This window comes from Clavelina lepadiformis, chromosome 1 (genome assembly GCF_947623445.1).
Source record: "Clavelina lepadiformis chromosome 1, kaClaLepa1.1, whole genome shotgun sequence".
NCBI classification, from domain to species: domain Eukaryota; kingdom Metazoa; phylum Chordata; class Ascidiacea; order Aplousobranchia; family Clavelinidae; genus Clavelina; species Clavelina lepadiformis.
The window spans coordinates 18,194,392-18,255,153 of NC_135240.1; the positions used below are offsets into that span (position 1 = coordinate 18,194,392).

Genomic DNA, 60,762 nt, shown 5'->3' on the forward strand with positions numbered 1-60,762 from the left:
ATGATGATTTAGGCTTCGATCCATGGCTGGAATGTAACAAAGGGCTGGCAGATCTCTTGGAGAAAGAAAATGCTAGCAGCTTGCCTATGGTATGTATCACACCCCTCAGTTTTTTCAGGTGTGCTAATTTGCTGCAAATAATAAATGGACTGATTACCATCTATATCAAATGCAAATCTTTCTAAAACTTAGAAAACAACACAGCAATCGCTAAGATCATTTTCTGCAAACCAGAACTTTTCAACATCCCACCTTCAACCTTTAATGAATTCATCTTTGCATCATCAGGTGAACAATATATGTTATCAGAATTCTTATGATTGTGTTAGAATTTCTAGAGAAGGGTTTTTGATTTCATTATGGCACCGCACCGCAAAAAGATAAAGACTTCCATAATAGAGAGATCTAACTCAACTTTTGTCGATTTTGCCACTCGGCAATATTCACCTAAGTTAACCTTAACGCACAAAATATTTGAAAAAGAGAAATACTTGAGTTATAGCAATGAAATTTTCAAAGATGATAAAGCTTGTTGCAGTGATCTTAGCAGCCAAGCTTCCTTGATTTGCTCTAGAAATGAAAAAATTATTATGAGTTGTAGTAATGTTCATACGATAATGACATTGTTACTATCTTATTTGTTAAAGCTGGTGCAATAAAATAAATTTTTGGCTTTGACTCATCAAAATCATATGTGGGAATGTTGAACAAAACACCCTATATTCATCTATGGCTTCTCGTTATGGAAAATACGTTTTCACCCATTATCGAAAAACTACTGCAAATCAGTAAACAAAGTCATTGCTGTCCCTGAGGTGTTAAGTATATCTGAAAAACAATTATCGTAAATAATCATGACAAAGAAGAAGTAAAAACAACATGTTTGCTGCAACTGTGTGTATAAATATTTTAAACTTCAAATAACAAGTCATTCCAAATAATATATATTACGAGACTTGTGCACAGCAACAAAGTGCAAATCTAACAGTGGAAACAAGTTGCTTTCTATGTTCACCGTTTAACACATTCTCAACCCAAGAGGATAAAAAGACATAACCCAGTGCAAAGTTTTGCTTTCTTGCATTACAATGATGTCATTGATAGTTACCCTTCTTACCCTCCATAGACAAATTACAACCTCGCTGAAAATTAGTACTATATTTTGTCCTGTTATATTCCAGTACTGTGTTCTTAGCTGAGTACAATTTAGAATGACGAGTCCAGCTATTTTCGCTTTTGTCCAACCTCTAATGAATACCATCGTTTCATATTTATAAACGGAAATTGAAAATGAGATGCATTCTTTTTCATTTGGTCTCGTAATTTTTCATGGGGATAGCGGTGAAGTGGAGTGCATCTGAAAATTTCTAAGAACCATAGCAGTAAATAAAGGAACTTCATAACTTAAGATTTATATGCGTTGTGCAGTTTTATTTGCCTTCTTCAAGGTGTGAACTAGTTCATTCAGTACAATATGCTTTCAAACTATACAAGACTAGACATTTGTTTCATTAGCTTGTTGTTGGCATCGTGCAAAGATGTCTTGATAGTTGATACGTGTTGCCAACTGGGATCACAGAAAATTTTATACAAATTTTGATGCATATTGACCATCATTCTCACTTACAAATTTAACAAGTTAGGGTCTTTACTTTAGTTTGCCATCTTCACTTCAACATACGAAACGGCAGCATCAGTATAACATTGCTTGGTGGCCAAAACCCTTGTGGTATGCCATTCTACAGTTAACTAAACCTTGGTTACCCAACCAATTTCCGGACCAGAAATTTTCCAATCTTTTTACGTGCAATTGAGTCTCAGCGGCGCAACTACAACAGAAGATTCTGAATCTTTTTATGCCAGGTTTTTTGCCACATTCACGGTGAACCGCGGCACCATCAATTAAATACAAGAAAGCAATTTTATTACATTGCCAGCGACAAAACCCAACAGAACCCCTTAAATTACTCAACAAAGGCCGAAGTATGAAAGTGGAAAAATGTAAAGTACTAAATGACATGTGGCATATTTTCATCACACAACCACCTTTGTTTCAGGTTTTGTCTTCAGGATCATGGTATTCAAATATACGTAGGTTTAGCAAAGGTGGCGTGGTAGACTGAAAATATTATCTTTCAATCCATATTTAAGTAGGCCGTCCAACTACTAGTAACCTGGAGAAATTTGGATGAAACTTAGCTGCTGAGATCTATATGTTATGCCTTTCCATATGTTTTACCACAGTGACCGTAGTTATTTTCGATCATGAGTAGCTGACAAATATTGCCCATAACATAGAGTCCAAGGTGAAAATGGTACAATTTTTTCATTATTTTCCTACACAATTGCAATAAGTCTGGGCTAAACGTTTTGCGTACACATTCCTCAGTCTTGGCTTCATCATGCAAAACTGTAGCATGAAGAGGGCAACGTTTTTTTCATCACTACCATTAGTGCATGGATATTAAAACATGTTACAACGATTTTCATTTCTAAAGCAGATCAGCGTAAACTTTCAAGCTGAAATTAATGTAATAAGTTTTATTAACTTAAAAACTAGCTTTAGTACTTTTCGTGCACTTTGTTAACTCAAATGCAATATTGTAGATGTATATTGTGCTAGACAAAACTCATATGGCTTTTTATGTTCTTGATTATCTATATATATACATGGTGTTACTTAGTTTTTTCAATTCTCGGTCTTTTCCATCCAATGCAATTGCAATCTGTTGAAGTATGTAAGATGGTACTACTTTACTCATTTGCCACTCGTATGACATGATCTTATGGTTAAGATTTCATTTTTTGTATCTTTTTCTTCAGTGTTGTTCATTATTTATTTTTTCTTTTACAGAGCATGCCACAGCTTAAGTCAAATGTATATTTGAATGGATTATCGTCACCTCATGGTTCGGGTTTATCGCCTAATAGTGTTTCTCAACATTACCGAAGACAGAAAAACAATTTTGACCTCCCAAAGGAAAATGTTGACCAGAATTATGAAATCAAAGGGCTTAGCGAGTGGCAGAATGGCCTGAGGGCTCTACTTCCCAGCGTAAATATCAATTTTGCAGTTGATAGTTCGGGTCAGAATAGCCAACTACCCCATCCAGTCAACCAGAATTCTCGTGTGCTAGGTTTTGGGGAAACATCCTTTGTTTCACAAACAGCATCCAGTTCTGGAGATAACATTTCAATGTTTCCTGTAGGGTCTAATGATTGGAGTGTTGCTTCCTCTTCGCAGTCAACATTTCCAACAAATAATGCAGACACTCATTCATTACTTAACAATGGCTTTGGCCTAAGACATGCTACGAATGAAACCTTTGCTTTGGCACCACCACCTGGTTTGTCTTCGGCGCCCTTTAATAAAGACCCTGCGATAATTTCAAGCCACTCGCAAATTCCAACGCCATATCGACCACAGTCTGTCCAAGAGGAAACTCCCCACTGGATGAAATCTTTGCAGACTCTAACAGAGAATGATAGCTCCATGAATCTAACTGCTTCAAGTAGCAGATACATTAACAAAACTGAAACAACGCAAAATTCTTTTACGCCATGGCTGTCCTACCCCAACCCTGAAATTCAAACTTCAGGAAATCTCAGCCAACCTCCACCAGGTTTTCAGACCAGATTACCAGCTTACGCTAACAGTAAATCAGATTTTACTATGTGTCATAATTTATTAGAAAACCAATCTTAAACGATTCATTGTTTTGAACCTTTACTGATTTGCGTTTATTCGTTTTTGATTTGAAGGAAATATATTGTCATCATTTTTGTGTGTCTTTATGCTCTTGGAGCAATCATATGAACGTGTAGCGCCTCGTAATTGTGACTTTTGTAACCAACAATAAAGGGAAATGTGGGAATAAAACTTAATTTAATACATAACCATGGTCTTTGTGCCAAAGTTGGTTTTTTTTAAGGTTTGGTTTGGGTGACCGCAAGTAGTTTTAGACCGGAAGTAGTTTTAAGAGACCGCAAGTGTTTCATTTAAATACCAAAAAATAGTAGTAGTAAGTTGCAAGTCCAAATTTTGGGAAACCGCTGGAGAAATTTGGGGGACCGTTTCGGTCCCCCAAAACACCTTAAAAAAAACACTGCCTGTGAAGCTAGTTCAAAACCTGTTGCTTCTCACTTGTATTATGTCATTTTAAATGCCTTGCTTAAGCAACGAAAGTATTTGAAATATTCAATGCAAGTACAACATAATCCATCAAGTTTAGTATTCCTAAGATGCAATCGGTAAAGTAGTTCGTTCATCTTTAAGGTAATGACCACTGGTGAAAGTGAGCAGTAACCTCCTTCCTGTATAAATTTTTGAAACCTAGAACGGTGTTCTGGTAGAAAGTGCTGTGTAAGAATAACTTACTACAACATAGTATTTGTTCAACCAAATCTCATGTATTTGGGTTTTTTGATAGTTATTTGTAGACCAGGGCTTCCCAAACGATTTTTATAAATTGAGTTGTTTTTTGATTAATTTTTATTCGCTTTACTGTTTTCATTACGAGATTCTTTTATTACTGCAGGCTACCGTTACTGTACTTCGGTGGATTGTGTGCACTTGTATGATTTTGCCAGAGACAAAAATATCACTTGAGATTTGTAATAGGACGTTTATTGTTTTAACATTATTAACGTGTAGGTTGCCTCCCAAGGGGTCGCAGAACCAAAACGTTTGAGAAGCCCTGATGCTTATCGTAGTGATTACACCCGCCTGCCAGTCGCTAATTACATACAACCAAAGAGATAAGTATTCACTAGTGGTTGTTACAACAAAATTGAAGTATTCGTTGGGCAATTTAAAATTTGTAAAACATTGGAAGACAGGACTGGTTAAGACTGGTCGGGGTATATGGCTAAAATCGCTCGGTAAATCAGTAATATAGTATTATACACTATAGAGTGATCTGATCTGATATATTTGATCTTTTTTTCGACGTTTGACCGGGATTTTGGACATCGCCTCCTACCGGAAGGTAAAATTTAACTTAATGGTGTCCTTTAAAAAATGTCACTCGCTTAATTTTCTTGATTCAAGGCGTGAATGGTACAGAATTATGAAATAATAAACAGTTTTCATGTAATAATGTCTCAATCCTGATACGGGAGTGCAAATGAATTGGGGGACCTGATAAAATAAATGATACGTATAAATTAAAAATTAATAAAACCTATTGATAATATTAAGGGAGTAAATATTTTACTGAAAAGTGATTACCGTAGTTCGAAGATTGCACTTGCGTAAACGGCTTTTCAGCTACACAAGATACGGTGTTCGTACCGTACGAACACGAATCGTACGCCGTCTCCCGAAGGGAAACTAGCGTAGCCAAAAACTGCAATTGAGTAAACCAGCTCACTTTCAAGATTTTACACTTTAGCAGTTAGGTTAGTTTGTGGAATGGACATAGGCCTCCGAAAAAGTCGATTTGAGCTGTGGCCAACAACGGATCTAGCATTATGAGGCATCCTTTGAAATTTGAATTCGCTCTTGAAAGCGTAGGGTGCAAACTGAGAAGCCAGTATAGAATGTACGTTTTTTGCAGTGGGCTACGTAATTTTCAAAGGCTGGTGTACACCAATAGGTAGCAAAAAATGTTTACCGGTATGCGCGAGTGTGCACCAAATATCACTGTTAGGGAATTACTTGGCTTACACAAAGTAAATTTTTCGACCCATTCTGTGCACTGGACATGTCTGGTGCACAACGCTTTCTTTCCATATTGGCTGAGAAACGACTTCGAAGGAGCATTAAAACCGGCATCGTCTATGGCCGCAGGAGAGACAGATAGATGACTCGATCATCATTCCGAGATGATCTGACACCAGTAACAGTTTCGTTCTTTTCTCGACTTGCACTGCACTGACAGCAAGCAAACCAACGTCACCAGCAAAATGAGAAATGTTGATAAAAGTTTTGTTGAACCAGAATAAACTGAACTGAATAAAGCTCTGCACAGACACACGCGTTTATATAAGAAGCTTATGCACTAATTTAGGCAATTAGCAGTGTTTTAAAAACACTGTGTAGATTGCGGAGTTTTACCCAAACCCAAACTGCCACTACTGTGCGGCATCAACCGCCATAAAGCTATTTAGGGTTTGGCTCCAATAGGTTAATAACAAAAACCGTTTTTGGTTAACAAAAAAAACTAAAGAATGAACTTCAAACACTGTACAAATCTTTTGCCGTTGAAAGAGTGACAGAAAAAAAATCTAATACAGTATTTTACCAAAGAAAGCACGATTTTCACTGTAATTAGGTTACGCGGTTGCAGTCCGTTGTTAAAGATAGGCGGTTAGGAGAGCGGAGAATGTGTGTGCAAAAAGCTGATTATGACTGTCCTAGGTTTACTTGACCTGTTACTGTAATCGAAGATTGTGGCTTAACCATTTTAACCCAGTTTATGATACTGTATAATAAAATAACAAAATATAAATGGTAACATTCCGGGGCTAACTTTTATTTACTCGACTCTACTCGTAGGTTAAGAAAAGTGTATTATGTCACTGTATATATAATAATTTGTTCATGCTCAACCACGAGGTGTAAAACTGGCTGGTAACGAATAAAAAAAATTAGATTTGTTTTTAAAAAAAATTTTATAATTTGGATAGATTTTTTAACACCAAAACAACATTTGACGAAGAAAATGAATTTAAAAACCAGAAACTTGAATACTTGGTTTGGTAGGCTATTGTTTAAATGTTGTTGTTTCTTTCGGCTCATACTCTGTCAAGTGAGTGAACCATAATTGCTATGTTTGCTCGATTTTCCGTCAACTACAACCAACCTGGTTATTATTAACTAAATTATTATTACTGTTATTATTATTACATTTGCAATCACATAATCACCTGATATGTTAAATACATCCGATTCTGGTGGCCAAGCAGGCCCCGAAAGAGCTGCACAATTCCAAAAAGGAGGAAGAAATACAACATCATGAAAATACAACTGCAAGGTGTCACCACATACACAAACATTTTGCTGTGATTGGTATAACTGCATTAGATATAATTCTTTCGGTTACAGTACCGAAGTTGTTTTTTTTGTGTTTCTATAACCAAATTTTCGATTACCATACTGCATAAATTGATCTTGCTTAACCGAAAAAAGTCTTTTTTTCTGGCTATGCAACTTTCAAAACTGATGTTCGGTGATTGTTTGTCAATTTTTTTGCATTCCCATCTTTAACAACGGGCTACATAACCTACTAAAAATTTGTGCTTGCTATAGACTTTCCGGGTCTCCTTTATTTTTGCTCGCCCATATCAGTTTCGAAACGAGTGAATAACCCTTAAAAAGGAACTTGCTCATAGTTCCGTTTCCACGTTGAAAAAACAGCATCATTCTCAAGATTGCTTGCGCTCGTGCCCACCTCTGCCAATCTGAGATAGAATACTGCAAGGGAACGATCAATGCCATGAGGCTAAGAACCCAAAGATAACAGAACATTTTTTAACGAAATAAACTATTTTCATGATGACTTCGAATACACTCTTTAATGAAAAACTGTAGGATTTGTCTGATGCGCAAAGAAAACTGTAGTATCAGGTCAACTCAGTTTTATGTTTGGCACAAACCAATCAGGTATTTTGCAAAGTAACAAATTTTTGAATGCAACCGAATGTGGATATGAATACCATAATGCCTTGATTACAAGCTGCTTTTTAGTTTTGCATTGTATGCCTGTGCAAGCTTTAAAAGGGGCAGCTAGTAATTATCTTTAGCGTCTGCATTGTAGCATACAAACTTAGATAAAAAGAAATTGCATCAGCTAATCAGAAGTTTACCGTGATTCTTTTTTCCAGCATCGCCTTTAACTTTCCATGATTGGCTCCGTGGCTTCACTTTAGTAAAATTACTTAAGATTCTCCTTGTAATATTGAGTGATTCATAAACTTGGTGGGCTTTAACCAAGGCAATATGTGTTGTGTGGTTGTGGAGTTTTTTGTTAAATAAATAGGGTTTAAACATTTACTAATGCAACCCAAGCCATAATAAGAGTGATAAAAAAAGGATTTATAAAACAAAACAGTCAATCATAGGCCTGTGTATGTGCGGTGTTGAAATAAAGTTGGTGCAATTTATAGCATTACGTTGATTTATCTCAACGACTACGTTTTAGTTGTCCTTGATAAAATCTCCATGATATCGGTAAACGCATTTGGAAAAAATTGCTGATCTTATGTTAGCTGAAATTGGTTGTGTCACTCTTTTAATAGAGGCGTTTTTAGAGTGGATTAGCTAGCCAGCTCCGCCTCTGTTTCTGAGTCCTGGTTAACAAGGTTGTCTGTGTGCATTGTTTTGTTGAATGCATTTGCGTTTTATTACACAATTTTGCCCAAATTTGTAAATGTTCACAAGGACTACACTACCGAACAAGAGCAAGTATCATTATTGCCTTGCTCAAAGGCGTTACAGTGCCTTTTAATACAGTTCATATCACCTTAATCATTGGTTTATTAAGATAACCATGGGATAGAAAAAAGTTCCAAACTTAATGACTGATGTCAATGATTTTTATTTCTTTGTATAGATGGTTGTTCACAAGCAGCGAAGAAGCCAGTAGGGAAGCAGGGGCAATGGCCACTCCACCTAGACAAACTTTTTGAAATCGGCATGTGTACAATTGCAGTATATTTCTAATCTTAATTCACGTTTGCAATAAGATTTAAATCTCATTTTCTGTTAACTAAATAACCTGCTGGATTAGAGTTACTTCTGAACTTTTCTGATGCTTAAAGAACCTCAACATGTCTTTATGGTTACACAATACCCTCATCAAATGTTGGTATTGCAATCATCTATTGCAGTGCTTTTCAATCTTTTTTGGTACACTCTTTTGTAGGTTTTTGAATACCTTGGCTAAATTTGCAATTGCCGAGTAACCTTGGGCAATCTTCCAGATTTACGATGTGCAGAAGAGCATAGAACTTTTTGAATGACAGGTGACATGTAAATGTTTGTTCTTGCCAGGAACTTTTTGGCAAAGATTATATCGCAGCAGTCACATTTTATGCAATTGACTATGGAGCTTTTAATATCAATAACACCATTATATTTAGGTGTCATAAGGCAATACCAGCTTTCCTCCATTTTTTGTTTTAGTCATTTCCTATAACTATATTTCCAAATTTAATGGGTGAAAACTTGGCATTGTTACGGTTGTCTATAGCCGGAGTAATGTTTTATTTTGGTTCTGTTTCTGTAACAATTGCTCTTAATTTACCATTGTAAGTAAAGTTATACAAATATTTCTTTTTTTCTACCAAACCGTAATTTTGCAGGACAAACACTAGCGGTAGGGCAGTATATCAATAATAATCAAACATTTTTTTTCTCTGGTATGTTTACTGACAACTATTTTTTTAACTTTAATTCAAGGTCAACTGAATCGTTTTTGGACTCCCTCACTTTAAGATTGGTTTCGTAGATAAATTAAAAAATGGCCGCAAAGACTGAAAGTATGATGACACAAAATTTCTGTGATCCTTGGATGGGTTATAAAGAGCTGCCTCAAGATAAAAAACAGTCATCATCAGTTAAAATATCAGTCGTGTTTCTTGATCACTCTGAAGTTGTTTTTATAGTTAACAAGAGAGATCGGGGCCAAGTTCTGTTAAACACGGTATTTCACCACCTTCGGGTAACTGAGGCAAGATTTTTTGGATTACAGTTTCCTTGTGATATTCCGGACACTATGCGTTGGCTTGACCCGGCAAAGTCTATAAGAAAGCAGTTTAAGCGTGGATATCCATATACCTTGCACTTTCGTGTAAAGTTCTATCCCACAGAAACTTCTGCAATGAAAGATGAATTTACAAGATATCAGTTGTTCCTGCAGATTAAACTGGATTTATTGGAAAGGCGCTTGTCTTGCTCAATGTCTGCTACTGCTTTGATTGCTTCACTTGCAGTTCAGACAGAAATAGGGGATTATAATGTTGCAGAGCATGAAAGGCACTACATTAAGCAATTTAAATTTATCCCAAATCAGAGTAAAGAATTTGAGGCGGAAGTTGAGCGTTTGCACAAACTCCAAAGAGGGTTAATGCCGTCTCAGGCGGAGTATCTTTTTATTAGGAAAGCTCAAAAACTAGATATGTATGGTGTTGAACTCCACCATGCCAAAGATGATGAAGATCAGGATTTGGATGTTGGAGTTGCATCAGATGGAATACTGTTATTTCAAAATGAAATTCAAATAAAACATTTAAGATGGTCTTCTATTGTGAAAATCTCTTTCAAAAGAAAACTTTTTTGCATACAGTTACGTCCAACGCCGTGTCAGCAGCATAACTCGGAACATTTACATAGCTTTCATATGGATAATTACAGGGCCTGTAAGAGGCTGTGGAAGAGCTGTGTTGATTTCCATTCATTTTATAGACAAGACCGTTGCTTAAACAGCTCGTGTTCCCATCCTTCATTATCCAATAAAATTGTTGGAACAAAATCTGATAAGGCTTTATTGGGATTTTTTGCATTAAATGCAAAGCAGCGTAATTATGACAAAACTTATAGTTCATCTGTATCTCAAAGTGATCTAAGACAATATTCGTATTGTGCACATACCAATTACTTTAGCGTAAATGAAAACCATGATTATTATGCTGGTTATGGCGACAAAAAAAATCCACGTAGACTCAGTGCACCACCCTCAGTTTCATTTGGAGTTTTAGACGGCGAGTTCTGTAAAGCAACACCAAAAAAGGGTTGTTTTTTAAACAGTAATGTTTCTGATAACAAAGAAGTGACCAACTCCAGTCTATCTGCCAATTCTGGATATAGCTCAGAAGAATCCCCATGTGTTGTGGAATTGTTGCAGAATGAAACATTGCCATCTGAAACAAAGGATATGTTAGTCATGACTAACACAGTTGATGACTGTAGGGACGAAACATCATATTTTACCAATTGTTCTTCAATATCTTCCAGCAGTATGATGAATAGTGACAATCTTCATCAGAATGTTGTGTCTATTAAACTTAACCCAGATTCCAATGGTAGGTATGGTTTTAATGTCAAAGGTGGTGCTGATTACAATAATGGTATTACCATATCAAAAGTGGTTGAAGATTCACCAGCAGCTTTATGTTCACCACGGTTAAATATTGGGGACCATGTTTTACAAGTGAATGGTAAAGATTTAAGACAATTTTCACATGATCAGGTGATTAGGTTTATAAAAAAAACATGTGAAGACCAAACTGAAGAGCTTGAATTACTTGTTCTCCCTAATTGCATTAGGATAGAAAATACTGAAAAACCTTTGTTCAGTGAGTTAACAACAGCAGATCGACAAGTTGAAACTAATGTTTTGGACAATTCAATAAAGTTGCTTGAAAACATGTTGAGTAGTGGGGAAGTACTGTCAATGTTTGATAAGCTACATCGGAAAAAGCCTGGAGAAACTACTAACCATGCCAGGTTGCCTTTGAACAGTACAAAAAATCGATACCGGGATGTATTGCCTTATGATAGCTCTAGAGTCAGCTTGAGTGGAAGTTCATCAAATTACATAAATGCTAACTATGTTAATATCAAAATTCCAGGTACAGACTGGACCAATCACTACATTGCATCCCAAGGACCTTTGCCAAATACTTGTGCTGACTTCTGGACCATGATATGGGAACAAAAAGCTAACTTTATTGTCATGCTCACCGTGTTGTTGGAGAGGGGTAGAACAAAATGTCACCAATACTGGCCAGAAAATGGTGAACTTGCACAGTTTGGACAATGGAATGTCCAATCATTGAATGAGAAAGTTTCATCCTCCTTTGCATTTCGAGATTTCAGATTATACCATTGTCATGAAAGTGCATCAAACAGTGCATCCAGATTAATTCATCAAATGCAATATATTGCTTGGCCTGATCATGGGGTTCCTGATGATTCTAGTGACTTCCTTGATTTTATTTTGCAAGTACGTCAGAAACGTGTTGGTATGAAAGAACCTTGTGTTGTTCATTGTAGTGCTGGTATTGGTCGAACTGGTGTATTAATTACTGTGGAGACAGCAATGTGCCTTATAGAAGCAAATCAACCGATTTACCCAATTGATATCGCAGAAACTTTGCGAAATCACCGTGCAATGATGATACAAACTACAAGCCAATTCAAGTTTATTTGTGATGCAATTATCAGAGTTTATAAAGAAGGTCTGGCCAAACCTATTTTGGATAATGAATGTACTAATGTCACTGATAGTGATAACTCATTAGTAAAGGGTTAAGTATGTTACTATTATTTTTTCTAGAAAAACTTTCCAATAAAAATGTTGAATAATTTAAAAAGGTGATTAAACAGTTGTTTATTGAAAGTGATTCAGTCCATAACTTTGAGTCTATATGTTCTTATTATTCATTCATCTTATAAGCTTTTTATTTAAATGTGTAGTTAGGTCATGCACAAGATTTACACCAATGAAGTGTATATCATCGTATCTCAATTAGACGCAGGCCCCATTGCGTTACTTAGTTACCGATAACAGTAATTTACGTTGAGTTGTACAGTTTCTATATTTTTGCAATAAACATCTTGTGTAATAGAATATCTGTTTTACTAATGTTCTCATGTTGTTAACTTACTATTAACTGTTGTTAACTGTATATTTGTTTACTTCAAATATTGAAATTTGGAGCAGCAGCAACTACTGATTTGTGGAATACTATTCTGCAAGGGTATGGAAGTTAGAATATATTTCACTCCAGTGTCGACCTTCAAAGCTCGGGAATGCTGGCAATATTGTCTTTATTGGGCTGTTTCTAATCTGCCACACAGTATGAACTTCATTGCACTTCGTTTCACTTTCGTTTTGATTGTTGCGTATCTTTTTGTATGCGTTGTAGATTTCCAAAAAGTTTATTAATTAAATGGGCTTTAAATTGTAACATTACAGACTGCATGCTAGCGAAACTTGGGCAATTGTTAATCACAGCTGCTGCTTGTTGACAAGGATGAGTAGAATGGACCAGATTATATTTTATTAAATAAGCTTACACCAACAATAAGTACATTCATTTATTTCACAAATGTAGTAACATTTTGAATACGGAGCCGTCGTTGGTAAGACAATTTTTTTTTGTTCAAAGTTAATGCTGGAGGCATATAGTGCATAGATATGCTATAATTATACTTTTACAAACGTTCACACTTTCTTGATTAGTTAAACATATATAATATTGCCAGTATAGTATATTTGCATGAGAAACACGTTTGTCCAGTCTACTGCTTATCAGGTAAAATCTGAACAAAACTAACTGGAAATACTCCAACTCGATGCGGCTGGTGCTCAACATATCCCATCTACAACAACAAAAAATCAACATTACTGTTATCATGTATATGTATCACCATTGTTATATATATATATATATATATAAGGAAAATACTAACCCACCACTCTTGGTCTTCCACTCCAGTTACTACAATCACCTCATTTTCAACAAATGTCAATTCATCCTGATTATCAGCTTCGCAATCATATTTAGCAAGAACTCGCTTTGGCCTTGAACTAAAAAAAACACCAAATGTGAAAGTGTCAATTGCATGTTTTAATTGTGATATAGTTCACTACTAAAGGCCGCTATAAATAATTATCATCACACAGCAAACTAATTAATCAGAAAACTTTGTGGAGTCTATGCTGGATGAACACCAGGTGTGTTTGCACCTTTACACCTTTAATAGCCAAGTACAAATATTTATCAGCATACTCAGCCTGAGTTTTGTAAAATTATAGCCAGTTAAGTATCTCTATTAGCCAATTATCTTCACATCTTTTTCTGCAGTGATTTTAATATTGTTGCATTAACTTGATCCTTAAAATTGCAGACTTGTAATCTCTATCTCCAAACTTCATACGCTTATATAAACTTTCATTTCTATCGATATTTATTTGTTTTGTCCCAGAGAAAAACCACCTCATGCACATAACACTAAAAACTACATGTTGCTAAACAATATGATATTTAAAATAAAAACCTGGAAAGGGAAGCAGATGCGTCCAACAAACTGTTAACCATACGAGTATCATTGGCGTGGATACTAATTGGATCTACAGAAACCAGCTTTTCTACAAATTAAAATATAGTAAAAACATCATAACACCAACCCAATAACAAAATTATTTTTGAATAAATGTAGTTTAATGATAACTCTCATTAAAAGCAAATTAAAAACAGCAACTGGAAGCATTAAAAGTTCAGCCAAGGAAGTCCTTGTGAAAAAAACATCACAGATATATTATATGACTTCTATTCTAGATGCTATAGATTAGTGGCTCAGACATATGAGTGGCAACACCTCTGGCGATTTTTGTCAATGTGAGATAAAAAGAAATAAAGTGGAAAATTTTTAACTGCTTTTTTCCTTCTTTGTAATTGAAAACTTAGGGCTGTGTCCAAAACGTTTAGGTTTTCTGTGTTTGTTTAGACTTGCAAGAATAAAATTTAAGTGCAATTCAATATCAATTTAATTGCTTGCTTAGCAAGTCGTTTGAAAAATAGCTGGTGGTTTGGGCTATAGGAATACAAGCCAGAAGTCGTACAAAACTATACAGCATGTGCAGATATTCTGCTAAAATGGAGTAACTGGTTCATACTGATAGTGGACCAGTAGTACTGTAACAGGATCTTTCATTCGCACTTGTTCTAAAAATGCACAGTAGGCTAAGGCAGTGCATTTACTGACAAGTTTACTAGACGTAGAGGTTGTGCTCAGACAGGGTTCATTCTGGATTGGGTTAGGAGCATGCAAACATTTACACACGCAACGTTTTAAAATTCCGAAAGACGTATTTGTGTGTTTGTAGGCATTTCCTTATTCATGAGAAATCCATAACAAATGTGTTTGTGCCTCCGATGGCTGTTGAGCCGAAGTTGGGAGAAAAAGTTGCAGTTGGAGAAGGAGATGGAAGGTGAAGGGCTTATTTTCAGGCTCTTGTTGTTTTTGCTGTGGTCTTATTTCAAGTTTAATGACCTTCTTGGCTTCCGATTAAAAATACTAACAAATTTTTTTTTTGAATTTTGTCCATCTCACAACAGTGAAAGCACGTGATTGTATAGCATGCAATACAGGTTACTCCAGGTGTAAAACTATCCCACGCACCAGGAACATTGGTCTTTAAGATTTCATGAATCATCAGTTAAACATTAATGAAAAAATATTTCAACTAATTTTATTTCACTCATTACCCTATAATTCACTCATTCAAAATGTCCAATTCTATTTCGATACAAGTATAGCACACATTCTTGTGTCCATAACAGCATCAGACTACTTCTCAACTAAATATAAAGCAAAGAGATAAGCCACCACTTTGTTATGTTGTGAAAAACTTCACTGTTGTTTTTTCTTTGCTACTTTAACGTTCTTTTTCATGGCAGCCTTGTTCAGGGAAATTACATATAAGCTACATAGCTACATCGTTAAAACTGGATTTCCTTTGTGATAACTGCGCAATGTGTAATAGGAATAAGCTTGCCTTGACCATGGCCTGATGCTAGGGTAAGCGTGAATATGCCTAACTTGCACAACGAGTGCGGGCGAGCTTTGTCAAGGCAGATTACAATAATAAGAAATATTTTTTGAAAGCTACAAACATATAAAATTACCTAGAATCGAAGTAACTAAGAAATGCTACGTTGATGACAATTGATGTCGTTCAATTGATATTATAGATTGATATATTTCCCGAAATAAGTTAGGTCTGCTCACTTGAAAGTTCTACAAGAAACCTAGTCAAAGCAACAGTTATCTCAACCACAGATAAAGGTAGAAAGAAATCAAGGCTGTAAACAAGCCAACATTCAGATAATTCCAAAGCATTCCAAGAGTTTGTTCTTCCGAATATCACCCTCCTTGCCGAAAAGCTAAAACGAATTCCAGGTGATCACAAAATCAAAACTTCTTTCAAATCGGCTTTGAAGATTGGTAACATCCATTCCTCTCCCAAAGATCCTATAACCAGAGGGAAATATAGAAGGTTCCATTTATGAAATTCCTTGTAAAAACTGTAATGGTTCTTACATAGTCGAAACAAAACAATCCTTTGCTACAAGAAAGAAAGATCATAAATCTGACATAAAAAACTTTCGATTCGAAAAGAGTTCTTTGAGTAAACATGCCTTGGAAAAAGAACACATTATGACAATTAATAATTCGCTTGTGTACTACTCGTGTGAAGTATTACACAAGGAACATATCCGTCATAAAGACCGCATATGCTGGCGGTAATTGTTAATATATGAGCGAGGACGATTGATGGTTGGTGACTTGTTTTGCTTCTGCTTCGATTGATGAGTTCTCATTTCTCAAATTTGCGTGACTATGCTGTTAGTTGCTTGATTCTGTCTAACTTATACAAATTACTAACTTATAAAGTTCCCATTTTATTTATTATAACACAAAGGCTTTCGCCTTCGGGCAAATCTTGCTGAATGTTACATCGCGCTCAGTAACACGTGAGACGGTAAAAGGGAAAAGGGAAGATCGTAAACATTACAACAGTATATATAGGTGGCAAACTAGTTTAAGCGAGGAAATTATCTGACGTCATTAAGGAGAACGCAAATTTGGTCAACAACTGAATTATAGGATTCTAAATTAAATTCCAAACATCTTGGAAAACAACTCGTGATTCGTGACGTAATCGTCACAACATAATAGATTGGGAGAATGCCCATGTACTTAATTCCTAATCAGACTACTGGAAAAGAAAAGTTGTGGAATAGTTTTATATTAACTTGAAACAGGATGTAATAAACGATGAAAAGGACATACTATTGTCAGCTATATATTCGCAATATTTTACTTAATCCTGTCACATATATTTGTTTACCTTTTACTACTAGTTTTTTACCTTTGCTTAATTATGTAATTATGCGTTTCTTATGTCATAATACCATACATCATAATTGTTACTTAGTTACTGCTCGTATCTAGGTAATTTTATATGTTTGTAGTTTTCAAAAATATTTGTTATTTTCTTATTGTAATCTGCCCTGACGAAGCTCACCCGCATGGGCTAGCGAAACGTTGGTTCATAAAAGAATTAATTCACTAGCTGAGCACCTTTTGTTATTGACGTATCCTAAATATTGGTCATGTAAGGAGATTCGTGTTGTTAATAGATTTTGTTGCTCTCTCTACCCCTTCATGAACAGTAAGTTCCACTAACTGGCGCTAGTAACAAAGTCAGCAAAACACATTAATAAATACACTACTTTATACATTTTTGCCTAACCTGTCAAAAACTTGTTTTCTTCATCTTGATGCGAAAGACTGGACAAAGATGTGCCGGTGTTACCCAACTGACCATGCTTTCTACTCAAGCCATGAGGAGGAATTGCTGGAGGTAGTTGTCGTGGTGGTGGAAGAGGAACACTTTTTTCAAAATTAGGTTTTGATTTATCTTTTAATGAGCTTGGTTGGCGACAAATATTTTCAGGCTGCATTGTATAGAAAGAACCATGTGATTCTATATAGTAAAGTAACTTTGGTACAAATATAATAATACAAAAATTCAGATTTTTTTCTATTCCTCACAATTCGCTGTTTAATGAAGAATCTACCAACGCTTTACACCATTTATAAGGTGAAAACATCTAAACATCCAACCTAAAAACTGAAAAAAGCTAATCCACTTAATACAAAATTCCTGTTCCAAAACTTTTTATACTACTTTGAACAAAATTCATTCAGTAAATAGTCTCCAAGTTTCTATCCTAAAAACATAAAAATCCAGGCTATTATATGTAAGATTACACAGTCATTGGAAACATGCCAAGTTGGTAGTGTTGTTGAAAACTTACCTACATGTTTAAACATAGGGGTGGTAAGTTGTAAAAGTTTGTTACATGAAGGAGCTTATTGGTCCCCCTCTGCAATTTTTATTGTCTTAAATAAAACAAGAGCACGCCTATAAGTTGACTTTCCCTAAAAATTCTTCATGCATTCGTTGATGTTTTAGATGTGAGTTTCCCTGTGTCCTTGCACCTAGGTCTATAATTTTGCATTTTGATCTTTGCCAATACATGAAATCTTCGTTGCATTGTTCCATCATTGCGGTATATCTGCGAAACATATCAAGCTGTGTTGCATCGCATTTTGGGCCAGTGCATACCAACACCAGGTCAGAACAAAGCCTTATAAACTGAAGTTTTATCTTCCTTTATAATTGTCAGTTTTCAATGAGCTTCACATAAATCAATGACTAAGATCTTGTTTGGTTAAGTATCTTGCCAAGTTTTTGTTATGAGTCTCACACGTTTTTCTCAAGAGCAAAGCTGACAACAAAACCTGGAACTAAAATTCCACTTTTTACATTCTTTGCATGTCTCATGAGCGGTTATACTTATCATTGTAAGTTATTTTGTTACGTGAGAGTAAAGTAAATCGGTTGAAGCATGAACGTCAAGCACATGCAGCAGTTTTGGGTTTTAAGAATAAACATAGTACATAAAAGAATATTGGTAACGACGCAGTTGAGTAGTGCTGTTATTCCTTTCTCTGTGGTAGTTCAATCGGTTCCACATCGATTTGTGAATCTACTCTGCGGTATATGATCGGAGTAATAGAAAAAGCCGGTCACGCTTCGCGCTTTATTTCTGTACAGCTATGCAAAAACTCTGATGTGGTTTATTAACAGGATTGCCAAGTTTCATAACTCTACCTATGCATTTTATAGGGTTGGGCCAAAAAGCTCCCTCATGTGTATTTTGAGCGTCTTTGGCACCTTGTGTAAAATAGTGTGCATGCTCTACCGATATGACAGCTTGCTAGACTTGCATTCTCTGAGCCACAGCAACCACTGACCTTGGTTAAAACTTTATTTTCCATTTTAAGAATGTGTGCAGATACTTGATAATTGCAACATTATAACTTACATTTACTTCAATCATTAATGTTTACATGCTACAGCTAGACCATCTCCATTTTTTTTAACATGTAATCTGTTCACAAATATGTATTCTCTAGGAACGCTCTTCCTTACTAATGAAATCGGTACGTTTGCACATGAAGGCAATATTATCATGCTCTCACCCTGCCCACAGAAACGATATTCCTGCCGTTGGGATGCTGTTGCTTTTTGTGGGTTTTACTGTGACAATCTTTGTGTGCATTGAAAATTCATGCATTGTGTATGTTACTACTGTCCCAAGTCATGACCTCAACATTTTTCCGTGTGCATCTTGACTTGTATTGAAAGATCTTTTACCACTGGATTTTTAAGTGATGAATTCCTTCATAAATCCTTGCACACAATAATAGATTTTAATTATCTGCTTCACTGAGAAAAGCCACAAGTTGTACCATATACAAAAGTGTTATCTAAAAATTTTTAAAACTTTCATTTTAGAGTTTGTTTTCGACCACTAGTTGGCTATGTGAGAAAATTCCTTATAAAGCTTTCATGCTCTATGTTTCATATTTGCACAAGAGCACAGTTAAATGTTTAGATAGATGATGGATATCTACCACCATTACAACACATAAATCATAATTACAAGCAAATAAATTTATTACATCCAATAGGAATAACTGAAAATAAATTACGCATGCATTTTCTTAAAAATTATCTTGAAACTATACTACATGTTTATACAATGTTATTTATTTGTTTATGTGGATACTGTATTATGTCCATGCTAATTTGTGTTGTTTTCTTTAGTTTATTTTAAGTTGAAATATATGCTGTTTTAAAGTGTATTATCCTTTGACATACATTTTGTGCGCTTGAGGACCCCGAAAAAATGCCCTTACCTGGACCCCAGAAACGAGATTCCGATTTCAGGGATGATATTTCTTTGGTAGAGTTTTACTTTGACCATTCACAAATATGTCTTCTTGTCTGTTTTTAAGCGTAGATAGTTATGTGTGTTTTTGTTATTTTATAACTTTTGTTTGTTTGTCCTGTTTAAGTTAATATAAACACTTTCCAGGTTTGGGGATCGTGCTAAGCTTTCATCATTATAGCATCACTGTAGTTAAAATCTAGCCCCTGGGGCTTTGCCACTTTTTTCTGTTTATTTATTGTTTGTGAACAAAGGTTTTTATTTTAATTTACTGGGCTATAACAAAATTTGCACCATATTTTTTGGTTCCCCACAGGCAATGGTGAAAAATTAACCAGACGATATTATGTACCATTTTGGGAAAATGTTTCGGGCGGAAAATGCTGAATGTAATACATAGTACATTTTATTGTATATTCTGCTAAATGCTGCATAGTGTTAGTTAACAATCTTGAACAGGGATCATCGCAGAAAGTGATAATGTTTAGTAAAAATTTCGAAATTCTTTATACACCTTTTTCTATGCTTGCTTTTTTATTTAGTTTTTTGCACACATGAAAAATGAACAAATTATAGGTACTATATGGCACTAACTTATAGCTTAATAGAACAATTTACTTTTACAGAAGTGTGTAAAACAGAACTAAGAAAACTTACTAATTGTTGTATGACACCTTGAGTGGAAGCAGGGTACAAAGACATACTTCTGTCTTCTAAATCATCATCACTGTTAAAATCATCATCGTCCTGAATGCAAGAGTTGGCAAATTAAAAATACAACTGTTCTTTGTTCAGGATTTAACATAACAAAATGAGAATATTCTGTTACCATTAAGGTCAAATTCCAGTCAATATCAATGTGAGCAATAGAAAGAAATTTTCCCAAAGCTGCTTTCTCCAAAAGCTCATTGCACACTACGTTATTTCGTCTGCTTGCAATATCTGCTGGTGTTTCTCCATAAAAATTTTCTGCAATGCACACATAAAGCAGATTACAAAATATAACTTATAAATAGGTACTTCCTACAAGCACAAGAAGTCTTGATAAGGCATTGCAGGTTATTATTGTTACGGATTGCTGATCTCATAAAGACAGATTATTATAGGATGGCCTATTTGGAATAGCATACGAGTCCTATCTAAAACAAATCTAGTGATTTTAGAAATCGCAGAGAGTGAACAAATGAACTCTGCGTCATGCATGTGAACTTCATCTTAATGTGCATAAAAATCACTTAATGCAAGAACAAACAACTGATGAAGACATATGCCGCTATTCACCGGTTGTATTGCACAAAAATTAATTCACACACCATGGTGGAGTAAACAGTGTGACAAAGCTGACAGGTTTGTTTCCATTGTCACCTGATTTTTTTGTCATAACATTGTAAATTATCTTGTTGATTTCGGTGTTTATTTCTTGCAGATGCACTTACCAAGGTTTCATTTTGTTTTAAACTCAAATGTAACTAATGTACTCAAGTGTTAGAGGTTACTCAGTGCGTGCTCCTCATTAAAAAATTTTATTTTTGGCACGGTAAAGCGATTGGACATAGCTGGTATTTATATATGCGATCAATTTAATAAGGAAGTTTTACCCCTATATATATGGTTTTTGATGTTTGTTTAGAGTGTAGTTTTCTAGGATACACAGTTTGTTGACTTACGGTAAGATCCCTATCAGAAAGCATATAAATCGGATTAACACACAAAAATGTATGAGAAATTGGATATTTAAACTACTCACCGATATCAGTTTTTGCCTTGCTTTTCAGAAGAAGTTTCATACATTCAGAATTGTTGGCTTCTGCACAAATGTGTAAAGCTGTGTTACCAGAATTATGTGTTGTAATGTTTATGCCAGATCCCATATTTTGACACAAGAAATCAACAAGGGGAAGCACAGATCCAAGACAGTCATTTGTGGTCATAGATGCAGCAAGATGCAAAGCAGTTTCTCCACTTTTCTGTAATTATAACACGAGCCATGAAGGTCAGGAACAGTTCACGAACACAGAATATATTTAAAATACTTTTAATACACTACAGGGACATAGCTGGTGCATAAAATACATAGCATATGCATGAAATATGTGACAACATTATAGATTCTACAGATTTACTAATGCTTTTTTGCAAAATTAAAAGATATATATGCAAACCATTTTAATGTATATCTTTATTGTTTTTTTTTACATTAAGCCAGTGTTTCCGAAAATTTGGGTCTAGTGCTATCATGGGATAATGTCTGGAACAACTACATAATTTTATATGCAATTTTTTTGTGGGTTTACTGTTTTAACAATTAGGGATGGGCAATGCAGAATAATAACTCTGTAGTATTCAGATCTTCAACTATCTGAATGCAAAATGCCGATTTAAACCAAGTCATAGGATTCAGTTAGTATTTCTTAAATAATTATTTTCGGACTTTAACCTTGCAATTGCATACTTCCTTTCAAGAAAGTGCTATTTCATCAATCATACACCACTTGTAATCCAATACTTTGTCCGTCATACACAATAACATGGATTAGCAACAATGGATTTTTGGAGCAGTTTTATCATTACATGACAAAAGACTGTAATGAAGATCACTCCATTATCAGTTTCAAGTAAACACTTTCAGGTGACATATTTTAGCAGATTTTTTTCCACTTGTATCTTATAATTCAGCTTCACCATGTTAAATAGAAACTCTTCCTGTCTTTTCACAACTAAAATCAAACCAAGAAAATTCTTTGCTGACATTGATTCACATTAACACAACTTTTTAAAGTTAAACAATAGAGGACTACATGTTTTTCTTTCCCTGTTAAGTACATTATTCTGTTCTGTTTCAGTAAATTACATTCTACAGTAAATTGTTACAACTGTTTGTTTGTAAATACTTGACTGATTTTGATTCAACAAGTTTTCATTCTTGATTCAACAAGTCAGTCAGGTCCCACATGTATCGTTTTCTGCAGCATACACTAAATACTTATTTGTTGCTACAGCTACAAGTAATTTGTTTCAAAAATAAAGAAGACTACTTATTACAGAAGGTATCAATTCAAAATGTCCCACTGATATTCATTTTCCGATTTGTAGCTATAATGTCACTTATTCAACTCACATCACAAAATTCTGGATGTATTTTTGTAATTAAAAACATAGAAAAGTAAATGAGTACTGTGAGACGGATTTCAACTCTATGCCAACAGAATGAAAAAACAGCAATATATGGAATTACTAAAAACAGACTTTTCATGGGTAAAATACAGATCTACTGAGGATAAATAATGATGTGATCAGGCATCAGCTGATATTGCCAACTGAAATTATTTGACATAATAGAAGTTTAGTACAATGGGAGCATAACATTCTTTAAAAAATTTAAACATCTGATTTTAAGAAGATTTAAACTAAGTTGTAACCAAACTTGGCATCCAGAGCTGTAATATACCAATGTGAGGCCACGAGCCAATGCAGGGGTAACCAAACATTTCAATTTCTCTTTCATGTGCCCAACAAATTGGTTTCAGTAATTTTTTCAAAATGTGTGAAGTTTTGTGTGCTAGATGAATTTACACAGTTAACAATGTGAAATGGATGAAACAACTGAAAACGTGGATGCAGCATCGGTTCGTATATACACCAAAGTAAAGTCGATTTAATTTGTTGCAAAGCAACACAAAACAAGTAGACGAGCCTAATTTGCACAAATTGCAGTGTATACTTACTGATCCAGATATAGGTGTCGACAAATCAGCATTTTCTGCATATAGCTGTAGTAGGGAAACAATGTCACATGACTGGATCGCTTGGGACAATTCTTCAGCAATTGCTCCAGAATCATTACCACATGAAGGTACCACATAATTCCGAGAAATGTACTTTCCACGAATAAACGTCTTTCTTTCTTCCCTAAAAAAATACAACAGGACACAACTAAAAGCAAGTAAAAAACTTGTGATTAAGATTATACAGTTAGACTCACTTTTAGTTCAAAATTTAGCCTGGATGACAAAACCGAAAATAGTTTGTTGTTATATATGTTAGAAAATAGTTTGAAGTATTCAACCAATTTTTCCGTAGTAGTCTGAAGAACCTATTTTCCCACCTTCATGAAAAGGAAACACACAAAGTATCACTTACATGTCACTTGTGGAAGAAGGTTTTAGGGAAACATCTAGGGTTTCTTCCATAATGCTGTTGAATGTGCAGTTGCCAACAGAGCGCGCCAACTGTATTAAAACAGGTTATTTTAGCTGTATAATTAACTGAGATATTTAACCTATATGAAAAACAGTGCACATCAAGGAATAATTAATTTTTAAGATCTGGATTCCTATTGTTAGAGATATTCAACATGTGACATGCGCTGATAAAGCATTATTTCACATCACAAACCAAGTTATTATTGCTTTTATCCCGCTACTATTTCTAGAATTTACTTTGTCAGTCTTGTTGATTTATGACTACCCTGGCCAACACAATTTTGGTGCCCAGGGTTTTAGAGCTGTTCTCAACTAAATTTGGGTTGCTGATTTCAAAAATGCAGTACATTATACTTGGATTTAGCAACCCAAAGTTATATTAAATCCATTGAAACATCTTTGGCACGATGAAAAAAAAATTTGTGTTGGCCAATGAGCTATCAATCCAACCATTATGTTCACGCAAATTTAATACAGAGAAAGCCAAAAAAGTCTACTGTGAAAGCATAACATCTCCATTTTCCAACATTGTGAACATGAGACCATACGATAAAATCATTTTAAAGGAAAAACTAGATAAGAACTTAGAACTTATACACCTTAGCCATGCATCTCACTGCTCCAGTAGGTCATTATCAGAAATGCAGCATGGTTCTTCCACAAACCAATTGTTGGAAGCGAAAGTTCAAAGGGAATATTAATAAAAAAAAACGTTTGTTTGATGCAGGACATTTGCGCAGTATGCTGACAAACGTTTTTTTCACTTCAATTAACAAAAAACAAACTAATGCGCAGAAGAGAAAATATTCTGAAATGTAAAAAATGTTTTAACTAGAACACTTGACCAAACAAAAAAATTAAAACAAATTTCATCCGACTATTTTGCCACTATGGCAAGTCTTCCCATGACTAAAGTAGAAAAGGTCTGGCACAAGATGACAGTGTCTGAAAAGAGCCAACGATAAAACCATACAAAGTATGATTCCTAACAAAAATATTCGAGAAATGGTTGGCAGAGTATCATCCACCATCATATCCAGTAGCATAGAATCAAACGGTTTGGCCACCTTATATGACTGCAAATACAACACTATCGGGCCCTACAAGCATACAATCAAAAGATGACTAGTTTTAAAGTCAGAGGTATACCGAGAAAAATTTGGACATATTGTGCAAAAGAAACCTCCTTTTATCTCATACATGTTTCTTAAAGTGAGAGGCAAGTACAAAAACAATGAAAGAACACTATTAACTGAATATTTCTGTTGAAATATTTTTGAAAAATAATTTTCTGTTAAGTGTTGTTAGGCTGTTATTGGCAAAAGAAAAAAGTCTGTTTTTAGCTTTCACTGTGATGTAGATTAAGGCTTTTATTATGTTATAAATTGATTAGTCAAGTTGCTTGACAACATGCTCCTGCTTTTGCTTTCCTTGCACAGTAGCTAACTGAAGTCAGAAGTGAAGGTCATATGAGTTTAGCCTATGCCCAATTAGGTGACATGTGAAGAAATTAGCTACTGAAACATTGCAATTGAATAAATTACGATTTTTTTAAACATAAAAAATTTGGTAGCCCAATCATATGCGTCTGTGAAATTACGGCATCCTTTGTACCACATAGGCTACCCATCAAATTGGTACCGTACTGGTTGCTGTGGTTGGGCAATAGGCTATCACTTTATATTTTTTTAATCCTTTTTTCTTTATAATTTATGTTTTTTAATTACCTAATCAAGAAGCATTTTTCAAAACTATTTTACCAGAATATTCAGTGAGTAGTTTTCTTTCATGTAAGATCATCCTGTTTTTGGACTTGCCCCTCACTTAATTTATCATAAACCTATCCAGAAAACTCCATCAACAAGTTTTTGAGTAATTTTGCTTGCAAAAAGAAAAACAGTTCTGATGATAACATAACCTGATTAGTAGAAATAATAAGCTATGTCACTAGACCTAATTTTATAACATGATATACCATACCAACAAACTGGGGTCATACAAAACTGAAAAATGCGTTTTTTATAGATAGCGTTTTATACAAACTCTTCGTGTTTATAAACAACTTTACAGATATAAAAAAGTTTTCTGAAAAAAACAAAGAGACAAACAAAAGCTTTTACAGTTTGTGTCTAAAATTTACTGATAATGAAAAGGTAACTGTAAAATCAAGAGGTTAAAAGCATTTGCAGTTATGTCCATAAACAAAAAAATTAGTTGCATTCCGATCAAAAAGCAACATGGTTTCTTTCCAAATTTTGAACACTTCTTTCATTCCGTGTTCTGCTTCAGCTCGCTTAAATCACAGTTTTTCGTCTCCCACTCTTCCAAAGAGTAACGATCGTCCAACCTTTGGACAAAATGCCAATTTCACTCTAAAACTGCTGCTAACATCAACCACACATGTTTTCTATAGCTTTGGCTCAGATGTGTTTTCTGCTAATGTTACATCCAACATGCTGCTCCTCAAGTTACCACGTTCTATACTTCTTGTTACATTTTATTCACACAAAACTAAACTAAATAACACTTAACCAATCTGTGCTAGGAAAAAACATATCTGAAATGCATACTGAATATGAACAATGGAGTGTGACATAATTGTCTTTTGATGAAATGAATTTTTGCGTATCAGATGGACGAGAACTAACAACTTACGGTTTGGCTGTGTTCGGTCAGTTTCACAGCAACTATGCGCATACACAATTATGTTAGAAAAAATTGACTAACCATGGTTAATCTACATTAAATATGAACATTGCTTGAAACAGACATATTTTCTGAATAATTTCTGGTGACTGATGCTGCAAAAGACAACCACTTTGCAACCCAAATGTTCATCAATATAAGTATCAAGTATGTCCTAGTGATAATATCATATATGCTTTGTAGTGAACCAGAAAAACTTCAATGTCCCTTTTGGTGCACCCTACAGCACTGCAAACCAGTGACATTATAGATGATGTCACAGTTTCTCAACACCCCTGTGAATTTTGATAAATTGGAGCACGTGTTTCCCACATACACCAGGATAATCTGAAGAACAAGGGAAATATGTGGAACTGCAAATTGTATAACATATCTAATCATGTTCCTGCTATTATTAAATATTTTTTAAAAAAAACATTGTCCAACAACCAAAATGGCCATTGAAAAATGAATACTGGTAATTACTAAGTATAACATCTCTAGTGCGGCACAAGGCATAGTCGCCAATGATACTTACTAGCAACTCGGAGGTGCCCAAATCATCCAAAGTAATTGACTGAATACGTGAAATATGCACACCCATATCTCTATGTATACCACTGCATTCAATACACAACAAAACACCAAGATTGGTGGAAAGCCATGTTGGTTCTGTAAAGTGTGAAATTACTTAACGTAAAATTTCAAAACCATAACAAACATTCATCGAAGTAACACAAACCAGTTGCACTACAGTCACAGCACGTAGTGTTTCCAGGCAGTCGCTGAATTTCCTTTATAATGGAGTTTGTCAGTTCTCGTAAACCAGCAATCTGCTCAGAACCATCACTACCACCGGAAGCATGGCCAAAGACGCGATTTAGTGCATCTTCTTTACTGTTTGTGATCACAGAAATCCAGCTAAAACAAACAGGTACATAAACATTTTCACATTTCAGGCAGTGAACATGAATAAAAGATGATACAAGACTGTTCAAAGAAAAAAATGATTTTAATTGTGAACATGTCGCTTTGATCTATTTGTATGATGATATCATAGAGCAGGGCTACTCAACTATTCTTAGCAAAGGTCCAGTTACAAAAGTTCAAAATTGGCTTAGGTCCGTTATAACTCTCATGAAATAACTTACAGTCGTACAAATGTATTAAAAATACGGTATATAATATAATAATTCTCTGTATGGGTATTAATTTACCACTTACATACTCGCTGATTAATTGAATAAGCAGGAATAAAAAAACTAATGATGAACGATTTCATTTGCGTAAATTATGCTGAGACAATTAAGGTCCGGATTCAACATTCAAAAGGTCCGCATTCGGACCGCGGTCCGCCAGTTGAGTAGCCCTGTCATAGAGTCTGTTAATCATATTTAGTCATCATGTTTGTGTACTAATTGCTGGCTCATTCCAGCCAACTTTTTAAAAATCAATTTAACACGTTGATTACCACAGGTATTTTAATCGTTGTCAAAAGCACAATGAGGACAAAAAGATCGAGCCAGCTATTACCAGCATTCGACAATGGACAAGAAAAAGTGACGAAGCCGAGAAGACTTAAAAGGTGCTCAAAAAAAATTAAGGAAATAATTGCTGGTGACATCAAGCACGGCCACTAAACTCGTATTTTGACAAGGTTGGATGCAGACATCATTTTGGCAAAGACATTTTCTGAAAATATAAGAGCACTGGAGCTGGTTTAACCACTCTACAGAGAATATACCGTATGTTTTGTGAGAAACAAATGATGCGGGGTTACTCGTGTTTGCCATCTCCTAATGGAAGTTTGTTAACCAATACCAAAAACAGCATATGTGAATGTTTGTAAAACAAGCTAATCATATTAACCAATAACACCACGTTTCGTAAGACAACACGAATCCTAGTTGTACTATCATTTCTGATATGTCACCCTTTAGAATAAAATATTGTTTTAGACGTTTATCTACAAGCATGTAAAATCACATACAACAAATGTGATGTCATGGGGAGTATGAGTACTACTAGTTTTTGTTGTCTAGCAATAGCATTCCAAAGTATTGAAGTACTGCCATTGAGTACAGCTCAGGTAAAAACCTTGTTCTCACGTCATCCACATATTGCATGTATAACATTGGTGCAAAGACCTCTCTTTGATGAAGATCTGTCCAACAAACAATTTTGTTCTTTTTGCCAAAACGGTTTATGTAATTTTAATTGTTAAGTTCTAAAGTGTAAATGGATAAAACAAGCTAAATGTTTCAGGTGTAATAACGTGGAGTTTACTAGAAAAAAATCATTTCAAAAGTTATTCTATGTTAACATTAGCCGTCATTGTAAGATGAATAAAATTTTCTGACAATACGTCAAGAACTTTACATTTGTGTATTACTATTTACTATGATACTAATATTTTGTAGTTTGCAACTTGTCAGAAGATGAAATAAATGAGTTTGATTTAGTGGTTTGTGTATTACAAGATAATTGACATACCGTTGTATTGTGCTTTGTGCTTTTAGTCCTAAAATTAACTTTGACAGAATACTAGGATCACAAGCAGTGCTTCTTTCAGGAAAAGCGATTCTGCAATTGATTTGACATATGCACAATCCAACAGAACAAAATTGCACAGATCATTTGGTGTGTTTTATGCCAGTAACAATACAAGCGACACTACTTTGCACAGACCTGTTAAGTTTCATTAAATTACAAGGGCTATGATTTGAATGTATGAAGTAATAATAAATGTAATATAGCATGAAGTAATAAATGTATTTATACATTATGCAGTGTATGTAGTTTTGATTTTATGCAGTGTATTTGTCACTTGTTGGTGCAATGATAACAATAGTGCTTGGTGAACAAATTTACTTCACATTTTTTTAACCAAAAGGTGACCAATACAGTTACAGTGATGAAAACATCAAGTTGGACACCCAGCATACTAAGCTTTTTGTTAAGCTACCGAATCGTAAAAAAGCATCTTTTTAGTTCACTACTCAAAATAATCTTCGGCTAGTGTAGCCCTAGTACCAAATATATGAAATACCAAATAGTTTTTAGACGAAATTTCGGTCATCAAACTCAGGTTGCAACCAATACACAAATCAGGGTCGAACAAAGACATAAATCTCTCAACTGAAATGAAACTGTGAGGATTAATAGTGAAACAATTTCATTTAGTGGAAATGATATCAAACCCTATTTTGCATGTGTCTGCTCACTTTATCTATTCTCAAAGCTAGGGCCATTTATGGTTATTATGTTGAATGTTCAAATAGATATGTAAAATTATGTCAAGTGTTTTGTACATATCAATGATAGTTGTTCAAATTGATATAACTTTGACTTAATGGCTTTATACAATTATACTGGTGTAGCTTATAATTGAGATTTTTTTGGTATATATAAAGAAATGTATATATATATATATGTTACAGTACTACAAGTCACATACTTCACTGCATCGTTATCATCTTCAGCCATAAAACGGTATGTGCGATTATCTAAAAAAAATTGTGGTAAGGAAACTTATATCTTGCTTTTTTAAAGTGAGGGGCAAGTTTACAAAGAAATTGGCCTTAAATCAAAAAATGGTTGCTGTTAAGTACACTGGAGAAAGGATTTTCAATAATACGTAGTGCTTAGGTACTAAGCAGTTATTGCCAAAACATGTATCGCAAATTTGGCCTCATTTATGACAAAGAAAGCAGCCATTCAAATGTCACAAGGTAAAAGTAACACACCTGATAATTGAGGTTTGAATTAGCTATCAAAATTGTTTGAATAGTTATTATTAGTTTGAATAGCTATTCATAAACCATTAAATCAAAAATGAATTATTTTCATGTACATTATTTTTATATTCGGACATAATAAAAACCGCCATCTCCGTCATAATTAACACTGAATTTATAACTGCTTAACCACTGCATGTCGATGGAAATTATTTCTCCAGTATACTGACTGAAAACAGTCTTTGATTTAAGGCCAACTTGTTTTTGGACTCGCCCTTCACTTTAAAATAATACATAAAGTAACAGCAACAAACATATTTACTGGGTATGCCACAGAATTTTTTTAATTAGTATAAGTGGCAAATTGAAAGTTCCTAATTTTAATTTTGAATGAATTTTGAATTTATATGAAAGAACAAAACAACAGTTCTACAAGAAAAAATACCCAAAATACAGTTTCTATTGAGTTTGCTATTAACGAACAGGAGGGGTCAACCCTACTTTTGAAACTGACCATTAGGAGCATAGGTATGCGCCATATACCAGTGCCAATCATTTTCCAAAAAGTGATCAATTAGACACTCTGCTTTAGTTTTGTCAGAATGGCTCATTCGATATTTATGTCTTTTATTGGATGGCAAGTCTGCTTTTCATTGGTGGCGTATTCGTTTTGGGTGCTGTGAACGTGAAAATGAGTGTGATAAATGTTTGTTTTGCCTACTTCTTTAGGCAAAGCAAACATTTATCACCATGTTAAAAGCGAAGGTTTTGTCTTTTATCAGCTGATGCTGATATGTCCTTACTTACAAGTATAATGTATATATTTAATGCTGTAATTTTTGTCAGATTGAAATAAGCCTCTAGTGACCATCTTCAAATAAACTAGATCACGGGAGTGATTCATGCTTTCAGTTTAAAGTATCGGCAAACACTACAGCTTGTTTTCAATACAAGTAAATTTTCACAGTCAACGATAGCCATTTTCTAGGTTACTAAATGCTTGCCTTTCCGGATCAATCACAAGGATGTGCCTGTTTGCTTTCCTCAGAAGATTGTGTATATTTGTGGTCAGATGTTAAAAAAATTATCTATTTGTTTACAAGTGTCCCAAGAAAGAAATGCAGTAAACTATAAATAAACTTGTTAAGCTGGCGCTAATGCTTATTTTGCCATTAAGAACAAAGTTTGGGTAAATAAGGGATAAGTGCATATTCAATTAACAAATAGTACAAACTCAATTACAGGTTATGCTGATGATTTTATCATTAGTTGCTGAGAGTGCCCAATTTGTCCCACTAAGACCATTACCCCTCCCCCCAAACAATGGTGAATCCGACTACAATATTATTAATGCATTTATTGATTTTGGTAAAAAATGATGATCTGTTTTCGTGGCTAAGCTAATAGAGTCAACATTTCTTGCTAAAGGTCATTTACTTAAGGACTTCGCTTTTTAAATCACAGTTTGATCATTAATTTTTAGCAATTACGTCATGTTACAACCAAAATCAGGCAACTTTCGATGAAGTTTTATCATTTGGTGATGATACGAATAGATTCGGTATTCTTTCGTGTTGACCTTTATGATATTCTGGTTGACCCGAACCAGACTAATCCTCCTCGCAGCACGTTTCCAATTTTTCCGTAAATTCTTCCTTCATTTTATATTATATGTATGGCCTATGCAAAGCACATCTATGATCGTGGCAATGCAACATGTTAGAAGAAATGCTAAAAAATGTTCTAATATTTTACTAATTGCAGGCATCACCAGAAAACCCAATAAACAAGTATAACTTTTAACATTTTGACATATTAAAAGCATTTTAATCGTTGTGGTTGGCCAACTTACCTTAAGTAATTACACAATGTTTAAAAAACTTCACTCAACCATGTTTTTTTTCACAAGTTGTTGATTTACTCATGTTTCTCTCAGGGCAGACATGGCTCGAATGACTTTTTTGCTCATAGCATGGCCCCAATGGGTTTATTGAACTCAAAATTTAATATCTTGGTATCATATCTCAGTTATCATAAAAGTTTGATAAAAATGAGATGGCAAGTAAGGTTAAATTGAGTAAAGCTACAAAAAGACAAAGAAACGAAAATGAAAATACAACCTTGAACGTAACAAGAAGAAAAACATTGGAATATTATAACATTCAATTAGGACATATATAAAATCTTGTTTACAATATATTAAGATGTTTAGTAACTTACGTGACACCAAGTCAAACTGCTTTTTGTCTTCTGGCACTAATTTAAGTTGACTGGTCAACAAGTTTAACTTTACAGGGGGCTTATTCGTCTGCAAAATCAAGTATAACAGGTTGCAACTAAACTAGAATTTCTCAAAAATTTACAGAGAAGCTTAAAAAAACCAATCACTTTGCTATGAGATATAGTAAGAAAACCATCTGTAACAAAACAACGTCTCCTTTGCCAAGCTCTTCGCAAACCTTCACTTCGCTTCATAAGATATCCTGATTTTTCATTACCTAAAGCTTTGTTGCCCTAAAACACAAAACACATTTATTTTTGTTCCAGCTGATTTTTTAGAAGCTGTCAACAAAATCTTAGTGACCGAAAGCTTGAATAACTAACTTTCGTTATGATAAACACCATACAGAGCTGCAATTTTAACTTTTTTTCGCAGACATCAGCCAGTGAAAACAAACAAAAACCTGGGGTTTTGCAACGCAAAAAAAAAACACTATAAACTCTAAAATATACAAGTAACAATGGTTTTATAGTAAGTATCTTACACTTACTAAACACCTGAAGTATATCAACGATGCTGTGACCACATTTTGGTATTTAATTCAAGATAATTAGTGGTGAAATATTGCATGCAACAGAAATACATGATCACACTCAACTAGCTTAACATAGATCCAAGCACATCTACAGTCAGTGACAATTCATGAACAAAATGAAATTAGGCGTGGCATTTCAATATTGACAACTGGAATTTAGACACGCTTAACGTATTAATCAGTCATCTATTTTCCCTTTTCAGAGAACTATTTGTAGACCTCAATGTCTTATCATTTCCAAGAACATCGGAAATGCATATGTTAAGATTTGTATTATATTTCCTAGCTTGACAATTCCATCTAGTGTGTAATAGTAAATACTGGTTATTGACAATGTTGCAATTGATGTGCGTTTTTGCAACCCGAGTTTTAATTAAGATATAAAGCTACAGTTACCATTGACACCATGAAATGTTTCACTTACAAGTTTGATTTTTTATCTTGTTTTAGAAGGCGACAATTTAAACAAGGGGGGTCTAAAATAACAAGGGGGAAACTGGTACATAGGAGAACAAAGAAGGAAAACTGTTGAAGCAGAGTACTGCGTAATGTAGCTTCACAGACCTGTTTAACCACGCTAACTTTATCGGAAAGTGCAAAACTGTGTCAAGCGCCAAGACATGTCAGAATTTTGGGGTTGTCACTGTCTCTAGCTAGCTTCGCCATTGTCCTTACAGTTATTTGGTGTATATTTACAACTTAGAAGTAGTCTGAAACGCTGGCATATAAAAGAAGTTAATGGGCTTGCATATGTTGCATGTTGTATTTTACACAAATTAATTAATTCCAACAACAAAGGCACAAGGTATACACAGAATCTGGTGCTTGTCTATCCCATGTGTCACCAAACATTGCTGCTTTTAGGTTAGTTTAGTGTAGTGGGTGATGAATTTTACAGCAATTATAGTGGAGTAAAGTCTCATCTGGAGATGGTCGGTAATAAATCACAACTCTGCACATATCTATATCAAGACCTGCAGTTGATATGTGGTACATACCTGTAGTTGATGAAGATTGTAAACATGTGTCGGAGGTTTTAAGGCTGCATTTTCACTGTCATTCACTGATATTTTCAATAAATTCTTCAGTTCAATTAACTGCCTTCTCTCTTCATCCTGTGATTGCCGTTGCTAAACATAATTTTTAGAAACAAAAAGTGAGCTTATAAATGAATATAAATGTATGTATGTATGTATGTATAAGATACTCAAACAATTGCGTGAGTATTACTGTTGTTGCTTGAGCCAAACTGTGTTTTGCATTAAATAGTAAATGTAGTTTTCTAGGCAAAGAGAAAAGCAAGTACAGTAGATGCCGCTAAATAAATCTACCTTGGTTGCAGTCGATCTTGGATCAACTAAACAGCGACTTTGTTAGTTGCCACACCTTGATGGTAAAAATGCCATCAATCATCAAGCCAACACATATAAATGTAGCAACGTAGTTTGATTAAGTGGAAATTTCTTTCAAAGATCAAGATCTTATTTGGTTTCGACAGCATTAATAGTTCCATGTGTTTATTAATTATCAGTGGCGCAGTATAACTGTTAGACGTCCAGAGCAACTCAAAACACACCCCTTTTCTCCAATAGGTGCGTGAATCCTATTTGCTTCACACTTTTTAAAGTAGGTTTATTCCTTAATCCCATCCTTGTTCAAGTGTTTCAAATGGTCAGTAATAAACTATGCCTGTGACACTTGGGACCTTCAATCATAGCATAAAAATTAATTGAATCAGCAGAGATGTGGTGCTATTAAAACTTTCTGAAAGTATTATGGTCGGAACATGAGACCAATATATCAGTTTTACAAAAACTAAACACTGGTAGACACTTGTTAAATGCATTGAAGTAAAACAGTTCAAATTCTTGGGGCATATTAGGAAACGGTGAAACAAGAGAGATTGTTGTGGCCGGTAGACCCCCTGGTATGAGAACTAGAGGAAGACAGCTATATTCACTAACAATTTCAAAACCACATCACAAAAACATCACGAGAACTTTGAAATGCTATTGGAGGTCGAACAATTTGGCAATAATTGGTCAATGGAGGCATGATGCTTGCAGAGAGAGATATATATTTAGAGAATAATGTATTATTACTATTAATTTATTATTATTATTATGTAATATTAAATGATTTTTTGTGTTGGTTACTAATACATTGTGAATTTTAATTTATAATGAATTTTAACGATTTTACCGATTTAACCACGAATTTTACAACGCTTTGTAAATGGGAAAATTCCATCCAATAGCAAATGGGATGGATTTAAAATAAAAAAAGGATTTATTATTATCTGTGGATTTATTAAGTGGCTTCTACTGTAGCAATAGAAAAGTAGTTGTGTATCTGAAGACCTGCTTCTCATTAAATCCAAAAAATACCAATTTCACTACCATTGCTATCAATTTATCTTGTTCCTGTCTACCCTAATACCACCTATTCAGTGACCTTGCTCCTGCTTCACTTAAAGTATTATGAAATGGTGTTATGTCAAGGTTCTTTAATTTCAAGCAAAACAAAAAATATCCTGTCCATTTGTATCAAGTGTACCAATGGAAAATATTGCTAATGTTGAAAATGAACCGGGTTCAATTCCCAATAGTGCTACTGTTGTAAATAGCCTTAGAGCAACATACGAATGACGCTTACTCTGTTCAGTGGTCATGATCAATAGTTCAAAATTTGGGCAATACAAAACATTTAAAAAAATGTGTGATTCCTCACTGCTCGAGTCCCAGGTATAGAGCTAGTCTTTGCATAAGTTCCAAAGGATACACCAGTTTTATTTGTTTTTATAACAATAAGCATGTGACTTGGTAATAACAACATTCTACAGATTAGAATAATGGTAGAAAACTTGCAATAGCTACCTGTCTGCAACTTGTTTTGACTATGCTTTTCATCTAAAGCGTGACCAATGACAGAGAACTACCACTTGTTAAGTCGTAGAAATCATATCAAATCGTAAAAATGCAATGGCCCGAAGTCCTGGGCCTAAAATTTCTATTAAAAACAATTTATACTTTTTCTAAATACACTATGTAAGGCTTGAAGACACCACTATCTAATGCTTTGACTCACAAAAGGCTTTCATAATATTTCCCTTTTAAATTTACCTTGGTATTGTTCACAAAATGATATTTAAAATAGCTTGTTTTTTGAGCACATGAACTCGTTTTAAGGTGATCAGATAATTATTAAAAACACAACAGGCAGAATTCGAGTCTTTGTGGCTATTCTTTTCCCATACAAACCTTATTTTTTGTGCGGTCCTTTAGTCTGTCACTGTCACTTTCACCTCACTCTTGCTCTTTGTTCACCAAAAACTTAACTTTATTTTCTACTGTCTTTCATTACCAAACTAATCCCGTCAAGTTTTGGTAACATTTTCAAATACGACAACATTGGGTCACACAATTTTAAAATTTGGCACCTATGAAGACCAATGTTAACAAATGATTACACAAACACCTACAATTTGAAACTAAGAAAATTTCCATTTTTCATGATAAGAAAAATTACAAGCCTAACACAGCCAAAACAAAACACATTTTACGTGGAATGTCTAACTGAATCTTTCCGAAAAATAAAATTTTTGAGAATTTTTTCTGACAGACAAAGTCTATGTTACAACATAACTTACATTGCCAGTGCATTTCAGATTTTTTACTTTTTATTTCTGTAGCCTATCCTTGTAAGCTACAATTAATAGAAAAATCTTTAATCCAGTTACTAGAATACTTGACTAGATCTGAAACACTAGCTAGAAATGAGTACTACAAAACCCAATCTAATGCAGAACAAAATTTTTCTTGATATTACAGACTCACAATCTTTATCTTCGGACTGAGGAAAGTTTTTTCACAAGTTAAACTAGACGATGAATTCACATCGCTCAAGCTCCAGTTACTGAACTTGTCCTTTGTACAAGTTTCGATTGACACACATTTTTTATTTGTTCTTTATATTTTGTTATTTTGTTCGAATGTGAAACTGTTCACCAGGACCACTCAACAAAAGCCAGTGTCATTCATACCTTCCTCGAAGGTGATTACATTTGTAGAGCAACTAGAAATCAAACTCAGCATATTTACGAACCAGGCACACTAACTGCTTCGTTTAAACATTACCTAGCAAAGTGGTTGGTATATGTTAATTTACTCTTTTACTTTGTATAATGTTATAAACACAACTATGAGAGATTTTGCGTTGAGTAGAGACAGATAAAGATGCGCAAATCTTTTGTCACAAAGTAAAAGTTTATTATAATTTTTGACTGTAGAGGGAGTTAGTTTTTTTTAATTAAAGCGTGCAGCTTTCATAGTGAAAACTTAAAGTTGTACTGAACCTCCCATGCCTATTCACTTGGTACTGGAGTTATTTACTATTTCCTACCACTATTTTCTTTGCTATGAAACGTTTTCAGATATGTTGGCTGTTAAGATCCAGAAGCAATTAGTGACACAGGCCTGCACAAATATGAATACATTCATTTAATTTCCTAATGGTTAGGTTACAAAAACAGTTTTGCTTGCAATTATTTATACCTAGCTTCACAAACAAACTTGAACTTATGCTGTGTCTTTTTGCAAATAAGAGCACTTCATCAATTAATAATGAAAAGCATCGGGAAAAAGTATCAACGTTTTGACATAAATGTGTATAACGTTGGCTTACACATTTTTTAAGTGGCTGCCTACAATCATGTAGTTTTAATATAAAAACTTTTGTAAATATTGTAATAAAGACTCACAGATCGTAGATTTGCTGTCAAATCTTCTGCATATGCTCGAAAGTGTTCAATTATCTTACATCCATCATTAAAAAACCTGCAAATAATTAGAGAAAGCATATAATTAGAAAAGCGTATAACTGATTTTTCCACATTTGGCTGGTACAGTACAACAATTGCAAAAAAAAGCACAATTTCCCAGTCTACTAGTTACATACAGTTATTAAAAATATCTTGTATCCTTAAACCTACCCCAAAAAGTAAGCCTTTCACTGGTTTTTATGTTTCTCTTGGAAGCCATACATCAAAAAATACTGAAAAACACCATCCCTTTCCAAGCATCGGTGCACAAACCATTGCAAGTCTTTGACAAAATTTCATTAGCCCACAAAATATTTTGAAAGTTGCTATTTTGTTTATTGATATTTCTTTCTCAAAATTTACAAACTTCCTACTGAATTCAAAAACAAGACTAGCACCATGTGACTTCCGAATTCAGAAAGTTTTATTATTGGTGTGTTTTTACTACGACTGCACAGTTTGACGTAGGCACAGTTCTTTAACATGAAGCCCTTGCAGGTTACAAAAGGATCATAAAAGTCATATCGAATTTTGGGTAATTAATTGAGCAGACTTCATTTATTCCATCATTTCATATTTATGTAGGGTTTAGTGTCAATCAGTTAAGCCCCAGTCTTATTGCAGCTAACAGTTGGCGATCATCACCGATTTTTACTCTACGAGTGGTCGTTGCTGACTGGTCTGATAAGATCACACTTACTATGGTCTGCAACAGTGCGACAACACTAAGGCAAATATTGAATCTGTGTGTGTTTTTTCTAATATCATTTAAATATGTCGCTCTCCAATCTTCGATCTTTCTGATAGTTACATGTGACAAGATTCCACCAGTCTGTGATCGCAAGGAGGTAGCAGAGTGATTTCCAACTTGTCTCAAGCAGACGACAAGTCATCGAGCAGCTGATCACGCTGGACCTATCCTAGACTGAGCAGAAACTGTTTGTAATCTAGCACCAACTTCCACCAACAGCCTCTTAAATCATCAACCACCACCGGATGCAGGTTGTGGCAAAAAAGTGGTTAGAATTAATTCAAATCGTGTGATTGGGTTTTAAACAAGTGTTTCGTCAATTGAGATTGATTCACAGAAGCATGATGTTTTACCCAGCCCTTAGGGTATGAGCCCAGTTTAAAAATCACTGCTTAAGAACTAAAAACAGAAGTATATACTTGAAATGTCAACTCTGCATTGGTAATAAAAACCAAGTACAATGCTGACAAAGAAATGAAACAACAAAAAAATTTTCAAAAGGGTTTCCGGTAAACACAATTCAAATACATGAAAACAAAAATAGAGGAAATGAAAAATATATATAAATTTGAAAAAATAAAACTGTCTATAATATATAATAAAACTGTATAAATTTACTGGACTGCGTAAATGAATATTTTTTTAAATATAAATATGTTTCTTATAAATGCGGATATTACAAGCCAACTAAAAAGCTGCTTCAGATTTTTTTGTTTTCAAACCGATCAAGATCATTGAAGCTTAGCATTACAAATAAATAATTTTCTAGATTTTTTTGTGAAATAAATTGCCAATTACTATTTACAAAGTTGTGTAGATGTTAACAATATGTGGAACAAATAGTGAATGATACAATATTAAAGCATAAAGAATATATGAGGTGTCTACCAGTTGAACCTAACAAGTACAGAGAAAGCTAAGTTCAACTGAAGTAACATTTTACTTACATGCTTTGCATGTGATAATATTCAACCAAATGTTGCAGAAGATCAACTCCTCTTTTCGTCTTGACTTCATTTGCTTTAATCAAATACTAAACAAAGAATGTAAAATTAGGTCACAAATTTACAGCAAAAGATTAGGCATGTGGGTTAATCAAACCATGATTATAAAACAATAGATTAACAAAATGATGCGCTAAAAATCGCCAATCCCACTGAAAAAACATTCAATATTGCTAGCAACCAAGTTTGTGGCATAAGCCTTCAAAAATTTGTTCTAATCTTGAATTTTTAGGAGATTTGCGTAAGAATGTTTTACACCTATTTTATTATCCAATATTGTTTTTTGTTATAATAAATATGTTTATATCACAGATTCATGGCTTTGTGAGCTAACAAGGACAATAAACGAAATTGTCAACATAACTCTGACATGGTCATCCATGTAAAAGCCAATAAAAACGTCATTTGGACCGAAGTGAATTTACATGGATGATGGATAACATTCAATACTGAAGTCTATACAACAGTAAATTCTTTGATAGGCCCAAGGTTGGCTTTAACCAAGGTGTTCTGAACACCACCCTCAGTAGTACCACCTTCGATTAGAGAAAATAATATCTTGTAATTTGTAAACAATAATATCAATAACTAACAATTGGCCCGCCAACTTCAATTCAGATCAAAATTTATCTCCCGAACTCTGCAGATCTTCTTAATGCAGTAGTATGTATCGCCGACTTTGACTTCTTTCTTATATAACTGCGTAGTAGATTAACTTCTGTTTCGTCTACAATTCTACATTGTTTTAAGTACGTCGCGATAATGCCCTTACGTCCAATTCGGGAAAATAATGTAGCTGAAAATTTTCAAGCTGTGTATAATGGTTTTTCACCATTCCGAACACACTTGTCCTTGAAGTTCACACACCACCCACTGTAAAGCAATTGCATTTGGTATTATTACAGTAAAATCGATTCGTTTGCACACTGTTTTGGTCTGTTTCAATAGCCTTTCTGACTATCAATTGTTGCTTATGCAAACATAAACCAAGGTGGTAGCTAACCATAGTCCATACACTCCCAAATTCTATAGGCTAGCTTACTGTACATTTACCGTTTACCGTACACTCCCAAGCATAACTTACCAGTATCAGTTCAAATAATTCCTTTAGGTGGTTTACCCTGAAAACTAGCAAACATGCACCACAAATTTTATCAGATTTAGGCACATTTGACTCTGACTATCGCCAAACGAAATTGAGCAGAGATTGTCCCAGCACAGACATATCATATAATTAAAAAGTTTTAATTTTTTCTTTACTTTTGAAGGTATGCCGTTAAAGTAAATGACTTATTAAACCAAGCCAGAGATATGGTCTGCGTTGATATTTAGCATGATTTGGTCAAATATGACGAGTAGAGTTGGGTAATACGTTTTGACCAATTTTCCGATCGCAACTAACTATGTTATAGACTCTTGATACGTTTCGGCCACTACGCCAAAAATGGTTAAAGTAACCATAAAATTTCTGCTCATGACTACGTAATGCGTGTGTGTCAGTCTAGCTAAAAAAGGAGGACTTTTCCATCTATCAATGAAATTAAAAGACAATATCTAAATGCATAAAGGATTTAAGAAACACCAAAAAATGCCTATTTTTCAAAGTTTTTTGCGACTTCTGGTCAAAGTACTCGCGTGATTAATATGAATATGGGTGTTTATATTAATTTTTGATCAATATAACAATTTTATGTTTTAAAATTTGAAAAAAATCGCCTCAGTTTTGAATGATTCATTTAAACATATTGAGTAGCATTATATTACACGCTTTGAGCCGATAGGCCGAAAATCGTTAAAGTATCCTTCGCATCTAAAGTCCTAAATTCTAAGTGCGTTTTTCAATGAAATTTTTGTTTTACACGAATGCTTTTCAATGAAAATTACCAAAATTTTATAACAATACCTCAAAGCATTAGAGTTATTAGATGCCAAAAAGTGGTTAATTTCAAAAGTTTAGCAACTTCCGGTTGAAGTGGTGACTAATGAATTTGTGCAATAAGCTCTGAATTTCCTTCTCACATGAACGAATGTAATCATCATTGAAGTGGTATGTCAAAGGGTCAAGAACCTTTATATAAGCAAACTTTGAAAGATAGGAGACAAAAGATAAAGGCGATATTAACGGTCGAAGAGTGCCAAAATTCAAAGGTTTTTCCGAATTATTAGTCATGTGAACATGTTCATAAACACAGTTCAGCGAGATTTTAAACTCATCCACATACTAAAAACTACTGATGGTATTTATGCAAGTTATGAAGCATCAAAAAAATGTTGAGGAAAGAAAGAAAAAGAATAAAGATAATAATGCAAAAAACAATACGTATCAAAATATTCTATTTCGATTCAAAATAATCACTAAAACATTTTCAGTTAAACTCTGATATAATGCATAAGAATACTAAACTCAGTTTCAACTTAGAGGCTAGCAAAAAATGTCTATTCCAAATCATCCAACAATATCGTGAAGCTTTCGATGAAAAGAAACTACTAAATGTACGCAGATTTCCATTACTAATAAACACAATTTTAACGCCACAAAATGTCATAGCGCTATACCTATACTTCAAAGTTTAGAAAAGGCAGCACGATTTGCAATATATGCTTTTCAAGTTACTAGTTATACTCGCTTTTAAAAATTTCATTAACAGGGGAATCAAAGGTATACGTGAAGCATATTGGTGTTAATGGCATGTCCTTCTGATACCAAGATTAGAGCCACTGCTAATGGATAAGAAAAGATTCATGTTCATAGAAAACTGTGAGTTAATCAATAAGCAGTAAAATGATGGAAAAAGCAGTAAAAACTCATATCACCCAGGGGGAGATTCTAACACCACAACCCACACTCCTAAAGATGTCATTCAACTGCGATATAATCTCTATCTGCTGGTTACCATTTCAGGCTTGGCGTAGCCTCATTTTATAAGAATAATGCCATGTATGTTGTCAAAAAACTGTGTTTAAAACAACAGATCCTGAGGTCATTACAATATCCTTTAGCTATTTGTATTCAAAACAAAGTGTGGCTAGTGATATTATGTACATTAATTTCTCAATGAAACTAAGACCTTGACTATGAAAGTTTCAAACCTCACACATTTGTAGTTGAAACATTCTTCTCTCCTTTTCCATTTCTTCAGCAACCTAGTAAATGCATGTATTAGATTTCAAATGTATATTGAAAACTCGCTTCATAAAACAATTTAACTATACTAAAGAACAAAGTTAGGTTGTACAACCTAAGAACTAACTAAGGTTGTACAAAGTTTCTTCACAAAGTTGATCAAGGCCAGTATTAGACATATATTCAACTAAATGTTCACACCGAAGCCAAATTGTGAATTGTGAAGCAAAAAAATACATACACTGACATATAAAAATGTTAATTTAACAGCTATATTTCAAATATGGCACGTGCAACACATCAGTGCAATAGATGACGGCATCTTCTAAGAGTGAAAGGTGTGCGTTAAACGTGGGCAAACAATATTTAATGCTTTGCCTTTAAAATAGACATAAGACTAATAATACATTTGTGGTTGATCAGGATTAGATAAATATCAAATTTTACCGTAGGAACTCTCCACTCTCGACACATATACACTCGCCAAAAATTTTCAAAATCTCCTGCAGTTACATATGGCATATTTTGTCATTTACGGTGTCTGCTAATACTATAGTAAAAATTTACATGCAAAACTTTTACACTGTTACACATGTAACATTTTATTTAAGCCCAATGTCATACGTATGAAATATGTCACAAGAAATATGCGGTTGTACTCATACAAACCAAACCGATGCACATTTGTAGCTGCACATTTGCTTGTCACATAAGCACTTGTGCATCATCTGATTTTAAAAAATTGCATGTGATCAACACGTTTTTTTCGCAAACATTCTTTTGGTTTCATGGTGTTCCAACAAAGGAATACCAGTATGTGTTGCAGCAAAAAATAAGGTTTTTGCTATATCTAGAGAATTTATGTTTACTGCAAAAGTATTTGTACCTCTGCTCCAGTAATTTCTGAACGAATCATCCCAGCTTCTTTTGCAAGATGTCGCTTTTCTCGCTCCACCTGTTTTCTACGAACAAATAACAGATATTGGAGTAATTCACTTTCACTGAAAAAACAAAGCCATTCTTATAACAACTAAATACAAAATAAGAACCAATGAGCAGTAACAGCAGCAAGTTTAGAACAAGTATGTACCATATAAAAACTAATAAAACTACTCACAATTTGGTGTCATAATCTTTCCAAGACTTGTCAAACGGTCGCTTCATATCCTTAATGTTAAAACAAGCAAATTACCAATAAATTATATTTATTGATATACATATGTATCTTGGTTACAACCAAGGTTGGAGCAGTCGTAATCGTTATTTGTAATCGATAGTTAATTGTTAACATTTCATTGATAATATTGAATTTTTTTTAATACAATCAGGATTCACCTTTAGTAATCGGTTGATTAAATTATTCAACTGTTTAGGCACCAAAGGCATATTAATCGACTGATTAATTATTCAATTTTTAGGGTAGCAAAGTTATAAATAATCAATTTATTCAAAATCAGTTTGTCGGTAATGCAAATTGTAATAAATTTTCTAGTTACACATAACGATTAACTTTTATCTCACTTGGAATTTAATCATTGGCAACTACTTGGTAGTTTGGCACGGCCAACAATAAATAGTGACTTTTTAACACTTAACAGACTTCAAGGTAAAGCAAGTATCATTCATTGTAGAAAAGAATGCCATTGAGGGATCATAATAATATAAACGTAGAACGACGTGCACAGCATAACTGTCAATTGTAAAGGCAAAATTATTAGATTGGTTTGGTTTACGAACGTTTATCTACATTGTACAATATATTAAAAATGCCGCGCAGAATTTTCTAGGTGTGCAGAACTTGTCCTAGTTAAGGCTTAGTTAAAAATATTTCATGTAATTTCGAAACTAATGTAACAATTTTATACATTGTTTTGGAGTTTAAAATATCGCTTTACACAATTGATTTTTTTGTTGACGTTCCAAAAGTAATTATTCTACTCTGGAAAGTGTACTAAAAGTAATCGATTTAATCATCTAAAAGGCACATTTTATTCAAATTAATTGACCAAATCTTGGAAAAATTGATTTAATCAAATATTTGTTACTATTTGAATCTCAACCCAAATCTAGGCTTGAACAATGCCACTGTTCAGGTAACAAGTTAACTTAATTTCGTTTTCCGCATTTGAGCCAAGTTCAGTTGCGCCAGGTATAGACAGAGATTGCTAACTTTAGCTACGTTGTGGTCGTGCGAGCAGGTTGAAACGTAGCTTTTGAGATGTATTTAACTAGCTATAAACTATCCTACTTATAGTCAGATGTACGTGACGTACTGTTGATGCTAGTTTCAAGCACCACAACTCTGCATATGGATTTCACATTGTGACATCAAAATCACAACCACCTATACCATGATTAACTGAAGACTTTTGTGACATACTTTTCACAATAATACATTAACTTATAAATAAAATTAAAACATTTTGATCCAGTAATGCTGCAGACATTTTTTTATTGGTTTAACATTATCCTGTTTCAATAAAATAAAAACAAGATATAAATTGGCACTCCAACGATTAACTTTATTTTTGATTTTTCTACATGAGCTTTCACACACATAACCTCGCTTCTTCAGGTGTACTATGAAATGGCCAGTTTATATCTGTCTGTATTAGTACTTGTCTCTCACGTTAAACAAAATGTAACAAAATATCCATTACTTTTTAGGTATATTTAAACATACACTCACTAAAAAGAACAGACTAACCCCTTTAATTCCTTTCAAATCACCTTTCAGCAACGATTCAAGAGGAAACACAAGGATGTTATTTAAACTTGAAATCTGAAATAGTAAATGAAAAACTGGTATGATTAGGCAAAGAACTGATCTTTAGGCCATGTTAGCTACTGTTGTCAGATACATCCGAATTAAGATACATCCGAGTGAATGACTCATGTATATGAAATGGCTACAGTTGGGAAAGTAAGGTTACAAAATAAAAATTATATAGGTTTACACATATAGGTTGTATAGGTGTATTATTGGAAAATGGCCAATTCAGAATAGTGTCAATCAGCATAATTCGAATTCTTTAAAGCTCAAAATGTAAAACACATAGTTGAACTGAATTGATAAAATTTGGTTAATTTAATATTTACATTCTTTGCACATAAGTACTAACATTTTTCGAAATACTTCTTCACTTCCATGTAGGAATGATTAAGGCAAAAAACCTTCAGGCTGACAAATAAAATTTTAGACCTTACTTGCACAAGGCAAGTACTACTTTAATTCATTCTTAAAACTCTACTGTACTACAAAAGAAAAAACTTTAAAGAAAATCTTAGCAACGTCACTGGCAAGTTGCTGCAACTTGCTAGTGTGCTGCATTTGGGAACCATTGAATGATATACACACACATTTTATATTTGTTTTTTGATATATTTTGATAGGATTGATATTTTATATTACAGTATATTGCCCAAATTTAGCGCTGTTCTTCAGGACTATAGAACAGAAGCATAGCATTATAACAGTAACGGAACTGGATATCAAACACGGGGCACATTATTGCAAGCCCAACGCTTACGCCACTTGGCTAGTGAGCCGACAACTTGTTGAACATCATATAAACTTGGTAGTTCAAAGAGTATTTTTTTTGACGCCAGAATGAAACACAAACCTACTTTTTTAGACAAACTTCACTTGATTGTCAAGTTTGCATTGTGCTTCCCCAAATTTAAACTGGTTTCAGACAAAAGTATTACCAGTAATTTTGAACCGCTGTGTCAGCATCCCATACCATGGAATCTTCACTACTTGTTGCTGGATGCACTCCCAGTATTAAACGATTGCTGATTAGTTGCACGATATCATTTTTGAAGTAGCAGAAATATGTTGCTTTTTTCTTCTGTGATTGTCTTATTTCACACTTTACATTGGCTACTTAAACGTTTTAATCCTATTCATAAAGTTACCCAAAATTCGCAGCTTAACATTTTTAAATTGAGACGTTTCATGAATAATCTCATAGACACAACTCCATGTGAATACATCAACGAGGAAGGACATTCTTTGTATGATTTGATCATTATGTTTGCACTGAAATGCTGCTTGAAAACATGTCAAGTTAGTCCTCCTTTTTATCAAAGGGATCAAACAATCTTTCATGTGAAAACGTTTCTATTGTACTTTTGTTTTAAATAAGTTGTTTATTTGGGTATGATACTAATAACCTATTACGTAATTACTTAATCCTTTTACTTATTAAACATTGGCTACTTAAATAAATCGCTGAATAAGTAACTAATGAACAGAAAACAAACTTCAAGAGATAATTTGGAAGCCTTTTTAACAAACCACATAAACACTACAGCAAGAACCTTTATGATTGGGCTTTATAAAATAGCAAATTTTTTGATCAGCTGGTATCCAAAAAATCCGTGTATAAGTTGTAAAGGCATTTTTCACACAAAATGTTGGGCACCAAGCTCAAGGTGCAACATATGCATAGCTCATGGTTACACAGTAACACAAATTTCGAAAAATCAAATAAACGTCTTCAGAATATGTTAAATATTTCTGTGTGTAATAGGTGTAAGCTTTTATACAAATTGCATAGAGCAGAAACATCAGTAAAAGATATTACACGGACAACAGACACAATTTTTTATTGAATATAAAATTATTCTTACCATCTATGCATATTCGATCGTATTACTTTTATTTAAAACGTTAGCGTGCAAATGCCTATCATAATTACGAGTAACAACTGGCCTGATTTTGACCGAATATATCATGAAAAAATGATTTTGTACATTAATAAACTTTTTTAATGTGCATTTAGAAATTCTACCCTTTAATAAACCATCTATACGACCACAGGTTTCTAGCCAAAATTGTTCATTGTTACAAAGCAGGCCCGCTTTACAATAAAGAGAAAAAACATCTACTTTCATCTTTGCAATCCTGCAATCACTGTAAAGTGCGTGTTTTTCCCCTTACCTTGTTTTTCACACTCTTTTCTTTCTTTTAACTGTTTGGCATGCGTCGCGCTTCACTGTGAAGGTTATTTACGGCCATTGTGTGGCTTACCCGAAAAGAAATGTTTCAATTATTTGACAAATATTTCTTACTGCTAACAACAGACGTATTAATACCCATTAGTGCATAAATGTTTGCTTTACTGGTTGGACAGATTCGAATTTGGTAGTATTTCAACAGTATTTTTGTTTTGAATAAACAGGAAGAAACGAATACACAGGTGCGACCAACGACCTATTTGCGAGATTTCACGGCAAGTCGATTGTTTACCAGTCAAGCAACTAGCATTTAAAACTTTTTAAACTTTAAGCGTTGTAAAATTGTCGGTATTATGAACTACTACTTAGTTATAAACGGACTTACTAACTTATATTTATATACTCATATTTAAATTTATCGTGGATCAAAACACGAGTATGTTACAGATAGCCTATTTCCATAAAAATGTTCACAAAAGCGCACCTAAAAGAAGTTACGCTTGTGCGTAGCTCTGGTTGTACACCCAGGAATTTGACCTTGAAATCTCCTAGGAGGCGAATGACTAAAAAATCAAGATTTCTCTGATTTTGTTAAACTCTTACGTAGGGCTTTAAAAAATTAGTTTACGCCAATCAGAAGGCAGCATTGTTGGTGTTGTTTTTTAGCCTGGGAATTCTCCTAGCAGTTGGCATGTTTCAGAAGTTCCAGGTTGCACAGAACAACTACATACAAATTGGCATGAAAAAGTAGAAAATGTGAGCGTTTGGACCCAAAAATCACTTCTGACTTTGGACTTATGTAACGGAATGTAAAAATATGGGATTTTTGCCATATTCCGCAATGAGATAGTATCAGGAAAGCCTAGTTCACATGCAAAACTTCAGAGATCCCCATGGGGTGAGAATTGCATTTTTAATAATTTTACTACATAAAGAAATAAACAAAGAATTTGCCCTTTTTTGAAGCACATGCGCGTCCTTAAAGGAATTGTACACTGAAATGGTAAAATTAACATATTTGATGAGATAAATAAAGCTATATAAAAGATATTAATAAACATTAAACAGGCTTTAAACAATCACAAATAACATGTATTTCATGAGGTAAGCTGCCTTATGCATCTGAGAACAATTTCTTATACAGAAATCAAAACATGAACCTACCAGATTTTTTAGAAGTGAAGCAAGTTCTTTAGTGAACACCGCCAGTTTAAGAAATGCAGACCCAGTGTCTGATTCAGGTTCCTGTGATCCATACAAAGCACCACCACCAAGCTTTTCTAAGTTGTCAATAAAAACAGTTTCGTTGTCCACATGATCTGTACATGCAAGAGAGAGAAGTTAATAAAGTAAAAAATACAATATAAACTAACTTATGAATGAAACCAATTAAGAAAATATATCTAGAAAACTAAGCAACAGTTTGTGTGATTGAACATGCAATGTTGTTATTCACTGGTGCTAAAAGTAGGAGTGGAAAGATGTGCCACACACTTTATATTTGAAGTGAAAGGTGCATCACCTTTGCCACAACGAAACTAATGTCTAAAACAGTAAAATTCAAACAAACAGTTAACTTTTTATATTATGAAATAGATGTCTTTCTATGATTACCCTTTCAAGGAAATCGAAGTAAAAGTCGTAAAGCAATTGTTTTATGACACACAAATAAGCAGTTCAGATTTAGAACTTGTAACTTTTGTCCATGTAACACTTCATTTACCAGTAGGTACAGCATTGTTCATTATTAAATCGACATGCTTATCTAACTTACCAGAAATTAGCTCATGAATGTAATAATACTTTTCACTAACTCAACTTCACTTGACTTTCATAGACTCATTCATATGTAAAAATGTTCATTAACTTTTTGTTAAAACAATACAACTTTTAGCACTTTCTCAGGTACACAGAGTCAGGGAAATAGTATTCTGCCAACCTCTTCTTTAAATCAAATCAACTAATTAAATAAGATCATTATATAAATAATAATAATAAGATCAACATTCACCTTGTCCTGATCTACATCCAAGACATCTATATCTTACACCTAAATCCAAGACACCACTGATTTTCTAACTAAACTTGAACCGGTGGGAGATGTACCAAATGACACTATCCTTGTGACCATGGATGTGAAATCATTATATACAAACATTCCTCATGAAGCCGGTCTTAATTTTTGAAACCAAAATTTATCTTCAAAAGAAAGGCACAGCTTGGGAACTCGCATGGCACCCCAGTATGCCAATACTTTTATGGCTGGGCTCATAGAGGATGTTATATCTGGATTTTCTTTGAAGGAACACATTTATTTGCAATATATTGATACTCAGTATTCATGAGCTGGACTCACGGTTACGATAATCTTGTCCAACTTTCGGAGGAACTCAACTCTAAACATTCCCGCATTTAATTAACGTTGGAATGGCCAAAAACGAAGTCTACTTCTTAGATTCCCAGGTGTACCCAGAATAAAATTTATACAAACCTCATAATACCATAAACCTACAGATTCCTTTACCTGCCTACACCCTAATGGCTCACACCTTCCTCATACATGAATTGTTTCTAATTCTCACACGTAATTCTCACACCTTCTTTAATTGCATTAAAGTGGTGAATACCACTTTAACACAGATGTATATTCATTTTTTGATTTTAATACAGCTTTGTTCCCATTTTTATTTTGTTTACCAACGGGTTTTATTTTATTTTGTTACGTCATTAAGTACTTTGTGATTGCTTGGATGCATGAAAATATTACATTACAATTGCGTTTGTTGTTTCCAAGCAGGTCTTTACCTATTTACAGTTTTGAAATACTTTTTGCCATTTCTTAGTACACCTGAAGAAGTAACTTTATGTTTTCAAAAGATCGTGTAGAAAAAACAAAAATAAATTAACCTTCAGAATATATATCTTGTTTTATTTTATTGTTCTATATATCTTGTTTTATTTTACCTTGTCCTGAGTTGTACATAGCTTTCATAGAATTCCTCATCTTTTTTAAAGCAGAACGGTCAGCATCCAAACTCTAAAAAAATATTAATTACATAACACCCAACAAAATCTAAACATTTTTGAACTTAAGTCAATCTTAGTTGTGTACATTCTTCTCCAAATTTTCTGAAATGCAATGGGGGTCAACGATGAGTCTTGTGCCAAAAGAAAAAAATTGTCTATTAGTTTCAGCATATATGTAATTCCCATCTAAGCCCTATGTTTCAACTTCGTTTTTTCGTGCAGTTGTTTTGTCATCCATCGAGCAGTGTTGTAAAACATCATGCAATGAATTTCCTGCGCTTAGTACATGACAATATTGATAAAAATTAAACTGTTATCATTATTGTTATTGTTGTTACAAATTTCAATTGTAACCATAAAAATTTGCAAATTAATCAGCCATTGCACGGAGGGTTGTCAAAGTTGAGCAAGCAAAACTTTCACGGGCACCCAGCTTTAAGAGCAAGGATCTACTCAAAACAATTAAGGAATATTCTCTGCAATATTCCCAAACTTTTCAAAGTAGTTTGTAGCCAAACGAGAACAGGAAAAGATAAATGCCAATTATATTGCTTATTGTGCAATGGTATCAACACTTATTACATACTAAGAAAAGTGTAGGGTTTAACTTTGACAGCTGTCTGAGACTACAAGATTTTGCAGCAAACAAGTAACTTAGGATACAACTTTCTTATTAGGCAAATAGCATTAATTACACATATTCCTCACACAGAATGCATTGCAAGTTGCAGGGTTCAAAATAAGGACATGCAGCATGTTGTTAAGCGGGCTTGCAGTGTCAGGGTGCGTGTATACGCAATTGTAGTATTTCACGGCATAATTTCTAACCCACAATTAAAAGTGTCCATTAATGAACAAAATAGTTTTTACTTTGGAGACTTTTCCAATGTCCAAAAATATACGAGTTTCGTTGGGCTAAAAAGACATTTTCACACGATTTTATTAAGTAAAAACGTACAAATATTTTATGCTTTAACGGGAATTTAGACTGTAAATAAGTTAGAGGTTATGGGCAACAAAGTGATTTTCAGAAAAAAACTTCATGCTTGCATTGACAAGTTTACCACCAACCAGTCAGAGAATTTAAACAATTTAATATAGAAAAACTTTGAGCTTTTTAAAGCATCTTAGGATTTTAAAAAGTGCAGCACCTTGCAAAAGTCTAGAGGTGGCAATGCCTAAGCTGGCGCCTGTGGTCACAATCGTGCAGTTTCTAAACCGAGATTCTATAACGTTAACGTTATAGCCAGATAGTAATGCATTGACTTATAATGCAAAAATGAATTAAATTTTATTGCTTGTAAATGCGCTTTGAAGCGCCACTGATTTATTAACGTAAAGATACCTGGGAAAAGGAAAACTTCACAAGTGTGGGAGCATTTTACATTAATTTCTTATTAGGTTACAGTGTGTAAGCACTAAGAAGAAAAGAGTTATTGCAACAGCACTGGAGGTCTTATGTTCAGGCGAAAATATTCAACATTCAGTAAAATTTAAAGTTTGGTGCACATCAACCTGCCAGCATACCGTTTTGCACACAAAACAACGACTGGACTGCTTTTGCACACCAGAGATCTCACCGAAAAATAACATATTCTACCGACCGGATCAATTGCTTCAAACACTCGAAGTCAAATTGGAAGCATGCTCGTGGTATTGTGATGTCTCTTATACAACTTTAAACAGTATTATTATAATTCACACCCTCAACAATTCAGGAAATTTTATGGATAAAATTTTGAGATCTAAGATTTGCTTATGGATAAAATAACGTCCAAGTTCAAAAAAGGAATCCACAACAACTTACACTTTAATTTGAATACTTAAATTGAATGATACATGACGTTGAGTGACTATGCTCTCTCTCTTACCCTAACATTAACCCATTTTACATGGCATCCCAAGTTCAACTCGCTTGGCTAATGTACTTTTCCCTGGTTTCAGAAGTAAAAAAAGAGCAAACCAAGTTCACGCATCTGTCTGATCCTGTCAACTTGACTAGTATAAATGTCATGGGTTGATATATGCTTAGGAGTGGGTTGAGACCATTTGCCTCAGTATAACAAAATATTGTATTGTTTGATTTCTAAAGGCCGAAGCGTATGGGTCAAAAAACAAAATTTCTGTTAGACTCTTATGTAGGGATTTTAAAATCTGTTTAGGCCATTCAAAAGGAAGCATGGTTGGTATTGTTTGCTGGCCTGGAAATTTCCCTAGCAGTTGTTGCATTTTAGAGTCCCGGGTTCAGCGGAAAACTTGGACAGAAATTGGCATGAAAAAGTAGGAAAGTGTGTTTTTAAGCCCAAAAATCCACTTTTGACTTTAGCTTATGTAATGGGATATAGTAATATGTGATTTTTGTCATATTCCAGCATCAGGTAAGCCTAGTTCACATGCAAAATTTCCAGTATCTCCATGGAGCGATTTTTGAGTAATCACATTTTTAATAATTTTACTATACAAATAAACAAAGAAATCGACCCTTTTTCGAAACCCATACATCTCCTAAAGAGAAAATATATAAATGGAGATGTCATAAATAAGCTTAGGAACTAACTTGTAATGTTAGTATCTTGAAAACATTTAAGTAAGGTATTATTTCAATTTTATCACATTGCAGGTACAGTCAGACCTCGTTAATCAGAACCCTGAACAACCGGAATCCTTGTTATCCTACACAAATGGGAGAAACCCCGCTGTCTGACTCTGACAAAAAAGTTTTGGAACAAATGTGCTAAGTCAATAACAATACAATCTGATAAACGAGATTATTAAGAGTGAAGCGAAAATGTTTCACATTGTCCTAGATACAGTAGTTAGTTGACAAAAACAATAGCCATTATGTACGCATAATAATGTTGGATGTTAATGTTGGGTTGTATCATACAAAAAATTAAATTTTATTTTAGTTGATGTCCAACCAAAGACTCAGTACTATGAATTGAAGTAAGGTTCATACTGCATTTTGAACACGGTGCTGCATTTGCAAGATTGATTGATTTTTCGCTTTCCGATAATCCGGATACCCCGCTAAACCGACATTTTATGACGAAACAAAGTGGTCCGGATTAACGAGGTCTGACTGTACCCATTTGGGAGCATGTTATTGTTTTTCTAAAGCTGGTTTTATTGAAAACAAAGTTCCTCATATTTGAACATTTTAGCAATTCATTTTATCTGATGCTCCATTGGCCAGTATCTTGTTTTAGCTGAACTTTGACAGGCTTTTAAAGTCACCGGAAATAACTTTAGCTAAACTTCAACACGCATTCAAACTCGTTAGAAATTAATGTTTTCATAATGTAAATAAGTATCAAGGCAAGTAGAAATGTTTACTCGCAAGTAATATGTTTCTTTAGCCAATCTTCGTTATTTGGTTATTTAGTTATTAGCTTGCTCACACAAAAAGAACTATTAAAATCGCTTTTTGGTTGTAGCTTATAATGGTATGTCTATAATGACAGTTTGCATATATTAGCACTTATATATACAGGCAAATTCTAAAAACTGGTTTATCAAATATTAGGGCATATTCGTTCTAGTAGTATTACCTCTTCAAGAGCAGCAATTGTTGCACGACATAATGACATTTTTGATGTAAATGTAGAAGTGGTTGGTGAACTGATGTCATCTTTTGTTTCACCCAGAAATTCTATCACAGATATCTTGTCAGCCATATATTCAACAATATATCTTGCAATCAAGAATATATAATACTTCACTAATAAATTTGATATCAGGACTCAGGAGTTTTAGTCGCTAAATATTGCAGTAATATATTATAATAAACAAAATTTGTTGCATATGATGTAGGCTACTGTAATATTCTGTCAAAATTTTATTTTCCCCGAGTTTTCTTAAGTGCAGACTGTGCAAACATCAATTAGAGGTACAATTATTAAGTATGGCACCAAAATATTTATTCTCGGAGGAAAATATTTTTACAACATTATGCCTGCACCTAAAGCATAAAGGTGTATCTTGGGGGTAGGTTTAGTGTACCTGGAACTCTACATATTTAAATAGGACCATATAACATTTAGAACACTACCACTGGCACCAAAAGTGGGGGTGCAGAGATTCGCCGCACACTTAACTTTAAGAGTGAAAGGTGTGGCACCAAATGAACCAAATTGTTTACCAAAATGAAAGTAATGCCTAAAGATAAAACGACCAAGGCAGGATGTTTTTCTATATTGCCCTTTTAAGGCGCACATCACAAAGCATTTACTTATGTCCAACTTATTACATGTCGTTTGTTTGTATGTATGACCTGGAGGTTTTACCACAAATGCTCTGGTTTTAAACAATGTAGTTGGGTGAGAATGTAGTTAACCTGTTCCCGTATAATAGATTCGGCTGTCTGTACAATAACTAAGCTATCTGTTCTCATACATCATGACTTTTTTTGCCTTTTCTTTGCATCTGGACAATACAAAAGTTTGAAATAAGGTGGCATTATTAATCATTATTAGTTGGAACTGGCAAATTTGCCAATTATTAGTGACATTATTAAAATTATTATTAGTGGCATTATTAGTTGGAACTGGCAAATTTGTCGATATGTTTAAAATGAAACTGGTGCGCAACGTTAGTTAAAACCGTAACACAAAATCGGTTATGCCTTGAAAATCGTGTAATGGACGAATAGATAAATCGTAGAGTTAATTGCGAAAATAAATATGCTCTAAAATAATTTTTTGAAAATTTCTATATTTCGGAAACAAATGATTAGTGCATCCACCACCTTCTGTGAAAACAATAACAACAATAACAAATGTGCTGTGATCATGGAGCTAACTTAATTCTACGTGGACCGCTAGGCTAAATGTGTGTAGCATGAGTTGCCTTTCTCTTTTCGAGCTCAATTTTCTAGTAAATCCTTGGCAAATGTATGAGAAAATAAGGATCTAGTATGCTAGGGCACAATCACAGGATGCCTTTGTATACTAGATCCCAGCTACTCAAATTTTTGGCTGTGCACTTGTACAGGCTAGTATAGGCCTAGACCTGGAATTTACATTGAAATATTGCCAAAAATAGTCTTGGCACTTGCAGTTTGCAGACTTCCTACTAAAATTTTGGTTCAAACCAATGAAATATATTATTTTGTTTAAAACTTAATCTGTGGGAATCAACATAAAAACGATCTTCTTTTGTGAAAGTAATGATAAAACCTTTTTTTTGCGTGGCGTGTACACGTCGATCTTTTTTTTCTAGGCCTAGTTAAAGTAATTAACGATTATTATCTCAGACGTCAGTATGGGAATGTTTCAATTATGTCCAGCGTTGTCAATCGTCAACAATAGTTCTGATATGCATAAATAGCCTACTTTGGAGTGACCGGGTGGTCGTACTCGTATTTTACGAAATCGCTTGTCTGTTTGTACTAATAGTCCACATAATGAAGTACAACTTGTACTTGAAACCCGCCAAGTTTTTACTGAAGGATATAGTTCAGACCATCGGTAAATCAAATCTAAAACCGTGTTACACTTATGAACATGGTTTCTTCTTTCGTTAAACATACGCTAGCTTTAAGATAGGGCAACTATGCTTTACACCTGAGTCAAGCTAGCACACAAAATCAAGCAAGCAAACATTTTTCTTTTTTAGCACTATAAAGTAAAATTTAAACTTCCGCAGAGGAAGGTGGAGAACGATGTCCAAAATCGTAGTAAAAAGTCGTAAAAACATCGATATAATTAATCCAAAAATTGTATAGTTGTTAATTACGATCTTGTCTGCCGGTACTAATTAGTAATTTCTACGGCGGTAGACCACTTTCAACATATCGAATAGGATTTCAAGTTTAACAAGAAAAAGTTACATTTTAACTTTCGGTCGGAAACAATGTCCAAAATCGCGGCCAAACGTCAGGTTGAGACGTTTTTTGTAGTATCTGGGGTATTATTTTCGGCCGCAAAAGTTTCACATGTAAAAGGTTAAACACAATACTCTTACAGGATAAAAGAAAAATAAGAACAAATAAAATATGATAATATAAATAAAATCGGAAATCACCAAACGAACACAAATCATAAACTTTAACACTCAAAATGTCCTATATTGCGTGACACCGTTTATGATTTATGTTCGTTTCTTGACTTCAAACGTACAGACAGTACAAGCATTTTGATTCAGTAATAGCGCATTGATGTTTTCACTCTGAGTTTCTATACGGACACGTTATAGTAAATGCACATTTAATACCTTAATTTATTTCGGTAAAACGTTCAGCGTAGCTCAGCAAAAACGCAATGAATAACTAGTTGCTTTTTGAGAAGAAATGAACCCCGAGTATCGGACTACAAGCCATGGGTTGAAGACACCTTTCGTCTTCCCCCAATGTTTGACTACGGAAAGTTTTTGGGAAGGGCTCGATTTAATAATTCGTATTTTTAGCACTAATCTAATAGTAAACCTTTAGAAAGGTACTTAAGATCGGTCTCCATTACATTTCCATGTTAGCATTGAGTACTGTATTGAGATATTATTACGTCATAATTGTTTGGTTTTATCTCGTAACTTTTTTGCATTTACGCCTGTACAGTATGTCACAGTGCAAACGCACATTAAAATGTTACATTTGAAGTAGCATACGTTCCGCTGTGCAGTTTAACCTGCAGCTTAATTCAATAAATAGTGATTTTTCGCATGTGTTTGCTGCTTCCTAGAAAATCTATACTCTTTCATTCACACCAATGTGATGTAATAAAGACTATTTTGTCATAACATTCTCTTTTCGTCGTTTGAAACTTTTTTCATTCAATCATTCATTTTATATTTCGCCTTCAACGTGGCAGACGAAAAATTGTACTGCCGCTGGTGACCACAAGCATATTAGCAGTTATGATAACAGTTTCCATAATTTAAACGGGCAAATGTGGCAAAACCTCGAGGGCAAAAACGTGCATTACAGAATAAAATGAGAATGTCAAAAAGTTACTAGCGTCGGCTTTCTTTGATTTTTGATTTGACTTCAATCATATTGCCAGAATTTTGACGAAGCGGTGTAGCGTGGTTTCACAAGTGTATTTAGACCGGTTGGTCGGGTATTAATTGCGATTTTTATGTAACAAGATTATGGTTAGGATTTCCTTTTTTATTTTTTTTATTCTTTGTCATGATTTCTCAGACGCGAATATTATTTCTGTTAGTTGAACACTATTCTCCTAATCCATCGTTTGTCCCCCTATCTGCTGCATTTGTCATAATTTTAATAAGAAATGGCGCGAAATAAAACTTGTACCGTGGTTTCGTTGCCAATATTTGTAGATTGTACCAAAACAGATTATTATAGTGCATCGCTAACCCGCCAGGACATCAATTAATAAATTGTGGGTATCATAGGCTTTATCCTTGCGTAGAGTTAGCCGCGTTGTGATGTACTTTTATATTCCTTTTAAACCATTGATTGTATTATTTGATGTAATTTGTAAACTTTCGTTGTATCACCAGTTTCACATGTTTGTAGCCTCATAATAATCTTTTTTAGCATAAGTACCAGAACTGGAAATTGGATTATTGAGTCGATGGATCTGTTGACCGATTGAAATGCAATCCAATGGACTAATGAGTCGAGTTGTTCACTTGATTAGTATTGTGACGATTACGTCACGAGTCACGAGTTGTTTTCGAGATGTTTGGAATTTAATTTGGGGATTTTGTAATTCAGTTGTTTATCAGACTTGAGTTTTCCTTAATGACGTCAGATAAATTTCCTCGATTGAACTAGTGTGCCACATATATATACTGTTGTAATGTTTACGATCTTCCCTTTTACCGTTTCACGTGTTACTGAGCGCGATGTAACATTCAGCAAGATTTGCCCAAAGGCAAAAGCCTTTGTGTTATAATAAATAAAATGGGAACTTTATAATTTAGTAATTTGTATAGACAGAATCAAGCAACTAACAGCATAGTCACGCAATTTGAGAAATGAGAACTCATTCATCGAAGCAGAAGTAAAACAAGTTATCAACCATCAATCGTCCTCGCTCATATTCTAACAATAACCGCCAGCATACGCGGTCTTTATGGCAGAGGAGTTTATTGTGTAATACTTAACACGAGTAGTACACAAACGAGTTATTTCTTTGTCATAGTATCTTATCAAATGTCCACTTCAGCTATCTATAGGCTACGGTAAACAGGTTCAATGAAAGAGTCACTTGCGGAAAACTACAAACACCAACGAGCCGCAAAATCAGTGTCAATACAAATAGCCTACGTTAAATAATGCATGGATAATAATAATTAATGAACAATAATTGTATAACACTGGCAACAACAATAATAACACTGGCCTGCATTTTTCAACTTCAAAATTTTTTTTTCACTAAAAACATGCAAATATAGCTAATTTTGGGGCGCTGATTCCAAATCTGTGGTCCGTTTTATTCTAGCACATCAGGTTTTTGAGATAACTGTTACACGTCATATAGCGTTTTTGGTGAATAATCGCAAATAAATTACAAGCTCCACTCGAAAAAATTCACAGTTTGCACAGAATTGTTACACATGTTTGTCTTCTTATGATAAAACAATAAAGATTTTTGAAATATGACAGCAATGACGATATAATCCAGTAAAATGATTATTATTGAAAGCACAGCGGTTCACTACCTCGGTATCTATTTTATTGAAAATGCGCGTCTACCTGATTTTCTCTCATATTTAATAGAGTCTTCACTTTTAAGACACCAGCAGTAGTCAGCAATCATGCTGACATTCGACTTACCCTGATAGCGTTCCTCCATCACCATTAGGCCTATCTCCCGGTGAAAACGTTCACCTTGTTCCTCACTAAACGTCCCACAGTTATCTGGAAAGTAGTCTAGGTGGGAGGGTGAAAAGTGCATTTTGACGCTCATCTTACCCCCAAGATTTTGTAAGGCATCGAGCATATCTGTAATAAGCTGTTTGTAATTGGAGGCTCTGTTATTTCCATGGAAATGCTGGATAACAGCTTTTAACCCCTTCCAGGCTTGCAATTCCGTTATAGACTTTTTTTTCGAAATCTTCATCCTTCAACAGTTCTCTGATTTGAGGTCCAGTGAAAATACCTGCTTGCAGCTTAGCTTCGGATAAAGACGAAAACTTTTCTTGCTAGTACCTAAATCCTTCTCCGTATTTGTCCATACCTTTCACAAAGTTTTTCATGCACTCAAACTTGATGTGCAAGGGCGGTAAAAAAACTTTTGCTGAAGCAACAAGAGGATGTGCCTTCACATTCTTAGATCTAGGCAGAAACTCATCTCTTGCTGGCCACAATTTCCGAGTAAAGTGGGAAGTATCCGCCCTACTGTCCCAGAGATAAAGAAAACAGGGAAATTTAGTGTAGTATAGTATGAGAGCTACAACTTTTAAATCAGCACATATCAAGCAGTTATGCTCTTGGTACTTTATCATTTGCAACAGAATTTCTATGTTTTCATACGTTTCTGACATCACAGTAGAATGTGCAACAGGTACTGATGGCACAGTTTGCCCATTGTACCACAACACAGCTTTCATGCTCGTCTTCCAAGAATCTATGAACAGTCTCCAATGATCTGCTGAATATGATATCCTAAATGTTTCAACTAAACCCTGAACATTCTTCCAATAAACCAGAGTATTTTCTTTACTAAAAAATTCTATAAAATTTTCTTTCTGTGGCGGTACCACGCAAAACTTGTAACCTTTTCTAGAAGATTCTTTTCCTTTAATCTTGATGCTAGAAGTTGTGCATATTCTTTTGAAAGATATAACTCTCTTGTGAGATCATTCAGCTGAGTTTGTGAAAACAGCTTTGGAGAGTCATCGTTAA

At 34.2% G+C, this 60,762-nt stretch overlaps 3 protein-coding genes across 4 annotated transcripts in view; 2 read left to right on the plus strand and 1 right to left on the minus strand.

The window, feature by feature from the left end:
- Positions 1 to 3,781, plus strand: part of LOC143447656 (uncharacterized) — a 22,028-nt gene extending 18,247 nt beyond the window's left edge. Inside the window, exons 12-14 of the mRNA XM_076947764.1 lie at positions 1 to 89; positions 193 to 288; positions 2,855 to 3,781. The exon at positions 1 to 89 is cut by the window's left edge and continues 102 nt beyond it. Coding sequence (XP_076803879.1) covers positions 1 to 89; positions 193 to 288; positions 2,855 to 3,706 — 1,037 coding nt within the window. The 3' untranslated portion in view covers positions 3,707 to 3,781. The remainder of the gene's footprint in view (positions 90 to 192; positions 289 to 2,854) is intronic.
- Positions 3,782 to 5,089: 1,308 nt separating this feature from the next.
- Positions 5,090 to 12,915, plus strand: LOC143457512 (tyrosine-protein phosphatase non-receptor type 4-like). Its single transcript, XM_076955246.1, has 2 exons — positions 5,090 to 6,977; positions 8,556 to 12,915. Exon 2 carries the CDS (start codon positions 9,465 to 9,467, stop codon positions 12,255 to 12,257), a length of 2,793 nt encoding a protein of 930 aa, XP_076811361.1. The 5' UTR covers positions 5,090 to 6,977; positions 8,556 to 9,464; the 3' UTR covers positions 12,258 to 12,915.
- A 71-nt stretch (positions 12,916 to 12,986) lies between these two features.
- LOC143457529 (arf-GAP with SH3 domain, ANK repeat and PH domain-containing protein 2-like) lies at positions 12,987 to 56,457 on the minus strand. Of its 2 annotated transcripts, none has more exons than XM_076955248.1 (24): positions 54,500 to 56,457; positions 50,886 to 50,958; positions 49,086 to 49,240; positions 45,667 to 45,741; positions 44,077 to 44,126; positions 43,846 to 43,921; positions 42,926 to 42,979; positions 39,779 to 39,864; positions 38,021 to 38,096; positions 34,260 to 34,391; positions 32,834 to 32,959; positions 32,666 to 32,753; positions 30,166 to 30,214; positions 27,451 to 27,629; positions 27,247 to 27,380; positions 23,962 to 24,050; positions 23,547 to 23,730; positions 21,569 to 21,788; positions 20,651 to 20,790; positions 20,479 to 20,568; positions 17,271 to 17,475; positions 14,009 to 14,099; positions 13,425 to 13,538; positions 12,987 to 13,330 (listed from the first exon to the last, which is right to left on the minus strand). In XM_076955248.1, coding segments are annotated over exons 1-24 (2,613 nt in total). In that variant the 5' UTR covers positions 54,626 to 56,457; the 3' UTR covers positions 12,987 to 13,329. The 2 variants fall into 2 exon arrangements, with proteins under 2 accessions (XP_076811363.1, XP_076811362.1); XM_076955247.1 differs by having other exon boundaries at positions 13,421 to 13,538; positions 54,500 to 56,456.
- Positions 56,458 to 60,762: the final 4,305 nt, after the last annotated feature.

Excerpts from the sequence above, each read along its gene's own strand:
- LOC143457512 (XM_076955246.1), top strand. The coding sequence starts at position 9,465 with ATGGCCGCAAAGACTGAAAGTATGATGACACAAAATTTCTGTGATCCT.
- LOC143457529 (XM_076955247.1), bottom strand. The coding sequence starts at position 54,625 with ATGGCTGACAAGATATCTGTGATAGAATTTCTGGGTGAAACAAAAGAT. Across the intron at positions 39,865-42,925 it reads TTCAACTACAAATGTGTGAG|TATTTGATTAAAGCAAATGA; the intron begins GTTTGAAACTTT and ends TTCTTTGTTTAG. Across the intron at positions 24,051-27,246 it reads TGGGCACCTCCGAGTTGCTA|TTGGCGCGCTCTGTTGGCAA; the intron begins GTAAGTATCATT and ends GTTTTAATACAG.